Source organism: Scatophagus argus, chromosome 18 (genome assembly GCF_020382885.2).
Source record: "Scatophagus argus isolate fScaArg1 chromosome 18, fScaArg1.pri, whole genome shotgun sequence".
Lineage (NCBI taxonomy): Eukaryota > Metazoa > Chordata > Actinopteri > Scatophagidae > Scatophagus > Scatophagus argus.
In genome coordinates, this window is record NC_058510.1 from 21319954 (window position 1) to 21392042 (window position 72089).

General features: G+C 41.0%; 1 protein-coding gene across 1 annotated transcript; it reads left to right on the forward strand.

Annotated features, from left to right (window-relative positions):
* The first annotated feature begins 4845 nt into the window (after nucleotides 1-4845).
* Nucleotides 4846-52063, forward strand: c1ql3a (complement component 1, q subcomponent-like 3a). The gene is made up of 2 exons (XM_046371432.1): nucleotides 4846-6691; nucleotides 49373-52063. The coding sequence occupies exons 1-2, from the start codon at nucleotides 6101-6103 to the stop codon at nucleotides 49550-49552; spliced, it is 771 nt and encodes a 256-aa protein (XP_046227388.1). The 5' UTR covers nucleotides 4846-6100; the 3' UTR covers nucleotides 49553-52063.
* Nucleotides 52064-72089: the final 20026 nt, after the last annotated feature.

Sequence of the window (72089 nt, forward strand, 5' to 3'; positions counted from 1 at the left end):
TAACGCTTTATTGTTATTTAAATTATTTCCTACGATACTTTTGCAGTAATTATATTATGAAATTTAAATTGGTTAAAATGGTTACTGCACTAGTATTATAAATGTCACTTGAATTGAATTTTTGAAACAAAACATTTTAGTTTTTTGTGTTCTCGTGTTCTTTCTATTTTTCCTATTGATTATGATTATGAACTAACCAAGTTAACAGCTGACAAGGTTCCAACACAGTGTGTGAAAATGAGGAACTGAACTTCTGGGACTGGAATATGGGGGGAAGAGGAGAGAGTGTGGAAAAATATTTGTTTTTCCAGATTATTGGCCCTATTCTGTTTTCTACAGCAACTGCAAAGCGCCCAAATGGCATGGAAAATGTTTTTCCTTGACACTGCCCTGATCCCTTTGCCTGTTCATAAAACTACTCTGAACAAGCTGTACCTGATACCACTTTATGGTAACATGACGTTAAACCTCTTATCAGTTGAGCTGAGCAGGTAGGTGGAGGAGTTAGTGTTAGTGGTGGAGTTTCTAGACTTTTTTTTTTTTTTCATTTTTTAGGAGTATATACACAATGATATACACAATGATGACAAAAGTGGAGCAGCCTGCATCTGTAAAGACTCCAGAAAGACATGCAGACCTGGTGGAGCAGGATCTACTACATGACATACTCTCAAATCAAGATGAGGGGTTCCTATAATGAAAATGAGCTCCCCAAAGATCTCACCACTCACCACTGGACTGGTATTTAACTTTAACATGATCAATTTACCTTGTTGTGTAAGTGTAAGTAGCCAAAATGAGTAGCACAAGGATAGAAAATAAAGACACAGATAAATAGAATAAAAAATTAAAGTAAAAAAGTAAAATTAAAAAATGAGCTATACAAAAAACACACAAGATATTTACAGTATTGCACAATTATTTACTAACAGTAAAAATTTATTGTATTGCACTTCAGAGATAGGGGATTATTGAACATTGACTTATTGAAGTTCAGTTTGTGGTGGAGTACATGGAGTCTGGAGGGAACAGTGCTGGTTGTACAGTCACAAAGCAGCAGGAAGGAAAGACCTGTGGTAATGCTACTTCACACACTTGGGATGAAGCAGCCTGCTACTGAAGGAGCTGGTGAGTGCTGTCAGAGCCTTTTGCATGGGGTGGGAGTTATTCTCCAGCAAAAAGAATAGCTTAATTACCATCCCTCTCTGTCCCACCACCTGCACTGGTTCGAGAAGGCTTTCATAGAATGGAGCTGGCCTGCCTAATGATTTTATCCAGCCTCTCCCTGTCTGTAGTAGAGATGCTGCAGATCAATGCATAGACTAGGGCCGATACCACCACAGAGTCGAAAAAGGTCCTGGGGTGTGCCCCCTGCACTCCAAAGGACCTGAGTCTCCTCAGCCAGTACAGTCTACTCTGACTCTTTGTGTAGAATGCAGTGGAGTTGTCAGTCCAGTTTATTGTTGATGTGAACACCCAGGTACTTATAAGAGTCCACTATCTCAATGTCCATTCCTTTGATGTTCACTAGTGCAGAGGGCAAGTGTCCATGCCTGCGGAAATCCACCACAGACTCTTTTGTTTTCCCCACATTGATCTAGAGGCAGTTTCACTGGCACCACTCAATAAAGTCCTGGACCAGTTCTCTGATATCTGTGTTGTTGTCCTCAGTTATGAGACCAGCAATTGCTGAGTCATCAGAGCACTTGTGCAGGTGACCATTGATTGAGTTGTGTTTGAAGTCTGCAGCGTAGAGGGTGAAAAGGAATGGAGCCAAGAGTGTTCCCTGTGGGGCCCCCTTGCTGCAGACCACCATGTCAGACACACAGTTCCGTATCTTCATGTACTGTGGGCGGTTGGTGAGATAGCCCAGCAGCCATGTTGCAAGGTGCTGGTTCACCTCCGAGTGCTCCGACTTGTCCCTCAGAAGCACAGGCTGTATGGTGTTGAAAGTGTAAGGGGTAGGGGGGTTGCAGCAGAGGTGACTGGATGGGGGGAGGGACAGGTGACTGATCAAACCGGTTGAAAAATAGGTTTAGCTCATTCACCCACATCAGGTCCCCAACAGTCTAGGTTTCCTTGTGGCTTTAGATGTTCCTTCATTTTCCTCTTCAGCTCCCTCTGAACAGCCTTCAGCTCATTCTTGTTTCCTGATTTAAAGCCCTCTTTTTCTCCTTGAGGAGGACTTTTATATCAGGAGTGATCCATGTTTTTTTGTTCGACAAACCCCACACAGTCCTGGTGGGTTCAGTGTTCCCCACACAGAAGTTTATCAAGATTCAAGATTCAAGATTCAAGAGTCTTTATTGTCATTATGCAAGCATAACGAAATTTTGTGCAGATTCTCAGCTTCAAAACACACTTATAAATAGGAAAAATAAAAAATTGCACACCTTAGAAAAAAAATATAAAAATATAAAATACAAAGTACAAAATGCAGAATACAGAGTGAGGTAGATAAAACAAAGTGCACTAGTGCCAGACTATGTGTATGAGTGTTTCACTGTAGGGGGGTTATTGCTTTAACAGCTCTGGGGAAGAAGCTGTCCCTGAGTCTGTTGGTGCTGGTTTTAATGTTCCTGTACCGCTTTCCTGATGGAAGCGGTACAAACAGTTTGTTGCCCGGGTGGGTGGGGTCTGTGGCAATGCGTCTTGCCTTCTTCTGGACTCGGGCAGTGTAAACTGAGTCCAGATCTGGTAGACTGCAGCCCACAATCCCCTGTGCTGTCCTCACCACCCGGGCTAAATCTTTCCTGTCCTGTGCTGTGCAACTGCCATACCACACAGTCACACTGAGACACAGGATGCTTTCGATCGTGGCTCTGTAAAAGTTCACGAGCAGCTGAGTAGACAGTCCAGTCCGTTTCAACTTCCTGAGAAAGAAAAGCCGCTGTTGGGCCTTTTTCACCAGGTGTGAGGTGTTCACTGACCAGGAGAGGTCAGAGGAGATGTGGATGCCCAGGAACTTGATGCTGTCCACCCGCTCAACCGCCTCCCCAAGTATACAGACTTGAGCGTGATCAGTCTTCCTGGATCTCCTGTAGTCTACTATGACCTCCTTGGTTTTGCTGATGTTCAGGATGAGGTTGTTCCTGGAACACCACTGTGTCAAGTTCTGGACCTCATCTCTGTAGTGGGTCTCATCATTGTTAGATATGAGACCCACCACAGTGGTGTCGTCCGCGAACTTGACAACCATGTTTGTGGGGTGGATAGCAGAGCAGTCGTTTAGCAGTTTATGTAGTCCACTATACTTTTTTTCCAGATGCTGAACAAACCATACTGAGAATGTGCTGCACATCAAAAGCATATCACTATCTATTGATCATTATTGCTTGTCACATAGGACTGGTGACTTTGTTGTATAAATTATGCAGTTTTTTGCACATTTTAAAACAGCCATTATTGATGAAAAGAGGAAAAACATCAATAAGAGGTGATTCTAAACCTTTGAACAGTATCTGACCAAATTTATGACATGTCCATTACTTTGCACAGCGATACATCCCTGCCTGTTTGGGAATGTGATTGACCAGATGCCATGTGACCATATACCCTGGTATAGACTACAAGTCAAAATAAATTCACCTCACAATAAACTACAGGTGTTGCTGGAGTTTTAATCTCTTCAGACCTTTTCCCTTCATGAAGCTGTACAAAAATGACTACTGGAATAAGAGATTTCCCCAGGATTAGTATAGATAGATAGATAGATAGATAGATGACTTTGTTCATCGCTGAGGGGAAATTAGGTTGTCATAGCAGACTGGTATATTTCAATACAGTAAAACACACAATGACATGAAATACTGGGTATAAAAATAGAATAAAATACACTAAAGGGCACTTGTATGAAAATAAATAGTAATAGTAAAACAGTATCAGAATATATCATTTTTTCAGAGTGCAAAGGGTGAGAGGTAGATTTAGTCCAGGTGTGTGTATATGTATAGGTGTATGTGTATGTATATGTAGCTCCTGGGTCTAGAGTCAATACATGCTTCATTTATTTATCATTCTACAATACAGGGTTGTATAACAAAATACAAGCTTTTATCCCTTTATGCTATTCACAAAAATAAATTATATATATGTATGAATAAACATGAGTAACAAGGCTGCCTTAGTCCGGTGGTACACAACAAGTTCATATGCAGACTTAGCGACAGACGTTTGAGTTTTTCAAGGTGAGTTGTGTGATTGGTTCCTTCCAGGCTGTGAAGAGAACTAAATGGACCTGCTAATACACGTGTGACAGTTCGGATTGTATGAGTAAACTCACAACTTGTTTGCCAGGCCAGTAAAATGGACTATTAATAATATATAATACAACCCACTTGGTTTAACCCGTTGTCATACTGAAGATTTAGCCCTTTTGGTCAAGTTCTAAAGATGTATTCACTTCATATTGGTAAATGTAAAAGGGCAATGAGGCATAACACAACATGTTGATAGCATAGTATACAATGCAATGACGTTGAAAATAGTAAATGGTAATGGTAAATGGTAATGGTAACTTTGAGATAATTTTATTGATATTCATGTCAACTTTTAAAAATTCTATTATTTACTAATGTTCTAATGTTATATGTGTGTATATGTGTGTGTGTGTGCGCATGCACACACATACATGTATTTCATTGTAAGTTCTCCACAATAATTCATCATTCACTATGCTGTTATTGAGTGAAGTGTCAATCCAATGATCTCCTGTTACCTTCACAGCTCATTTTCAGGGACTCTGGATAAGTGGAGGTTTGGAGGTCTAATGAAGTCAGAAAAGATGAGGTTAGTTTACTGGCATCAGTGTACCGTCACTGCCTCAGGTCTCTCTCTCTCTCTCTCTCTCTCTCTCTCTCTCTCACAAGACACAAGACAAATAACTTTCTTCAAAGGCACACATTTGTGTATGGATGATATATGAATGTATTACCAATGGCAAAGCATTGGTGATTTCTCACTATTACTCTTTTAGACTTTCAAAAGAATGTCATTTAAAATCTACCCAGTGTGAGGTCTATACACAGATGCCATATGTGTGTGTTTCTACTCTGACAAGAATGATCAAGGGAACCATATTTAAGAATATTTAAGAACCTTACCTTTTTTATTGAACTACTGACATCCACACACCTCTCCATTTAATCAGGAATGATTTTTGTATGGACCATTACTGTACATTGTGAGCATTCTGCAATTCTGTATCTTAAACATCCTAAATATTCAGGGTGTTTAATGCTGTAGCATTGTTCTGTAGCATCTCATTAAAGGTAGAAAACTCTTTGTAGTCCAAACAACAGAGGTTAAGGTCAGCTCATTTTAGATTTTTAGCAGACAGTTGGGTGGAACAGACCAGCATAGATTATTGTCATTTCTGCTAACATTAATATCTAAATTAAGGTTAACTTTATGTCACAGATTTGTATGAATATAATTATTATTACATATTATTCATATTTATCAATAGCAACAATGGAAATATCTGTCTAGAAGCAGGGGAAATGTTGCATATCCTGTTTTAGGTAAGATGTTTAAACAAATAGGTACTGAGCAAATGAAGAAAGATTCATCATAATGACTGTGATATGATAACATGCCCTGTTTCTATTGGACGACATCAAGATCACCGTTATTCTCTCTCTCTTCCTCTCTCTCTCCCTATGTCTATCTGTCTGCCTCTCTCTCCCAGTTGCTCCTGCTATGTATGAGCGCTGTTTATCTGGCAGATGGTCTCAGTGATCCACTTTGAGAGTTCAGCTGCTCTACAGATACTTTGCTTCGAGACCTGTGGATCAGACAGAGGCCAGCTCCCACGTCGGGTTTTTTTTTGTCAAAGATGCTGAATGTTTTTGGGAATCACAGAGCAGTAAAGGTGTGAGCGTTGTTAGACTTGAAGTTCAGGTAGTGCATGTGGAAAGCGTGTGGCGCATTTAAAAACTTTGTAAACATTACACTCAAAGTGTAGCTCCGCTACATTTCTTTCTTTAAACGGTCATCCTCCAGCAGCAAAATTTCACCCAAAAGCAGACAGGATCGTCCTGCGCTGACTCGGCTGGTCGGCAGGAAGCGGTTGGTGGCGGTGGGGGTCCTTGGGGTCGTCATGATTCTGGTTTTGGTAATCCTCATTCCCGTTCTGGTCAACTCAGCGGGCACGTCAGCGCACTATGAGATGCTCGGTACCTGTAGGATGGTGTGCGACTCGTATGGTACCAAATCTCCGATCAGCACCTCGACAGCCGACACGGTCCGAGACAACAGCCTTGTGCAGTCTCTGCCGACTTTTATTCAAGGTCCGAAAGGGGAACCAGGTCGTCCAGGTAAGGCGGGTCCGAGGGGACCTCCCGGTGAGCCGGGACCGCCCGGTCCAGCGGGACCGCCTGGCGAGAAAGGTGAACCGGGCAGACCTGGCTTACCGGGACCTGCAGGACCGAGCGCAGGTGCCGGCGCAATAAGTGCGGCCACCTACAGCACAGTGCCAAAGATAGCCTTTTACGCAGGGCTGAAAAAGCAGCACGAGGGCTACGAGGTGCTCAAGTTCGACGACGTGGTGACCAACCTGGGAAACCACTACGACCCTACCACCGGGAAGTTCACGTGTTCCATCCCCGGGATTTATTTCTTCACCTACCACGTCCTGATGCGCGGAGGGGACGGCACCAGCATGTGGGCTGATCTGTGCAAAAACAACCAGGTAACACACAGTTGGCTGTAGGGCACTACAGAGTTTGTTGAAAAACATTTTGTTAGAGTTAACAATCTGTGTAATTCACCTATAATCGATATGTAGGACTGCCATTACAGTTTAAGCATGTAGCAGTAGCTCTAATTATTAACTTATTAAATTATTAATATAAGCGACATATAATACCACAAGCAGGTCGGCTGAGGTATATCATATTATATTATCTTTTATCTAATTCCAATACTTTTGGGGTTTATATATATATATATATATATATATATATTTGTATAACATAAGATTAGATAGGCCTTTATTACTCTCACAGAGGGGAAAATGAATTCCACAGGATCCTTATTTGCTTCTTTAACTCTGAAAATATCTTCAGATAATTTCGTTTCTTTTTAGAGCTCTTCACATTTGATTCAGACAAAACGGTGTTTTGAGTGGAAATATGGTGGTGGAGGGAGTCATAATTGATGAACTGCATTTGTGTAACAAAACAGATAAATCACAAACACCAATAAATAAGTATGTATGTATACATATATGTAGATATATTTGCACACACACACACACACACACACATACAAATGACAGATAACATTTAAAGATTTTTCCAGCTCTATTCCAGTGGAGTTGGAATACTTAGGTTTTTGTATGTATCTGAAAATAATATGTTTATTTTTTATCTTTATTTTTTATTTTATTGTACTTTATTAATTCGAAGCTGCAAAATTCTTTCTCTGCATTTAACCCATCACTGATTTAAACACACACATGCAACATGCAGTGACACACACATTAGCAGTGGGCCATTTCAGGCACCTGGGGAGCAAACTGGGGGGGGGGGTTAAGTGTCTTGCTCAAGGGCACATCAGCTGGCTAATGTTTTAAGATTTTAAAATACTTATATAAAATATTTAATACTTACACAAAATGTTTCATGTCTGTCAGTCAAACAGCCTGCAAAGTAGAATATTTTATTTTCTAATATCGTGCCAAAAGATATTAAAAAACTCTTAAAAGTAAAGTAATTAAGGCTCCTCTTATTGATGATAATAATAATTAAAATAATAATAGAGATTAGGAACCTGCGGAGACCTTTTGCTGCCTTCTCTGTTGTGTGTCTGGGCATTTCTGCAGTGATCAGGTTGTCAGCACTCAATGTAATCCATGGGGCAAACCAGTGTTGCAGCATCACTCCAACGAACACATCTCGCCTGCCTGTCAGGCTGCTTACTGTAATGCTGCTGCAGACCACACAGAACACAGCAAACATCTCTGGGATTTAAGCCATGGAACTGCAGACCATGACCAATCAGATGCTGGAAGACATGTTTCAATTAGGTCCACTGCGACTGGGATTTTCAAACATGTTCGCTCTGTGTAAGTGATGGATACACCTGTGTCCATTGCACTGATTTCTTATCTGTTTTAAAATCACATAAAATGTGATGACATCTCCATCTTACCAAATTACATCTGTTATTGTATTCAGACAGTCAAAAGAAATTGATCTTGTTTAAATAATTTTGGAAAATCATTTTACTCATTTTTAGACAGCAAGCAATCTTGTTCTCCACTGTTATCTATACTAACTTTGAAACCAAAAAATACTTTGATACATGTATAAAAATGGAAATGCAATCACTGCCATATTTTTAGAAGGCATCTGTGTGAGGGCACATTATAAAAATGTGAATTCTTGTTTCATAGGTTTTAACAACAAAGTGACAGAGCTGTTGTTTAATTTCAGGCTATTTTATGAAGGTGTATTAGTTTACATGAGTAATAATAATAATAATGATAATAATAATAATAATAAACAAGTAATAATAATATTAAAATATTATTGTTATCATATTGTGTTCATAAATGCCATATTGTGACTGTTCATAACAATGCAGTGCATAACAGTGAATAGTCTCAGTCAGTTCTATGACAGTGGCAGCGATGGCTTTCTTTTTATCTTTTATCTTTATCTTTTTAACATTTTGCAGGTGAACCACATATTATTAGTACTGAAAAACATCAGTATTTTCAAATGATCAATTAGAATGTCAGTCTAAACTGTGTCCAGAACTTCCTAGAACACACTAATATCATAACCTATATGATATGATGTAAAATATTATGTAACACTGTACAAAATATCATAGGAAGAAGGAAGTTACAACCTGCTTTTTTTACATTAAGAGAATTTCTAAAATAGGAGAATACTCTTCATGTTGTTATTCACCTGTAAAAATAAATCAAAAATATTAATTGAGTCAGTAATTTTAATTCAGGCCTAAACTGTACATTGTAGTTTGTATAAGAAGATTTTTGGTCTACACTGATGACAGGATGATCAGTAGTCTGGATAATGTTAGAATCATACAGAGATATGAATAAACAGGTTATGTTCCACATCATATCCTGAAGACATGGTAATTAAAACCAGATATGTAAGGAACTGGTGTTTACGTAAAGCCAGTGATAGACATATTGATGTCGATAACACCACGCAAAGCAGAAGATGAGTGTTGTTGATTAAAATAATAAATTTGTTATAAAATTCTAATATTATGATGAAAGCTCCCCCCCCCCCATGCACCAAAATTATCAGACATGATGTTGTAAATAACACAGTCCACATTCAGTGAAAGAAACAGAAGTTTGAAGAGATTAAAGCTTGTGTACTGTTAATTGTCTGGGTAGATGGAGATTGTGGTTAAGAATGGTTAATGGCTATTAATGTGAAGTTGGCAATACATCTATCAATTCACCGTATAACATCACAGATTTGCTCCTGGTAGGTAACCGTCTTATTCCCAGGAAAATTTAATTACAAGTGTTTTTCTGGTTAGTACAGTCACTGATAAGGGGTTTGTTTATAAAACAGTCTGTAGGAGCCATACTAAAATTGTACGTGCACAGAATCTGAAAATGGAATTTATATGAAGCACAGCTCCCCTGGAAATGTGCACATGTGCACATATATGCATATATGTTCATTTCTCTGCAAGGCTTTTTGTGGATGTTGATGTTGAACTATGGCTGTTCGCCTCTCTGAATCATGGCAACAACCAAGAGGAAGAGAACAAATTTTTTACACAGAAATCAAGATGCTTGTGGATGAGGTGGAGATTAGAAAGCAAATATTTTTAATTCGTCCATTTACATAGTCCTTTAGCAGTAGCAATGGATCCATCATAAAGCGTGTGTCATGGCGGTATTTACATGTTTATAGCAGTGAGACCAACTGTTTCACACCTTGGCAAAATGATTGTGACAATTACTGGAATCACTCAAACTACATTATTAGAAGGTGGAAGTTTGATGGATACATACAGTTTATTGATTCAAGTTTTGTCAAGGTGAACTTGGTGGACATGGTGAACATTATGATCAGGACTCAAAAAGAGGACATGGTGTGCAATGAGTGAAGATGTTCAGGTGAGGTGACTGGAGAATGTGGTGTGTGTGACAGCCACCACACTGTCTCCTGACAGCACAGTTTTGTTCACTGCAGCTATTTACACATCAAAAACTGTATGAAACTCATACTTGGAGATATATTCACAGTATCAGGCAGTATTATTGAAAAGGACTCATGGGGAAAGGCAATCAGACTTTGCTGAATCCTGCCACCTGCCATATCCTGGATCATCCTGACATTTCAGCAGAAATTGACTGAGTTTTGGTAGCATTCAGTCCGGCCCTCTGGAAATGTAGAATGTGATGGTCAGGCAGCGCGATGAAAGTGGCTTTGATTTGAGATTTGAGTTGGCTTATCTGTCAAATTCAAAGTTGGTTATGGAATAGTTATGGCTCACTACAAGTGAAAATAATACTTCCAATAATACTTCTGGTTTGACTATTTATGATAATGTTGATTTTTAATTGATATCAAGTGAATATAAATGCTTATTGGGCATAATTATACAATCTGTCTTCAGTTCTTAACCAGTTTTTCCTTGTAATACCACTGTCACAAAGACAACTGTATTGCTTTCCACTTTCCTCAGAGTAGCGACGAACAACAAGTTACGAGTTTGTTCATTAATCTAGTCTATAATGGAAATATGAAAGCAGAAATGCTGCCAAACTGCCATGCTGATTAGATCACCAGTTGGTCTTCATTAAAATTTCTACCCACTAACAAAAAGAATTACATAATAAGAACTAATCTAAATGTCGATGGTGTCATTATTCCGTAGTAATTACATTGTGCAATCAACATTTACTTCATAACAATATATTGTATAGCAAAAGACTTATTGACAATTTAAGATGAAAGAACAATTGATAGCAATAAAATAGTAGAAATCACTGAGCATATTCTAGGGTTTTGCAGAATTGTTAATAATGTCCTAAGCCTCTACACCTTATCTCAATTGGCTCACATCAAGCCTTCAAGCCTTTCCTATAACAGTAGTTAAACAGTTCCTGGTACTTGGACCATTTTCATTCATTTGCCTCCTTCATACAGTCTTCCCAGGGAGCTGCTATCTCTAACTGTATCGCATGCCTGACAAAGCTGAGGTTCCCTGGCTGCAGAGATGCATGTTGATGGTTAGGGCTTGGGAGATCGGCTCAGCACTTGTCACCAGCAATAGCTGTCCTTCCTCAGTGCCGTTTGACAGCTGCTTAGGATGTGTTCAAGTGAACCATTCCTGGGGCACAGAGGAAAGGATGGAGCATCACTCTTTTCCCAGACGTGGAGATTTGCTGGACTTACAGGAGGTTGTACACAGCCTGGGCTAAGGACTCAATCCACTGCGGGTCTGACTGGAAGGCAGATGTGTCCATGCTCCTTGTTGGCAAGTGTTCACCATCCTGCTGGTCTGTTCCTCTTCGAAACCTGCCCAGAACTCTGCCAGGACCAGATGTTGTCTGTCCTTGCCCTGGACCTTGTCAAAGCAAGGTCGTGGGACAGTTCCTAAGCCTGCATGTCCTGTTTCCACCACCCCAATCAAAGCTCTGTGTCTCAGCTAGGACTCTGAAACTTCCAGGCCCTCCTGAGCTCCCCATTTCCTGCCTGTTGGTGCCTGCTGATGCCCCATTGGAATCCCTGGTGTCCTGATAGAGCAGAGCCTTTCAAGTGTGGGAAACCTTGAATGTCTCAGCAAGGCCACTGAGAGGGAGCTCTAATTTGTTACAGTGCTATGCCGCTCAGGCTTTCCTGCCTGCACAACATCCATTGCACCTCTATCCGTCCTGTGTGAGGAATCCCTCCTCTGTTGCTCACAGACGACGTTGCTATAATGTTATGTAAAGCCCTTTGAGACAAACAGCTTGTAAAAATGGGCTATACAAATAAAGTTGTCTTGTCTTGTCTTGTCAGACTGTGTGGCAGTCCCAGCCACCTGCGCAGGTGGATACTGATTTTCCTCATCAGTCTCTTGCCATCAGAACTTGCCAAGTAAGCCAGACTTATCAACAGAGGTAAGCCAAGACTTAAGATCCTTTATGGTGCCTTGAATTGATACTGTATCCTTGAGGCTGCAGTCAAAGACCTCGCCTAGATTCTTGACTGGCTTCTCTGTGATGGGCGGTATTGCAATGCCATACAAAATCACCACTGAAGCTTATTCTTGCCCAGGAGGAGAGCTTTTCAAGCCAGTGCTATTCTGATCTTGAATTCTCTGAAGTGACTCTGAGCTTGAAGTTCCCATAATAGTTCAGGATGAGGTTGATGATGTTGTTGGATACATGGTAACGATTCAGGGTGGTTTCAGCCAGCTTGAGGGGAGCTGAGCCATACGTGTTGGTGAGATCCAGCCAAAGCATGGCTAGATATCCGTTCTCCTCTTGCACTTCCCTTATCAACTGGGTTACAACTGCTGTGTGTTTGAGGCAGCAAAGAGCTGGATTGAGGTGTTGATATGGACGTTCTTTAAGATGAAGTCTCTTTGATAGGACACTGAAGATGAGCTTCATTTTCCCCAACTACACCGTGGTGGTGATGGATAATCAGTGGAGCTTCAGGGAAGTGCTGAAGCACCTCTGAGACAAGGACATCCAGCCCTCTCTTTGATTCCCAGTGCAGCTTCACGTTCATCATCAAGGGAAGGTAAAAGCATTTAGCAATCTTGCTAACGCTAAAAACTTTGTGGACAACAAACTGAGTCAAGAAGGAGGACATACTGATAATAACAATGCATAAACTCACCATTTTGTAATTGGTGGCGCATTATCCTATTTACGTGTCTGTGGAGTGCCAAACAGAAAGGCATTCTTTTTACTTCTTTTTCCTTTTTGGCCTGTGGCCCCAAGTAGGTTGAAGGTCAGCTCAGCTTTGTTTGGGAAAGCTATGGGTGGGGATACTATTCACAGTTAGGTTCTATATGAGCGTGTTTCTCTTTTGTTGTGTTATGTTATTTACTGCCGGACAAATATTATCTACTTTTTGTTTAGTTGCAACGGTACTTTGTTTGATACTGTCTCTCATTTACAAATGTCCGTAATGACTAGTCGTGTTGACACCTTGTCTTTGGTCTCGTGGTAAAGTGTTTGCACATCAATTCAATTAAATTCAGTTTATTTATATAGCGCCAATTCACAACAAAAGTTATCTCATGACACTTTCCAATTAGAGCAGGTCTAGGCAAAACTCTTTAATTAAACTGTAATATGGAGAACCCAACATTTCCCCTTGAGCAAGTACTTGGCGACGGTGGAAGGAAAAACTGCCTTTAAGAAGGCAGAAACCTCGGAGCAGACCCAGACTCAAGATGGGCAGCCATCTACCTTGACCGGTTGGGTTGAGAGAGAGAGAGAGAGAGCAGGAGAGAGTGAGAAAGAGAGAGAGAGAGAAAGAAAGAAAGAGAGAGACAGAGAAAGAAAGATAGACAGACAAAGAGAGAGAGGGAGAGGGGGTGGGACATGAGAGAAGGAGCATACAAGCAGAGATGCATAGCAGCAGTAATAATACCAGAAGTATTGGAAATGTAGATAATGATAATGACAATGAAGTATACAGAAGGTACTGTGGTGATTATGATAGCAATATTAGTAACAATAATAATGGTAGCAACTGCAGCAGAGTAGTAACAGAATTAAAACATAGTAGTAATCGCAGTAAGTTTCGAGCAGGACCGCAGCAGGAGGTCCGACCACGATCCATGGGAACCTGCGAGACGAGAAAGCACAAGGACTCCAGGGAAGAAGTTGGGTTAGTGATATGTGTTAATGGGACATAAATGTGTGCAGAAGCAGAGGGAGAGGAAGAAAGAGCTCAGTGCATCATGGGAGGACCCCCGGGAGTCTAAGCCTATAGCAGCATAACTAGGGTCCGGTCTAGACCAGCCGTAACTATAAGCATCATCAAACAGGAATGTTTTTAGTCTACTCTTAAATGTAGAGAGGTCCGCCTCCCGGAACAAAACCGGAAGATGGTTCCATAGTAGAGGAGCTTGATCACTAAAGGCACTGGTTCCCAATCTACTTTTGAGGAATCTAGGAACCACAAGTAGCCCTGCATTTTGGGAACGTAAAGCCCTGGTGGGATAATAGGGAACTATCAACTCTTTAAGCTAGATAGATAGATTATTGATCCCGAGGGAAATTCAAGCATCCAGTAGCCCATTACAACAGTGTAGCCCATTACAGCAGATATGATGGTGTCTGACCGTTCAGGGCTTTATATGTGAGGAGGAGAATTTTAAAATCTATCCTGGATTGTACAGGTAGCCAATGTAGAGAAGCCAGTACAAGAGAAATATGATCTCTCATGCTAGTTCTTGTGAGTAATCTTGTCTTTATAGATTTATTGAGGTACCCGGATTGAAGGGAGTTACAATAATCCAGCCTGGAGTGAATGAATACAAGGACTAATTTTTCTGCATCTTTCTGACTCAGAATGTGCCTAATTTTTGCAATATTGCGGAGGTGAAAGAATGCAGTCTTTGAAATATTCAATATGTGTGGTTTAAAGGACATGTCCTGGTCAAAGATAACTCCTAAATTCCTTACAGTGGAACTTGAGACTACGGCTAAGCCATCTAGCATTGCTATATCACTGGATAATTTGTTATAAGGTGTTCAGGGCCCAGAACAATAACTTCAGTTTTGTCTGAATTTAGAAGCAGGAAATTGCAATAGCTGATTTATTTCATCTGGTTTCATTGACAAGTACAATTGTGTGTCATCTGCATAACAATGAAAATGTATGGAGTGTTTCCTAATAATATCACAGATGGGGAGCATATAAAGGGTGAATAATATTGGCCCAAGGACAGAACCTTGGGAAACTCTGTGACTAATTTTTGTGAGTGTGGACGATGTATCATTAACATCAACAAATTGAGATCGATCAGATAAATAAGACTGAAACCAGCTTAATGCCTTAAAGTTCCTTTAATGCCAATTTGGTGTTCCAGTCTGTGCAATAAGATGGAATGGCCAGTGGTGTCAAATGCAGCACTAAGGTCTAACAGTACAAGGACAGAGATAAGTCCCTTGTCTGATGCGCAGCATTTACATGTACAGTATTTACATATAGTGCAGGTGGGAGTAGGATTGTCCAGATTAACGCTCACTGTTGAGCAGATGGATGGCCTGGGGGAAGAAGCTTTTTCTCATCCTCTCAGTGTTGGTTCTCAGGCAGCGGAACCGACGGCCTGATGGCAGCAGGGAGAGGAGTGAGTGTCTGGGGTGATGGGGCTGCCTGAGGATCTTCTCAGCTCTCGACCTGCATCGTTTGGTGTAAATGTCCTGCAGGTGGGGTAGAGCTCTTCTGATCGTCCACTCACCTGAGCGGACTACCCTCCTAAGGGCCGAGAGGTCCTGCTTTGTGCAGCTGCCCATTATGCTCCCACTCAAGATGCTCTTCGTGGTGCAGGTTCCTTAGCGTCCTTGAGGGGTAGCCTGAAGTCTCTGAGGCGTCTGAGGTGAAACAGACACTGCCTGGCCTTCATAACAGCCCTCTTAATGTGCAATGACCAGGACAGGTCCTGTGTGATGGTCACACTGAGGTATTTAAAACTGTGCACCCTCTCCAGACCCGCCGATGCAGAGTGGACGGATGTTCCCCTTCCTTCCTGTAGTCCACAATCAGCTCCTTAGTTTTGTTGACGTTCAGAAGGAGGTTATTCTCCCAGATGGGTGATCTCCTTCCTCTAGGCCTCTTTTTTGTTGTGGGAGAGTAACCCCACGATGGTTGTGTTGTCAGCAAACTTTATGATGATGTTGCGGTCTGATGTGGACACAGTCATGTGTGTACAAGGAGTACAGTAGGGGACTCAGCATGCAGCCTTGAGAGGATCCAGTGTTGAGGGTGAGAGGGGATGAGCTATGGGTGCCCACGTGTACCACCTGCTGTCTGCCGGTTAGTTAGGTGTGGACCCACCTGCACAGGGAGGAGTTCAGTCCAAGATCACACAGCTTAGTGACCAGCCTGGAGGGGACTATGGTATTGAATGCTGAGCTGCAGTCCACAAACTGCACTCTCACATAGTTCCCCATCCTAGTGTCCATGTGGAAAAGTGTCTTGTGTAGTAGAAAGGTTATGGCATCGTCGGTGGATCTGTCTGGGTGGTATGCAAACTGAAGGGAGTCCAGGATAGGGGCCAGAGAAGAGGTGATGAATGTTTTGACCAGCTTCTCAAAACATGTCATCACCACAGATGTGAGGGCAATGGGGCAATAGTCATTGGGGTTACTCGGCTGGGCTGTCTTTGGGACGGGGACTACAACAGACTTTTTTCAGCGCAGGCCTTGAGGACACGACCGCTAATGCCGTCAGGCAGTGCTGCTTTCCTGGTGTTCATACTTCTAAACATCCTCCTCACTTCCAGCTCCATCACAGTGAGCGTCACCTCTCCTCCGGCTGGAGCGCATCTTGCTGTCCGACTCGAAGTGTGCAAAGAAGTTGCTGAGCTCATCAGCCAGAGAAGCATCGGCTCCCATCGCAGGTGGGTGTGTTGCTTTGTAGCCCGTAATGGTGCATAGTCCCTGCCACAGCGCCCTGAAGTTGCTCCCCTCCATCTGCAACTCCAGTCCTACGGACAGCGTAGGTGGCTGCCCTGTACGACGTTGTGTCACCGGTGGCGAGTACCAAGTTGTAGGCAGCAGTGCGGGCCCTCAGCACGTTGCGGACAGTTTTGTCCACCCACGGCTTCTGGTTGGGAAAAGTTCTGATGGTGGCTGTAGGTGTTATGTCTTTCACCACTTTCCTAATAAATCCCACAACCGCTTCCGTGAACTTGTTGATGTCACCGCCCTAGCTGCACCGAAACATGTCCCAGTCCACTGAATCCAGTGCGTCCCACAGAGCGGCCTCTGGTCAGTCCACCGTCATATTTTTCTTACTGCCGGAGATTCCTGCTTCAGTTGTTGTTTATATTTCGGCATGAGAAGGACTGCACTGTGGTCTGAAAGGCCAGACAGAGACAGAGACTTGGCCTTGTAACCATCCTTGAAAGGAGAGTAACAGTGGTCCAGAGTCCTCTTTTCTCTGGGGGCAGTTGATGTGTTGTTTAAACTCCAGTATCACCTTCCTCAGGTTAGCACGATTAAAGTCCCCACGATGAGGGCTGCATCAGGCTGTTCAGCTTGATAGGTGGATATAGCCTCATGTAGCTTGGTTGTAAACAGTGCTAATGATGACCAAAGTAAACTCACGGGGAAGGTAGAAAAGGCAGGATGGTCAGGAGCTCCAGGTTAGGGGAGGACACAATGTTCCTGTCACACCAGTTGTTCACCATAAGACACACATCACCTCCTCTTGATTTACAAAACTCGCCCGTCCTGTCCCTGCGGTGAACTGAGAAGAACTCCGCTGGTTGAACGGCATGGTCCAGAGTCAGGGGGGTCAGCCATGTCTCAGTGAGGCAGATGACAGTACAGTCATGTATATCCCTCTGGAACTTTATTCTGGCCCTGAGTTCATCAAATTTGTTTTCCAGTGACTGTACATTGGTGAGTAGGATGCTGGGCAGAGGTGAATGGTAAATAAATTCATAGATTGCTTCACTTCCTCTGTCTCCTCAGGCTTTCTGAGGTAAGCCTGGGCTAAAGACCTACACTCTGATGTAGCAGCAGAGCTCTGGGAATAAGCCTTAGCAGTGGTTCACTCTTGTTCCATCAATACACGCTATCGACTGATACAATACAAGGTGATCCATGGATTGCATAATTCAAAGACTAAATTGAACAAAATTTTTCCATCAATATCCCCTCAATGTGAATTGTGAAGTGTTTGCCCCCAGCTGTTTGGCTTTTGGTATGCAATTTTCAACTGGTTTTCCAACTGGTTTGTACTGATATTTTGTTATTTTACCAAACCAAAAATCTGGCAATATTTGAGTGTTCAATAGAGACACTGTGCTACACGTCTGATATGCAAACGGCCTTGCATCTCAGAATGGTGGTTGCTAAAAAACTTGTGCTACTGGCCTGGAAATCCACCACTCCTCCAAGTTTTGACCACTGGCTTAAGGAAATGGTATCTGTAATACAGATGGCACGCCTTAATCTATATAAACTGGACAAATGAAATAGACGTGAGACTATATGGGGACTGTTCCTGGCCCAGTGCCACATCACCACATGATCTAGATTAGTGGAACATTGTATACACTGATCAACCATTTTATGTTATTTCAATATGCATGATCAGTTGCATGTTTGCTTCATTGTCTTCATTGTTTTTGTTTTGTTCTTGTGATTGTTTAGTTTATCAATTGAAAATTGAAAAATTAATAAATACAATATTAAATTTAATAATACTAAATATAAATTTAAAGTTAGGGCGGCACGGTGGTGCAGTGGTTAGCACTCTCGCCTCATAGCAAGAGGGTTCCAGGTTCGAATCCCGGTCTGGGCCCTTCTATGTGGAGTTTGCATGTTCTCCCTGTGCCTGCGTGGGTTTTCTCCGGGTACTCCGGCTTCCTCCCACAATACCAAAAACATGCACATTAGGTTAATTGGCTACTCTAAATTGCCCCTAGGTGTGAGTGTGAGAGTGTGTGGTTGTCTGTCTTTGTGTGTTGGCCCTGCGATTGACTGGCGACCAGTCCAGGGTGTACCCCGCCTCTCGCCCGTAGTCAGCTGGGATAGGCTCCAGCTCCCCCGCGACCCTGACGGATAAGCGGTATAGAAAATGGATGGATGGATAAATTTAAAGTTAATGTTGGCATACCTGATTTTGTAATGTCCTTTTTTTGCATGATGGATAAAAAAAAATGGAAAACTGCACACATTTTTAGCCAAACTGGAAGCATATTCTAATGTTTAATGGCCATAAATGGCAGTCAGCCACAGAGGAATGTTTAAATCTGAATTTTGTTTTGTGCATTTGCTCAGACTGGAGCTGTAAAAAAGCCCTTCAGAGGCATGTTTATATCTATTTTCATAGTGCATGGATAGTTTTATAGCTGCTAAAATAATTATTATCATTATTATTAAAAAATTATTTAAAAAATTTATTTAATAAATAATATTTAATTATTTAATAATAATTATTATCAAAAATACCTGTAATGAGGTTATGTGGTTTTGAGATGTGATCCACTTTATGTGTAAAAATTAAATCCAACATGTTTTTTTTATTTTGTAGACTTGCAGTCTAGGCTAGGGTGCAGCCAGGAGAAATTTCACTGGTGATAGCTGCAGCTCCACAGTGACAGGACGTTAACTCAGTCAGCAGCATGGGCACTGAGCAAAGACAAAAAGGTTCTGCTCCTGTCTTGTCCAGAGTTGAAAGGTTGAACCGAAGCCTGCCTGCTGTTCAGTATAGTAGAGTATATAACATATTGACTCCACAAGTCAAAGAAACCAGCTTGCTTTTCTGCACTATCAAGAGTGGTGTGCAGGGCACATGGGGGTTGAATACCAGCTGCTCCATATAGGTAAAAGAGCAATTACCAATAGATTTGTTATTAGAGCTCCTATATATGTCAGCACACAATCCTTCCTCTATCAAAATGACCACAGATTTATTCCAGCTTTACATAAACCAGAGTCTGGCTGTTTACAAGTACCTTTGTTATGAGATCATGGGGTAAGCGCACCTGCCAGACTGTGACCCATACCTGCCATCCTGATGTCTCTAGCCATTACGACTGCCAGCCATTACACTTGGACCTTCAGCAGAGCTGAACAATTCAATTCACTTCAATTTATTTATATAGCACCAAATCACAACAAAAGTTCTGTCATGACACTTTCCAGTTAGAGCAGGTCTAGACCAACTTCTTAAATTCAAGTACTTGGTGACAGGGATGAGTAAAAACGTACTTTTAGAAGGCAGAAACCTCAGAGCAGACCCTGACTCAGTGTGGGGAGCCATCTGGCACATGACCAGTTGGATCAAGGCAGGCGGCCTTGACCAGCGCTATTTTTGACACATCAAGAATTCTCATTCTCAAAGTACTTTCAAAGCTTGCTGTGAGGATCTTCTAATAATTAGGAGGCAGAATGTCTGACAAGAGTAAATTCCAATTAATTCAGCTGCAAAGCCCAGCTCTAGGTTACAGCGTTACTTACAGTGAAGATCACCTTAATTCTACGCAAGGAGCTTAGAGAGATATGCAATCTGCAGTCTGTCCTCATTTGCTATAGAAAGAGCTGTAAACTGTAAAATCTCCATAAAGGCAACTGAGACTGAGCTGCATGAGTGCTTGTCAAAATCAGACATGTGAGTGGTGGCCTAAAAGCTGAGTGGTCACAAATGCTGTAGCTACAGTCAGAGACACAGGCAGATGCTGGGATGTTGCTCCACTTATTGTGACTAAAAAATATACAGCATACACTTTCTTCCCTCTGTTATATCTACCTGCATGTTTTTTCTCACTTTTATTCTACATAGCAAGGGTGTCCAAACAGGGTCAGAATTTATACTATGAAAATGCCCAAGAGCCAACAGTCCCGCTGGACATTTTTTCAAGATTAAAGATTCAAGAGTCTTTATTGTCACTATGCAAGCATAACGAAAATTTGTAAAGATTCTCGGCTCAAACGCACATGTACATACATATAAATAGAAAAAAATTAAAATGAACATTTAAACACTTCAAAAAATATATATAAAAAAATAAAACAGTAAAGTAAATAAAGTGCACTTAGTGCCAGTTTATGGTATGCTGTTTGATTGATTGTGTGTGTGTGTGTGTGTGTGTGTGTGTGTGTGTGAGAAGGTCTGTGTATGTGGCTGGGGAGGAAGGGTGCATATGTGAAGTCCTGTAGGGTCATGAGATGTGAGTGTATCACTGCAGGGGGGCTATTGCTTTTACACCTCTGGGGAAGAAGCTGTCCCTTAGTCCACTTTTCTGATGGAAGCAGTACAAACAGTTCGTTACCCGGGTGGGTGGGAACCGTAGCAATGCGTCTGGCCTTTTTCTGGACTCGGGCAGCTTAAACTGAGTCCAGATCTGGTAGATGACAGCCCACAATCCTCATCACACGGGCTAAGTCCTTCCTGTCCTGTGCTGTGCAATTGCCATACCACACAGTCACACTGAGACACAGTTTGCTTTCAATTGTGGCCCTGTAAAAGTTTGTGAGCAGCTGAGAAGAAAGCCCAGTCCGCTTCAGCTTGCTGAGAAAGAAAAGTCATTGTTGGGCCTTTTTCACCAGGTGTGAAGTGTTCACTGACCAGGAGAGGTCAGAGGAAATGTGGATGCCCAGGAACTTAATGCTGTCCACCCGCTTCAATGCCTCCCCAAGTATACAGACGGGAGCGTGATCAGTCTTCCTGGATCTCCTGTAGTCTACTATGACCTCCTTGGTCTTGCTGATGTACAGTTTGAGGTTGTTCCTGGAACACCACTGTGTCAGGTTCTGGACTTCATCTCTGTAGTGGGTCTCATCATTGATATAAGACCCACCACAGTGGTGTCGTCCGCAAACTTAACAACCATGTTTGTGGGGAGGATAGCAGAGCAGTCATGTGTGAAGAGGGTGTATAAGACAGAGCTGAGCACACAACCTTGTTCCAAAGGCCTTGATGTGTGCTATAGCTGGCTCACCACTGCATCTTGTCTTTGAAGGCTAATGTTCACCACATTCAGCCATATAGTATCTGACAGTTCTTGTATGGGTTGTCCCTTTTTAGCAAAAATATTGTCCAATTTCCCCCTGAAGGACAAAAATGACCCTGACCCTGTTCTACCTGGATGTCAAGCAAGAATGGTTGCAGCTGGCAGTGGTATAGAGTTTTATTGAGAAAGAAATTAATTATCCCTACCAATAATTTCATACCATGATTAAATTTTAGATGTTTTACGCAGAAAACTTGCTGGTTAATTATACAGTGGGGTTTATTAGCACTGCCTCCTTTGGTGACGTTATGACATGGCAGGTATTGGACAGAATCCCACAAACTTTACTCAGTGATAATTTCATATTATGTGATAGTTTCATAATATTAGCAGCTGAGCAAACAGCTGTTCCTCTTGTTTAGTCTTTAAGACTAAGGTATAGCAGCTCTTCTGTTATGCTAATATCATGGTCTGTTTCTCTCAAAAAACAGGCTAACATTAGCAAATTCTTGCTCCTTCTTTAGGCAAATGTTTTTCACCATCAGTTTTGATAATCTCACCCCCTGTAAAAAGTTCGTGTGAGCCCATGTGAGGAACCACTGCTGTGAAGCCACAATAGCTTCCAGTTGCTTCAATTTTTCAGTACGGTCATGCTAATAGTGTCTCTTTACATTGAATCCTTTAAACACAGCAACAATCTATTGACAAATTAGGCATTTTTTTCTATTTTCAATGAAAAATGTTTGGTCTATAGTGATAGAGTAACAGCAACCACACAAAAATAACAACAAAAGCAATTTTTCTCAAACTTTGAAATGCCGATCACTCACAGCTAACACCTGGTGATGAAAACCATCTAGCAAGTAAACTTGCTAACATGCGTGTGGATTAATTATGTGTGGCTTGCCTGGGCTATGCTGTCTTTTATCCATCATCCATCGACAGCACTGCTACAGTTCGCTGCCATTGAGCTTCTTAAGTTCCACTTACATCCACAAAAGCCACCACCACCAGCTCTGCTCCTGCACCCGGACATTTTATTCGTGCCTGGGACCATATCCTGTTATCCTTCAGTGTAAATCTCCCACTCTCTAAATCCAACCCTCCACACACTATAACTTTCTGTAAAATTAAGGACATCAACTTGGACAATCCATCGTCTAGTATCAATACTCTCTCCAGTGCCTGGCCGACTATCAGCAGGATAGTTCTCACTTGTGAGGCGCGTCCTGCTCAAGTTTATTCCTGTTAAAAGGGAGTTTTTCCTTGCCACTGTTTGCTACCTAGAGACAATTTTGATTGTTAAAGGTGCTATATAAATAAAATTGAATTAACTTGACAGTTTTTCTACCCCAGATGAATTTGTCAGGAAGCGAGGGCAGAGGGCTGAACTCTGATGCAGAGTCACAAACAGACAGGGGAGGCAGGCAGGCGGAGGTGCAAAATAATATTCTTTTAATTATACAGTGGCTTGCGAAACTATTTGGCCCCCTTGAACTTTGTGACCTTTTTCCACATTTCAGGCTTCAAACATAAAGATATAAAACTGTAATTTCTTGTGAAGAATCAACAACAAGTGGGACACAATCATGAAGTGGAACACACTTTATTGGATATTTTAAACTTTTTTAACAAATAAAAAAACGAAAAATTGGGCGTGCAAAATTATTCAGCCCCTTTACTTTCAGTGCAGCAAACTCTGTCCAGAAGTTCAGTGAGGATCTCTGAATGATTCAATGTTGACCTAAATGACTAACGATGATAAATGGAATCCACCTGTGTGTAATCAAGTCTCTGTATAAATGCACCTGCACTGTGATAGTCTCAGAGGTCTGTTTAAAGCGCAGAGAGCATCATGAAGAACAAGGAACACACCAGGCAGGTCCGAGATACTGTTGTGGAGAAGTTTAAAGCTGGATTTTGATACAAAAATATTTCCCAAGCTTTAAACATCCCAAGGAGCACTGTGCAAGCAATAATATTGAAATGGAAGGAGTATCAGACCACTGCAAATCTACCAAGATCTGGCCGTCCCCCTAAGCTTTCAGCTCATACAAGGAGAAGACTGATCAGAGATGCAGCCAAGAGGCCCATGATCACTCTGGATGAACTGCAGAGGTCTACAGCTGAGGTGGGAGAATCTGTCCATAGGACAACAATCAGTCGTATACTGCACAAATCTGGCCTTTATGGAAGAGTGGCAAGAAGGAAGCCATTTCTTAAAGATATCCATAAAAAGTGTCGTTTAAAGTTTGCCACAAGCCACCTGGGAGACACACCAAACATGTGGAAGAAGGTGCTCTGGTCAGATGAGACCAAAATCGAACTTTTTGGCAACAATGCAAGACGTTATGTTTGGCGTAAAAGCAGCACAGCTCATCACCCTCAACACACCATCCCCACTGTCAAACATGGTGGTGGCAGCATCATGGTTTGGGCCTGCTTTTCTTCAGCAGGGACAGGGAAGATGGTTAAAATTGATGGGAAGATGGATGGAGCCAAATACAGGACCATTCTGGAAGAAAACCTGATGGAGTCCGCAAAAGACCTGAGACTGGGACGGAGATTTGTCTTCCAACAAGACAATGATCCAAAACATAAAGCAAAAGCTACAATGGAATGGTTCACCAAAAAACATATCAAGGTGTTAGAATGGCCAAGTCAAAGTCCAGACCTCAATCCAATTGAGAATCTGTGGAAAGAACTGAAAACTGCTGTTCACAAACGCTCTTCATCCAACCTCACTGAGCTCGAGCTGTTTTGCAAGGAGGAATGGGCAAAAATATCAGTTTCTCGATGTGCAAAACTGATAGAGACATACCCCAAGCGACTTGCAGCTGTAATCGCAGCAAAAGGTGGCGCTACAAAGTATTAACTCAATGGGGCTGAATGATTTTGCACACCCAATTTTTCATTTTTTATTTGTTAAAAAAGTTAAAAATATCCAATAAATTTTGTTCCACTTCATGATTGTGTCCCACTTGTTGTTGTTTCTTCACAAAAAATTACAGTTTTATATCTTTATGTTTGAAGCCTGAAATGTGTCAAAAGGTCACAAAGTTCAAGGGGGCCAAATAGTTTCGCAAGCCACTGTATAAAAAAAACTCAAAATCACACACTTACTGTGGCAACGGAAATCAAGGAAAAACTGTGGTGACAAAAACATGGCATGAGGGACAACTGTGGTGACAAAAAGCAAGTCAAGACGAGAGAAAACAATCCCTGGCATGAAGCGAACAAGCACGAGTACAAAAGCAAATGAAATGAACTGAGAAACGTGACAGGGAAGACAAGGACTAAATAGACATGACAACAAGAGACAAGTGAAACACATTAGGGGAGGAGAAAGCAATCATGATAAACCATAGTAAATTTGCATGAAACAGACACACAGGGGAAGTCACGCTTTCAAAATAACAGGACATGACAAAAACATGGACGACATGAAACATGGTACATGGACTTCAAAACCAAAAGACAATCCACAAGGCATGACAGAATTGCTCTCACACTACAACAACATCCCCCATAACTTTCTGAATAATTTTGCTCCATTCAAAACCAGATCTTTCTCATTTACTCTCTCTGCACCATGGTTCACTCCCACGCTTGATAGTATAAATCAGAATCAGAATTCCTTTATTTATTCCTTTATTTATCCTCAAGGGGAAAGCAAAAGGATGTCAACTTGAAAGCCTCTACAGGCAAACCGGTCTCAATGTGCACAAGGAAACCATATTCTCCACTACAACGACGAATTTCTAAAGCCAAATCCATCTACTGTTATGGTTTAATTAGTTCAAATGAAGGAAACTCCAAGACCCTTTTCTCCCTCCTTACAAACGTTACAAAACCCCCGGATTCACTTCCACCTCACCTGTACTTCTCTGATTTCTGTAATACTATGGTATCATTTTTCTCTTCAAAAATCAACCATATGAGCGTTGAGCATGTAAGACGCATCTGCAGGAACTCCGCAGGAATGTAACTGCTTTAAGTTGTTCTTGCACATTTTATTACATTATTTTGTGACATTGAGAATTATTAGCAACTTCTGAACTCCCTTGCCCAACTCGTTTTGGTGACATCTCGAAACCATGGCAAACCCAGGAAAATCCGATGCCGCTAAAGCAGGCCGAAGCCAAGGGACCCCGTCCAACCGACTTTGTGGCTACTTTACAGCAAGATTTGCTCGACCTGGACATCAAACCCGTGCTGGATCACTCCTCCTGGTGGACAGGTCCACAGATTTGAAGATCCCTCAACCACCATGGATTTTCTTTATTTGCTGTTATAGCCACACCTGTAGTACTACATCATGAGGTCCCTGTATGAATAAGCCAGTTTGCAAGCTATGGCTGTTGTTATTGTGTATGATGGGCAACAGTCAAATTTCTTGTTATTCAATTTCATTTATACTTACAAGGTGTCATTTTTCTTTTCTGGCTAAGGTAATGTTAAGGTGCAATTAGATTTATGTTTATCACATTTCTTATGGAGGAGTAAGGCTGTCTTTTACTTGTTGGTTGGTTTTACTTCTCCAAGAGCCTATCTAAGGCCAGGCTATGGACTTTATGAGGTGGGGTGAGTTTCGTGCATCCTATTTGGGGGGTGCTTCTGCGAGATGCTCAGGGTGTTCTTTGTGTTATTTGTGTTTGTTTACCGCCGTTCTGTCTTTTTGTTTATTTAATGTTATCAATCTTCCTGTTCTGTTTTGTCACCTATGTGTCCAGACAACTCGTTACAGTTTTTATTGCCAGTTATAACTTGTCATGTCAATATCTTTGATAGGAGAGGATCTGTTTACCAGTTTTAACTGCAAGGGGCTTAACAACCCTGTCAAACGCAGCATGGTTCTACATCATACAACTGACAACTTAACCTGGTCCCACAACACCACCCTCCTGACAAAAAAGGCACAGCAGCACATGCATTTCCTGCGCCAGATGAGGAGGGCTTCCCTCCCCCCTCCCATTCTGATCACCTTCTACAGGGGCACCATAGAGAGCAAGCCGGCTCTACGCAGGGTTCTACGCCCCCTTAAATAAATGTCTTGCCCCCTCAAATCAAAATTTTAGAAGTTGAAAAAACAACATTTTAATATCTTCATAAAATTAATATATTACAAGTTGACAAAATGTCTACAATAGCCGAAAAATGGACACGATACAGTATTAGATTCCTCTCATCTCTCTGTCCCTCCGCTGTGTATTTTCAGGTTTCAGCACGGCCACGGACTTGCTGCGTTCCTTTACACTCGGAATATGACGTTTCTCTTTTCCTCTAGCCTTAAGTAGCTGATGTACTTAAGTAGCTGATGTACTTAGAAGTATTTTAAATGCTCGAAAGACATCCAACCAAACATCCATTTACTGTGGCCAGTCATGTTTTCCAAGGTTGCGCAGTGAAACACATTTACCTCGGAAGTCGGAATTTCCAACCCAGATCTTTCCAAGTTCCGAACTGAATGCAACAGAAGCAGCAGCGTTTTTCTCAGGCAAACCAGGCTGTAGTTCTTCACTGTTTTGTTTCAAATAATCAGCAGTTTTTACAAAGCCAGCTTGCTTATTTTCCTCTCCAGCTTTCAGCAGCTCACAAAGAGAAAATTAATGCTGTGTAATGCATCTGTTTTTCAGAGCTTTTAAAAAGTGCAGTGCTGCTCCTGCCTGTATTGATAGTAGTAGTAATGATGCTGCTGCTAGTACATCAGAGACAGCAGCTAGCATAACTACCACTTTAGCATCAGCAAGCACTGCTTCTCCTGTACCTTCCCCAACAAGTGCTGCCCCACAGCAGCCTGCTCAGCTACCTAATAACTTAAATGGTAATGCACCATCTTAACCAACACTGGTTACCTAGTTACCCAAAGCGTGCATTTGTCTTAGTCTTCAGTTGGGACACCCAAGTTGGACAGGTCTGGAGGTAGATGCCTGACAAAGTGCAGTCCACTTCTCCAGATTGGGGTTGAACACATAGCTAATAACCCAATTCAATGAAGAAAACACTGTTACTATAAGCACATGGGAAAAAAGTGCTGGAGCATGATGTGTAGGCATGCTGCCCCCTTCACATTTCTGAGTGCCCCCTCATATATGCCTGCCTAGAACCGGCCCTGATAGAGAGTCTGCTGACCAGCTGCAGCTTCATCTGGGTTGGGGCCTGTAAGGCCTCAGACTGGAAGTCCCTGCAGAGAGTGATGAGGACAGCAGAGAAGATCATCGGTACCCCACTCCCCTCTATCTGAGACATTGGGCACAATCGCTGCCTGACCAGAGCCCAGCGCATTTCCTCTGACCCCACCCACCCTCACCATGGACTGTTTTCAATGCTACCCTCTAGTAGGAGGTTCTGCAGCATCCGCAGCAGGACATCCAGATTCAGGAACAGTTTCTTCCCCCTGGCCATTGGGCTGCTGAACACCCACACACAATAATACACAATGGGTTTGCTGAATGACAAAAAAGCAAGTCTAAGTCATCATATCCATCAGCTGGGAGCCTGAGTCATCTTTTTACCGGAGACTCATCTTAAGAACTTAGACAACCAAAAACTGAAAAGGGGCTGGGTAAGCCAGATATACCATTCATCTTTCTCTGGTAGGGCAGAGGAACAGTCTTTTGCACAAATCTGTTCATTTTGGTTGTAACCAGATTATTCCAGATCCCAATGGTAGATATATTCTTGTTACTGGTGTAAACAAAAGTGTCTGTGTTATACTAGCTAACGTCTATGCACCTAACTGTGATGACAAAACTTTCTTTAAGCGTTTATTCTCTCTCCTCCCAGATATGTCATTGCATTATTTGATACTAGGTGTTGATTTTTATTGCTGGCTTGACTCTGAGCTAGAGCACTTGTCCTCGAAACCAGCTCCACTTTCACAGTAAGCAAAACTCATTCAAGTGTCCAGGACCTGACGGCTACCCCTCTGAGTTTTACACAAAATTCTGGGGCAAACTCTTGGAGCCCTTCCCCAAACCCTTAATCAGGGTATAATCTCTCTTCTCCTGAAGAAGGATAAAGATCCTGTTTCTTGCTCCTCTGTTTCTAATATCAGGCGGCTTTTTAACATCATCTATAATAACTCATCTAACAGTAACCAGGAAGCAGTGATTTCATTAGATGCAGAAAAAGCTTTTGACCATGTAGAATGGTCATATTTGTTCTACAAGGTCAAAAAAAATTGGCCTTAGGGACACTTTTTTATTCTGGATCAAGTTAGTTTATTCTAATCCACAAGCTTCATTTAGGACCAATAATAATAATAATAATACTCTAATTACTTTTCTCTTTATCGCTCAACAGACAGACTTGAAGCAAGTATTGCCATTACTCTGATGGCCACTTGGAACAGCGAAGGAAGAGTCAAAAAGGCCGTTCTGTCCTTCGGCTATGTCAAGGTAGTGACTTAGCTGTAGCGTTGGAGTGGTCCCAATATCCTTCTTCTGCCTCTTATGGTGTGCAGCAAACAGCCCTTTTCCTTCTCTAAGGTCCTCTTGCGCGTCTTCATCAACAAGAGGCACAGGTTGCTCAGTCTCTGCAGCATCTTGCAAGATCAATTCTGGAAAACATGTAAAAACAATAGCAGAAACAAAAGAGTCCTTATCACAATTTGTGGTGGTGATGCAGTGTGTTAGACTGAAATAATAATTAATTATTGTTGCAGTCAATTAGATCAGATTATGAGGGGAAAAGTTACAATGGACTATGTACCATTTACCTTTTACTCATGGTGCTACCTCTGCTTTGACCTCACAACAGAGAAAAGGCCACTACCTTGAGAAGATGATCCAACACAGCTGCTTTGAAGTAGACTGGATATGAAAAGGAGGCAGTGATCCCATCTTGTGTCCTGGCCATTTCCACATTGATGAAAATTCCAAGAAATCTTTTATTCAGGGATGCCTGGAGACTTCTGAGCAGGCCGCTCAGGAAACAGACTTGAGGCTTCATCTTCTCAAGGTGGTGGTTTAGGGACAAGATGGATGGAACAACAGCACTGATTGTGATCTCCCCCTGTGTCAAATCAGTCGCCTCTCCACTCCCGTGCTGTGAATGACAACTCCCTGTGTCCAGCCTTTTCTAGATCAGCACCAAGCTTTAGATGATCCATGATGAGTTCCATCTTGTGTTGACTGCAGCAGGGATGCCTTTTTGTTCATCAAAAACATCTTTGAATGTTGTGCTTGTGTGCAGTAGTGAGCTGAATTTTGATACCTTTGAAAGAGAAGGAGATACCACTTTTGTTTCTTTCAAACCATCTCCCACCACCAGCTGAAGAGTGTGCACAAAACACTGCGACATCTACTGTTTGCTGATCTTCCAGGATTAAGTCACACCAGAGCTCAGGGTCATCAAGATGATCTCTGTCATCGTCATCCTCTTTTTCACTGGGGAAGCACACAGTGAATGCTTTTCACATGGCAGCATTGTCACTAATAATGTAGTCCAGTTTATCTTTAATGTTGTATTCATCACATATTGCGTCAAATTGGTCACAAATTCTTTCGGCTAGTCTTTGAAGTGCTCACAGGCCAAGAGATTGGACTTTAGCTGTATCCTCTCTGCCTCTTTCTCTATCCAGTGCACAGTGACACCGAGGAATCCCTCATCTTTCGGTCAGACCAAATGTCCACAGTGTAAGAAACATGGTCAGTGTTGCTCAATAAAGTTGTTAATTTTGAATGTCTCTCTTCAGTGAGGTTCTCTGTTTTTGATGTCAGTGTTCTGCGACACACTGGGCTGTACTTGCTGTCAGGTACTGTCAGAACTTGCTGAAAACTCTTCCACAACAGACAGGACCAAGTTGCAATCAGTAATCAAGTCGGACAGTACTGCATTGGTGATAGCTTTCTGCTGTGGATGGCTCATGCTATAATGCCCTAATTGATTGTCCAGGAATTGTGAGACTGAAGGCTGCTTTGGTTCATTTGTGATGCTTTTGCTCATCTTGTATTCTTCAAATCTGTAAAAGGTAAATATATTAAATGGATGTCAGAAAATCCCTTACAGCTACAAATGAATTGTATTGAAACTACTCTTCATTAATATTATTAATATCAATCTTAACATTGTGTTAACTGTATTTGTCAATGGACTGCTGGAGAGTAAGAACAATGAGAAGTAAAACTTCTTTTTCCTGTCGGAAAAGTCCGTCTGACAGCAAGCTAAAATGGTACACATATTAATTAATATAGCATACATTTAAACTGACCTTGATTTTATTAGGTTTGCCTCTTTGTAGGTGGTTACAATATGCATTACTGCTGACCGCCATCTACTGTGTGTGATACCTTGACTAACATTATGTATAAGTACCTCATACAACCCTGCTTAAAAAAAATCACTTAACAAAAGTGTGAATAAGGGAGTGAACTTGCAGTGGATGCAACAGATTACCGTGTTTGCAGTGTAACGTTACCAGTGAGTTTACAGCCTCACTGATTTAACTACACAGCAAAGAAATGTTACTTAGCCAAAAAATAAGCTTTCATTCAAAACTTACCGTCTGTGCAAGTCGAACTAAGTTGAATGTTGTTGCCTCTCCATCTGTAATCTTCGACCCACATGTTTTGCATACTGCAGCTCATTTTTTGTTGACCACCTTGTGGTTTTTATACCCGAACGAAACTATCTTTGGTATCATATTTTCCAACTGGCGTATTGTTTGACAGTTCCTCTTCATTGGTTGTCCTTCAATTTGACTGGATAGATGCTGTCGGATCAAAACAACGTGAATCTAATTTGATTGGATGTTGTGCTGGCAGCACATACACACAAATGCACACATATACACAATGAAAGATACAGAACGTTGCTTAATAACATCCTTTTTAATCTTTGGGTTTTGGGGAAAGTAGTAAGACTTGTCAAGTCAAAAGACTCAAGTCCAAGTAAAATCACAAGTCATTGATGTTAAAGTTCAAGTCAAGTTGCAAGTCTGTTTACATTTTGTCAAGTCTCGTCCAAAGTCATTAAATTCATGATTCGAGTCTGTCCACACCTCTGGCTATTGAGCCTCTTGCGATCGCTCGTTCTGATCCATCTATTGCGGGAAAACAGCAACATGGTCTGGTCGTGCAAGTCTCACTTTACCCCAACGACTTACTTCTATATGTTTCGAATCTTCATGCTTCTGTTCCCGCTGCTCTGCGGCTCTGCGTTTACTTTCAGATTTTAGCCTGCTCTCAGGGTATAAGTTGAATTTAGGTAAAAGTGAGTTATTTCCTATTAATCTGGCTGCTAAGGCTTTCCCCTTGCGTACGTTTCCTTTTAAAATAGCTGACACCAGCTTTACATATTTGGGAATTCAGGTTATGCATAAATTAGAAGATTTATTTAAAGCCTGTTTTTCTCCACTTTTGTCAAAAGTTAAGGAAGATTGTGAGTGTTGGTCTTTACTTACACTATCTTTGGTGGCACGCATTAATTGTGCAAAAATGAATGTTCTTTTCTTTATCTTTTCAACATGTCACAATTTTTCTAACTAGTTCCTCCTTCGACCAGGTAGATTCTCTCTTTTCAGACTTTCTTTGGGATAGGAAGGCTCCTCGGTCGTCCAGACGGGGGGCTTTACCTAACTTGAGATACTACTATTGGGCCTCCAATATTATAGTTTTTCTATATTGGCTTCAATGCGGTGCTTCCTCCTTACCTGACTTTCTGGTCATGGAGGCAAACTCTGCACTGCCTGCCTCTTTCAGTGATCTTTTGTATTTGCATCCTCAACTGCTGTTTACACAAAAATATAATATTGAAAACCTGTCTTAAGATATGGATCCGACTCAGGCACGATTTTGGTTTGCAACTTTTCTCTCCTCGTGTTCTTCTAGCAGCAAACCACGTCTTTCTTCCTTCTCTTACGGACAAGGCTTTTACAGCCTGGTCAAACCTTGGTATCAGGACTTTTAAGAACTTGTTTATTGATGATATCTGTGCCACTTATCAACAACTTACAATTAAATTTGCTCTTCCTTCTCAACATTTTTTCAGATATTTACATGTCCGCAGCTTTGTTTGCAGTAACTTTTCCCAGTCTACCTGAGGACTCTGACCTAGATGCTTTGCTTTTGTCCTTTCCTAGAAGGAAAGGTTCCATCTCGGTTCTCTAGAATGGAATAGCTTCAATGCATACAAAGTCCTTAAGTTCAATAAGGACCCTCTGGGATGAAGGCATAGGGGAGCCTATATCTGATGAGCTCTAGTCACAAATCTTAACACTGGTGCATAAGTCCTCCATATGGGCAAGGCATTCTCTTATTCAGTGTAAATTTGTTCACCGTGTCTATTACACCAAGGTTCGTTTATCTGAAATGTATAGCTCTGTTTTCCCAGCTTGTGATAGGTGCCATCACTCTCCCGTAGACCTTATGCATATGTTTTGGTTGTGTCCTTGGCTGCACAGCTATTGGAGTGAGGTGTTTGCTGTTGTTTCAGGTGTGATTAGTAGGAAGATTGACTCAAACCCCCTGTGCACTCTTTTAGGAGTTTTCTCGGGGCCATCATCTATGTCCCCTTCCCAGGAAGACTCTTTGGTCTTTATGATTATTTGGCCAGGAGGGTCATTTTACTTAAATGGAAGTCACCACAGCCTCCCTCACACTGGCTCAGGGATACTATTTACTATCTCAAACTTGAGAAAATTAGAATGTCATTACAGGGGTCCTCTGATAATTTTTTACAAATATGGAGGCCGTTGCTACAATTAGCTGGACAAGCTAACTTTTCTTCTGTCCCAGACTAGTTATATTTCTTTTTTTTCTTTTCCTTTCTTTTATTTCTTTATTTCTTTTTTCTTTTTTTTTCTTTTCATGCATTGTACTCTGGACATTACAAGAACCTTATTCTGTTTTATACCATGTATGAATCTAGTTGTCACAAATTCACATTAGGTTGTAGTAGGAGTGGCTGGAGGTTGTTTGTGTGGGATGTTTGTTGTTTGAAGGGTTGTACAGTATATTGTATGTTTGACATTGTGGATGACTTGTAAGACTGCAATTTCTGTACAAAACTAAATAAAAAAAGTTAAAAAAAAAATAAAATCAAACATATCCACTAGCAACTTATATCCACCTCTGCTCCTAATTCACCTGCCCCAGTTCCAACTGGCCATCACTGGAATTGTTCCCTCTTTTCTCAAAACAGCTGCTGTAACTCCAGTACTCAAGAAATCTGGTTCAGCAACTTCAATAATTTTTGTCCTATTTCAGATCTTCCATTCATCTCCAAAATTCTTGAAAAACAGTTGCCACTCAACTCCATACCCATCTATTCTGCAATGATTTATATGAACAATTCCAGTGCATTCAAAAAGAATACACAATCCCATCACAATACCATCCTTCTGGACAGACTATTGGCATCACAAACACACCTCTCAACTGGTTTCATTCATACCTTTGAGGCTGCACTCAGTTCATTCAGTTAAAATCACTCACCTCCCATCCAGTCCCCATCACCCCAGGTGTGACCCAGGGCCCCCCCGCACTGGCTCACACCCTCACCAACCCAAAGAGAACATTGGGTATATGTATAAACTTTATTAAGATAGAAATACAATAAAACAAACTAAACATTAAACAACCAATTTAAAGTGCACAACCATAAATATATGCAAGATATATATTGTTTTAAAAGTGCTTTATTAAAAAAAAGCTGAATTGAATTGAATTGAAAGAAAATACACATTTCATATCACAAGCATAGAAAAGCACGACAAAGAAATAAGGATAATTGAATATAAATAACAACAATAAAAATACAAGTCAAAATACACAAATCCTTCACACACACAGAACTAAAACCTGACCCTTCTGGTGACAACATCTCCCATTAGGAAAAAGAAATCTGATGCCACCTAACTTGGCCCTCTGCGTACCAACTTGGTCCTTATGCTGTCTGTCAGAGGTGATGGCCAGTCTGCAGGGTCTGTTGAAAAATTTGATTTGGCACATTATTCAAAGCACACAGCAGTGGAACAAAACATGGTTTTAAGAAATAGCAAAACTGGATTAATCACAACAGGAAAAAATGTGTACAGGCAGGTAAAATTCAGATAAAACACACTGCTACTTCTATCTTCACACACACACACACACACACACACACACAAATGACAGCAAAATACTGCCCACCTATAGGCTCCTGCTGAGGAGAAGCAGCAGCAAACTCTTCATGGCCTTCCTGAGACATGGCAGGAGATGCCATAGCAGCCATAGAGGTGGATGGGACCTCCTGATCCTCTGCTACAGATGTTGCTGGAGACTCATCCTGGGCAGGAGGCACTCCAAAATATTCTAGCAGTGTTGCTGGAAAAGTGCATCACTGTAAACATGCATGAACGGCACACTTACATTAGCTATCTCTTAATGTTATTACGCCTATTACATGCTATTAACCTCCAGATTAACCAACGGGGAGAAATGCTACATTGCCCAAATTCTATTAACGTTATAATGAGACAGAAAATAATGGGCGAAATGTAAGCAACGTCCATCTTTTTAAGGCTAAAAAGGGAATCAACAGGTTATACTAATGCCGGTGCCCTCTGACATGACGGACAGCAGGGGTCAAGACTAAACCAACACAGTGGTGGTGTACAGATAGTCTCATTTTTGAATAGTAAGGCTGTATTATTGGCCTTCGCACGACCCACAGACGATAAACAAGAGTGTATGGAATTTGAAACAGGCCTACAGTAGGCAACTACCTAGTGTTATGAATGAAATTTACTTAAATTTACTTATTTACTTTAAGTGCTTTTTGATTCCATAACTGTGGAACAATTAGGAGGATCCCCGTTCCCCCTCCTCCTTATTTCAGTGGTTTGACCTCGGTGAGTGACCCCACCTCTTGCAGAGTTGCAGTAACTGCAGCGGCGCTCTCTCGGGGGGGGGATAATTACAACTCCGGGGGTGCCAATTATGAATTAATTACAAGTATTTTTAATCTTTTTTTGTTGTTGTTTTTTTGGTGGGCGGGGCGGAGGTCCTCACATGCCGCCCTGGGCGGCAGCCCAATTCGTCCATATGAGAAACCGCTACTGCTCCAAGGCTCCAGTTGTTCATCACTTACCCTCTCCCTCTTGGTCACATTTTCCGCAAACATCATATTCACTTTCACTGCTACGTGGATGACACCCAGTTCTACCTTTCAACCAAACTCAACTCTACACTTCCACCTTCCTTCCTCACCAATTGCCTCTAATTCTGGTTCACCTCAAACTTCCTCAAATTAAACCGCAATAAAACAGAACTTCTTCTGACAGACACAAAATTCCACACTAAACAAAGACCATAACTTCTCTGTTCCCATCAATGACTCCTCCATCTTCCCCTCCCCTCAGGTAATGAGTCTGGGTGTCATCCTTGACAACACTCTCTCCTTCAGCTCCTACATCAGTAGTGTCACCAGGTCCTCCTACTTCCTTCTCTGTAATCAACCATCAACCGTCTCCATCCTTCCCTCAGTCCTCACTCCACAGTGTAGTCACCTCTCGTTTAGACTACTGTAACTCCCCTCTGTTTGGCCTCACATAAGCAACTCGTATCATCATATCCATGCATCACATCACACGCTTTTCACAACAGCTCCCCTGGCTCCCCATCACACACTGCATCAACTATAAAATACTTCTCCTCACCTTTAAAGCCATCCACAACCTCACCCCTCCACATCTCTCTGACCTCCTCCGTATTGCCACACCTGCCCGCACCTTCAGATCTTCTTCCATCAATCTCAATGCCCCCCCCACCACCTTGTTATTAATATTGTGTCTGTTTTATGATTAATGATGTAAGGTGACCTTGAGTGTCTGGAAAGGTGCCTAGAAATAAAATGCATTATTATTATTATTATTGGTATTATACAATTTCTTATGAAATGCCCAGACTTGAATACTCCTGACTTTGTGCCCACATACTTGTTACAAAACCATAAGTTCCTACACTTGGCAGGATTACTTTTTTCTTTTAACAATTCTGGACATACCTGGCTGTGGGCTGTTGTTGTTATAGTTTTCTCAAGACACACATATTTGTCACAAAATATTCTATATCTCTTTGCATTTTGGGCCAAAATAAATGGTATCTAATAAAAATTCAATGTCCTTTTTATCCAAGTGTCCCAATTTCTTGTGCAGCTCATTTAAAGTGAATGATTGGTCCATATGTGTTAGTACAAGCTGACTATTGTTAGAATCTTTTGGTGCATGGTTCATTCTGCCCTTTTCTTGAGTCTGCCCCACTTTTTTACTTAAGCCAACAGTTGTCTTATTTCTTATTTTGCAGTCATATATTTAGCCTATCACAGGGTCTTATTGTTGAGCAGTTTTTTAATTCATCCCTAGGCTTTGTATTTCTCCCTGGCCAACTCTCTTAGTACAGTCTTCTGGCCACTAGTTAAGTGATCTAATGTTACAAGTTAGTCCCAAACGTCCCAAACAGTCTTTGTCTTCTTGTGTGGTTTTGTCTGTGCTTGCTTGTGTTTGTACCTGTTTCACAGGTTGTACAGCTGCTAGATACACAGCTTCAAAACTGTATGTGTCCCAAGGTTGCATATGGGTCTAAAATGATAGTGTCCTCTGGTGTTGAGCACAGAAATCCAAACAATGTCCGAGTTACCCTTGTTCATAGTGAACAGTACTTCTTGAGCTTGTGTTCATGCTGGGGCAGAACATCTCACTCTGGCGACTACACCTGGATGTGGGACAACTTTGCAATAGCCTGTTTTTACAATGGTTCCCTTACTAGTTGCTTGGTGAGTTTGCATTAGCTGAATACAGGTTCTTGCAGGACAGGGGTCAAGGTCAAAAGCACCATGTAAAACTTCTGTAGCATAGTCACTCAATGTACAGCCCTGCTGTTCTTTAAGTTGTTCATTGATCACCTCCTCCTTACATTATTATTATTATTCAAGTTTGTTGTCAGTATATTTTTACAAACATCAAAATTTTTATCTGCATTTAACCCATCACTGGTTGAATACACATGCAACACAACACACTACATGCAGTGAACACACACAGGAGCAGTGCGCTCCATGTCAGGCACCCAGGGAACAGTTACGTGGTTAGGTGCATTGCTCAAGGGTACGTCAGCCATTAGTTATTGATTGTTCACTCCACCCCTAGTGCAAGTGAATAATCAATGCTCTCCCTCTCCATTAGTAATGGCTGACATGCCCTTGAGCAAGGTACCTCACCCTCCATTATATGGCCATTGATAGATCTCCTTCCGGAATGGGATTAACAGAAACCAGTACTGGTTCTAGCAGGCTGGTCCTGGAGGTTTCTGACCCACTAAGTTTGAACTCTAGTGGTATTCTCCAAATAAAACACCGACTAACTCACCAACAGGCCACAGTATGTGAGACTGCGTAACTGTGTCTGAGGTGGTAGTCTGCAGGAGGGGGGCCCCCCAGCAAACAGTGCTCTCACCTTTCCTCTTCACCCTTTACACTAAGGACTGCACCTACAATGCCAGCAGATGTCTCCTCCAGAAGTTCTAACGACTCAGCCAGTGTTGGCTGTGTGTCTGAGGGGAATGAGAGGGAGTACAGGTCAGTTATCGTGGACTTTGTGGACTGGTGTGCGCAAAGCCACCTGTGCTTAAACACCAGTAAAACGAAGAAGCTGGTCACGGACTTCCGGAGAAGGACATTACCACTTACACCAGTGAACATCCAGGGCTTGGACATTGAGATGGTGGACAGTTTTAAGTATCTGGGTGTCTACCTCAACCATTAACTGGACTGGTCACATAACACCAAGGGCAAAAGTCGCCTGCACCTTCTGAGGAGACCGAGATCCTCTGGTGTGTGCAGGCCCCTCCTCACGACTTTTTATGACTCTGTGGTAGCCTCTGCTATTCACTACACTGTGGTCTGTTGGGGACCGGGCAGCACGGACCAAGACGGAAAAAGACTAAACAAGCTGGTTAGGAGGGCCAGCTCTGTCCTGGGCAGAATGCAGAAAATGAAACCTAGACAGCTGGGTTAAAGATTTTGTGAAAAGATGTTATGCAGGCTATTTGCTTTGTAAGTAGACCATGTCACAATTTGTTTTACACGCTTCTAGTGTGCTATCGATGCTTAAGTCTTTTAGACTTAGGGTGGAATAAAATTATCAGACATGTTTTAATGCTAATATCTTTGATTTTAAAAATGAAATAAAGTACGTGATATATTTTTTGCATAACTGATATACAGGATATACAGTATATGTTTTATGAAACATATACATATATATATAGGCTGTTATGTGGGCACGACTCACGACGAATTTAAGATGTCTCTTAGGTAAGGGTAGATTTGGCTAACCAGTTTTTCACAGAAATGCAGCCAACAAAGTTTCAAACTAGAGATGTGAATTAAACATTTTGAAGAGTTTATGAAAAGGTGTCAATAAAAAAGTTTGGGCGCGGGCTCTGCAAGTTTATTCCAAAGCTCACCGCGCTCATTGAGATTAGGAATTGCATAACCCATCCGTCTCAGGTGCATTTTATTTTCACCCAAAGTATAAACCAGATTCCCAGGAACAACAAAGCAAAGAGGAGGCCATAGCTCAATGGATAGGTCAGACTGCCCTGCTTCTACGAACAGTGGAAGATGAAGATTTCTTCAAGATGATGGAGAAAATCGACAAAATACTGACAGTGCCAAAAAAGAACAAAGTTGCAAATCTGGTTGGCCAAATGCACCTGGCTAAAAAGGTGAGATTAAAAAACAGGTGCTCGAAAGTGACACCAGTTGTATCTCCCTGGTCGTGCCTGCACTACTGGACCTGAAAAGTCACCTGTCAGACTTCGTTCTTGGTCATGCCAGGAGCTACAGGGATGTTGCTACACTTGCACAGAAGATGTGTGCTAACATGGATGCACGCTTCAGCTGTTTCCTTGACATGATGGCAGATAATCTGCAGCAAGAGCTCCAGAAATTTAAAGAAGCCCTGCTTTATGCACAATCGGAAGAGTCAGGCATGGATTTCTGGTCCTCTGAAAGCTCTACCACATTTCCCCTTCTAAAATCCCTGGCAGTAGACCTTCTGGCAATGCAGGCTTCCCAAGCCTTTGTGGAGCGAGTGTTTAGTGTTACTGGAGACCTCTTAAGTGGCCGCCAGAACAGAGCCAGAGTTGTCTTAGAAAGGAGTGCTTTTCTTAAACTAAACAAAGTCTAGCTAAGGTGATGACAAATACAAAATTGTTTTGCTTACAGTTTTTTTCCCTGTTCACTTTTATATAACTCCATTTACAAAGGCATTTTTACAAGCATTTTGTAATGGAATGTTTGGTTGTGCAGGCAGGCTCAAGTAGGATATGAGCTTCCTTTTTCTTTTCCGTGGAGAGCTGGCATTTGGTGTTTCTTGGTACAACCCCTGGCAAAAAATATGGAATCACCAGTCTTTGATGAGCACTCAGTCAAACATTTTATTCTGTAGATCAAACTCACATCAAAAATATGAAACAATAATGAGATCATTCAAAAGTGCAGCTCCTTGCCATTCAGAAACACTAAAAGAAATGAACAAAAATCACTGTGGTAGTCAGTAAATGTTACTTTTATAGAGCAAGTGCTTGGAAAGAAATATGGAATCACTCAATTCTGAGGAAATAAATTTGGAATCACTTAATGTTGAGGTAGAGAGTAAGGGCTCAATCAGTCAATTACAGTCTTTTAATTGGGCACCTGCCTCAGATTAGTTCTGCTCGATAGTCTAGAGTTAAAAACACTGCAATTATCACAATTTGGAGGGCTGCAGGAGCAAGTGGAGTGGCAAGGATCATGGCTCCAACAAAAGAGATGTCTCTTGAAACCAGAGAGAGGATCATCAAGCTTCTTGAAGAAGGGGTTTCTTCTCGCATGGTAGCCAAAGATGTGGGCTGTTCACAGTCAGCTGTTTCGAAGATATGGACCAAGTACAAACAGCATGGGAAGGTTCTTAAAGCCAAGCGCTCTGGTAGACCAAGGAAGACATCCAAGCGTCAAGACAAAAACCTAAAGGCCTTATGTCTTGAAGACCGAAAACGCACCTCAAGACAAATGAAGAAGAAGTGGGAGGAAGCTGGAGTCAATGTATGTGAGCGAACCGTGCGAAATCGTCTTAAGGAAATGGGATTTTCATACAGAAAAGCTAAAAGAAAACCATCATTGACGCCTAAACAGAAAAGAACAAGACTGCAATGGGCTAAGGAGAGGCAAGCATGGACTGTAGATGACTGGATGAAGGTTATCTTCAGTGATGAATCAAGAATCTGCATTGGACAAGGTGATGATGCTGGAACTTTTGTTTGGTGCCGTTCCAGTGAGATTTACAAAGAGGACTGCCTAAAGAAGACCTCCAAGTTTCCACAGTCCTTGATGATCTGGGGCTGCATGTCAGGTAAAGGTGCTGGAGAGATGGCTGTAGTTAAATCTTCAATAAATGCACAGGTATACATTGACATTTTGGACAGCTTTCTTATCCCTTCGATTGAAAAGATGTATGGGGATGGTGAAATCATATTCCAAGATGACAATGCATCGTGCCATAGAGCGAAAACTGTGAAGGCATTCCTTGCAGAAAGACACATCCAGACAATAACATGGCCCTCTAATAGCCCTGATCTCAACCCAATTGAAAATCTGTGGTGGAAATTGAAAAAAATTGTCAACAACAAGGCTCCAACCTGCAAAGCTGAACTGGCAACAGCAATCAAGGAGAGTTGGAACCAGATTGATGAAGAGTACTGTTTGTCACTCATCAAATCCATGCCTCAGAGACTTAAAGCTGTAATACAAGCCAGAGGTGGTGCAACGAAATACTAGTTAGGTGTTAAGCTTTTTCTTTTTGTATTTTTATTGAGTGATTCCAAATTTATTTCCTCAGAATTGAGTGATTCCATATTTCTTTCCAAGCACTTGCTCTATAAAAGTAACATTTACTGACTACCACAGTGATTTTTGTTCATTTCTTTTAGTGTTTCTGAATGGCAAGGAGCTGCACTTTTGAATGATCTCATTATTGTTTCATATTTTTGATGTGAGTTTGATCTACAGAATAAAATGTTTGACTGAGTGCTCATCAAAGACTGGTGATTCCATATTTTTTGCCAGGGGTTGTAGCTGTAAGTTCCAAGTGTTGCTGGTCATCTGCAATGTACTCACCTTGGGTGTCATGGTGGTGTTTTTTGTTTTTTGGGGTTTTTTTACAAAGCTTCACTCGTCACATCCAAGTTATCAAGGGAAGGCTTACTTTGAAATTTGATGTTGTCATTGAGCTGTTCCAATGGACTTCACTTGAATGCTCTTCGATACTCAGTTTTTCAAAAGTGGGCCAATACACAATCATTCTTATTTCTTCTTTGAATGCTTTTCAGGACTGGTGCAGCTCAATATACTTTTCGTCCATCTCTGTTATGTGAAGAAACTCCCACTCCCCTCCCTCACCACATCTGCCAATCCTACCATAAAAAATAATAGTTCTTAACCTCAGTGATTTCCTCAACCTCTGTGTTTTGTTTGACATCACTTAACTTCTACTCTGCAGCTTTAGTAAGTTTAGTTTAGTTCGTCTGCCTTTTTTAGTGAAACTCGAATCATCTTTTTCAAAGGCATTCAGATATTTACGGGCCTCCAGTATTAAGTCCCACTTGAGCTGGCTGAACCATAAAAAATATAACAATGCATTAATTGCTATGAGCAGATATTGTGGGGAAAAATACGTACATTGTCACTAAACATTTTGCTGATATGTTCAGTAGCATCTTGGCAGGAAAAATAAATACAATAAATAAATGCTGATAGAAAGCATTGTGAGGATGGCTTTACATTTCTTTAAAATGTATTAGTGTTAGTTTGATAGACAGGGTAGAAGACTATACATCAGTAACCTGTAGCGTAGCTGCTACCACTGCTGTTATTAGCATTAAAGGAACATGATGATGCCTGCATTTATGCAACATTAGTAAGAAGAGTTGTAAAGATAAATAAACAGTACAGTTTTTATGATACTTTATGGTATTCAGAGGAAAATCAAAATCAGATTGAATCAGAATTGTTATAAGTTTAATTATTATTAAACTATAATTATTTTTCATTTAACACCTTTTTCAAACCCTATATAGTATCCCTCTATATCTAAAGTGATGTGATGTTATGTGATACATTTATGTCATTAATTTTTTAATCAGTGTAGTCTTTGCATGTAGCAAAGTACTGCCATCATTCAGAGCCCCAGCAAACACATAATGAACACTGCTGAGATGCCCTGGGAGTTGAACAAATTCCGGAATCATAAACAAGAATTTTCACTGATACTAAGGCCTTGTATGTAGATTAGAAGTTCCAATAACCCAAAAAAAATGAATGGAAACTGGAGCATAGAAAAGCAAAGTCAAGAAGATAAGGATCAGTGAAACAATGATGTGTGTGTGATGACCTGCAAAATTTCCTGCTCTGCAGTAACCTGATGACCAGGCAGGAAGTGCGAAGAATGACTGGGTTTGTGAAACCTATTTGAGACCACGCTACAGCTCCTGCAGGAGAATAAAATACAAATTGAGAGGATACACAGATCACTAAAGCTAAAGCCAGCTGACTCTGTACTGCCACGTTCAATCATTGTATGATTCCTAAACTCAGTGTACAGGAAAATGTGTTAGGACAAGCCTGGACACACACACACAAAAAAACAAATTTTCCAAGGAAATGTTATATATCTCAAACATGATTTTCTCTGGTGGTGCAGAAAAATATTTTGGGGGTTTGTGGGGTAATAAAGAAGTTGAAGGAGATCCAAGCCCTAAGTAACCTCTTAGCAAAACTAGAGACTGGGTTGAAAGTATTCCCAACTCTAAGCTCTGCTCAAAGGTCTGCCAACTCTTGGAGACACTGGGCATCTCATTGAAGGTCAGTGAAATGGAAAAATTGGAGTTTACCAGGAAGACAAGGAAAAAGAAGTGACACTTCTCTGTCAAATGATTTACAAGCCTTCATGCAGGACTGAGGAGACAGTTAATGTGCTAATGTGCTCAGGTAACAGCATTTTGAACTAAATGTGTTACTGTCATCAAACTTATATTGTAGTACTTTTTCTTTTATGAGACATTACACACTTTGAAAGACCAACTTACACTGAATAATGGTTATACAATATATGAGAAATGAGAAGGGATTTGGGGAGTTAACATATATCAGATTTTTTTTAAAGAAAGGGCCTCAATCTCACAGAGGTAATGACATTTTCTTTCAATTTGTGCTTTGTTTGGCACTCAATGGATACCATCCAGGGAACCTTGTTGATCGTCTCATTACAACTCTGTTACCAGCGAGGTTTTCAAATGTGTTGATTCTGTTCATCTAAAGAATAGCCAATTATATCAGTAAACTGTAATGAAAATAATGCTGTATGGTGTGGTTAGCTACAATGTTTGAAGAACTTAAACAGTCCATAAAGTTCAAGATTTAAAAGTGGGTGGGGGGTTAAAAAGGGTTAAGCATGTTCTTGTGTTGAAGTGACTGAGAAAATAAATAAATAAAAAAAGAGTGTACAGATCCGAGTCAGAACTTTCACTTTCGGTTTCTCATGGGAATTAGTGTACCCCACTGCTAGAGGAGGATGTAAACAACTCTCACTTCATCCAAGTGGATGCATCTGTGTGATCTCTCTGCATATGATCTGATGACAGAACACATGAAGATATGCAGAGGGTCAAGTTGTTCAACTCGTGGACAAACCGAAGTCACTACTGGTAGGAACTCATTCCTATTCACCATTCATTAGCGCGATGGTAATGTGGCAACTGATGCTCACCCCGTGAGCTAATTTATGATGACTGTAAGTAGAAGCGCACTGAGCAGTGTGGCTTGCTTGATGTCATGGACTGTGATAAATTTATTTTGGGGATGGCATTTATTCTTTGTGATGAGTAATGAAGATAATTTTAGCTAAGGTGCCATGTTTTTTTTCTTTTTTTTTCCATTTGTTTTTCTTTAAAGGTTATCATCCTAATCGCCTGATCAGCTGATCACCTAATCATACAAATGGACCGAACATAAAAGAAGATTGAGTTGTCTCATGCGTCCTTTGGGGAGTCCAGGCCATTTTCAAACTGCAAGTTTGTGCAGGAGTTGAGCATGACTCATATAACTTGACTTAGACAAGACAAGACAACTTTATTTGTATAGCCCATTTTTACAAGAAGTTTGTCTCAAAGGGCTTTACATAACATCATACCACCATCCTCTGCCCTTCGACCCTCACATCGACTAAGGAAAAACTCCCTGAATAACCTTTACCTGCATTCTGGGAGTGAAGTGTTCTACTGGGACAATAAGGAACAATGAGGTCCTTGAGATAGGACAGGGCTTTTTGTTATTGAGAGCGTTATAAGTCAATAGAAGGATTTTGAAGTCTATCCTATATCACTCAAAGAGTTAAAGCAAGGCGTCTGGACTTGTGAAGATTGACTTGAAGACGTTTCACTGCTAATCCAAGCAGCTTCATCAGTTCTGCTGATGAAGCTGTCTATATCCTACAGGAAACCAATGGAGTGAAGCTAACACAGGTGAGATATGCACTGTCTTATTATCTCCTGTCAATACCCTTGCTGCAGCATTCTGGACCAACTGGAGACTCTTCAGAGACTCTCTTTTTAGAACATCCTGACAAAAGAGAATTACAGTAGTCCAGCCTAGAAGTGATGAATGCGTGGACCAACTTTTCAGCATCACTCTGAGAAAGGATGTTCCTTATTTTAACTATGCTACGAAGCTGAAAGAAGGCAGTCGTAGCGATATGTTTTATATGGGAGTTGAAGGACAGGTCCTGGTCGAGAATAACTCCAAGGTTCCTCACCGCTGTAACAGAGTTAAAGGTGATGCTATCCAGGGTGGCGGCCCAGCTAGAAAAAGAGTCCCTGAGATGTTTAGGTTCAATTAGAATAACTTCTGTTTTTTCTGAATTAAGTAATAAGAAGTTGGAGGACATCCAGGACTTAATGTCTTTCAGACAGTTTTTCAAATTGGTGGCTTCTGTCATCTGGTTTTATAGATAAGTATAGCTGAGTATCATCAGCATAACAATGAAAATTGATGGAGTGTTTCCGGATAATATTCCCAAATGGAAGCATGTAAAGTGTGAAAAGTAACAGCCCTAATACTGGACCCTGAGGTACACCATAAGTAGCTTTACTGTACTTGGAGGAATTAAAGAAGAAACGCAAGAAACTTTTATCAGTGCTGTTTCAGTACTATGGTGTTCTCTAAATACAGACTGGAAAGCTTCTAGGACAACCTTCTCAAGGATCTTGGAGATGTATGGAAGGTTGGATATAGGTCTGTAATTAACTAATACATCTGGGTCAAGGGAAGGTTTCTTTAATAGTGGTTTGATGACAGCTACCTTAAAGGCCTGTGGTACATAACCTGTGACTAAAGAGAGATTGATCTGGATCAGTATAGAAATGTTAACTAAGGGAAAGACATCCTTAAGCAGTCTAGTCGGGACAAGTAGACAAGTGGATGACTTGGATGAGGTAATGACTGAAATTAACTCTGAGAGGTGAATGGGGGAGAAGCTGTCCAAACGTACTATAGGTGTGGAGGTCGCTATAAGAGAAACTGTATTTGGTATTACTGCCAATACTCGCTCTGATGTTCACAATCTTATCAGTGAAGAAAGTTAAAAAATCATTACTGCTGAGAGTCAGGGGGATGTATGGCTCAACAGCACTACGGTTTTTAGTTAACCTGTCTACAGTATTGAAGAGGAATCTGGGATTGTTCTTCTTCTTTTCTATTAATGAGAAGTAATATGCCCTTCTGGTGCTACGAAGTTCTTTTTTATACATTGATAAACAATTTTCCAGGTTTCTACACATTGGCTGGAATGTGACTTTCTTTCCAGCTATCTAATTTTCTGTTTCAATATGTGTAGATTGTTAATGACCTTCTTTTTCAGAGGGGCTACAGAATTAAGGGTCCTAAGAAGTGATGTTGCAGTGCTATGTACAAGAAGGTCTACCTGTGAGGGAGTGAAATTGGAATAATTGCCCTCCATTGTATTAATGTAGGGTGTAATGGCAAGCTCTGCTGAAATGAGTTCTTTAAATTTAGATACAGCAGTGTCAGAAAGGCATCTGCTGTAGTGGATTTTTTTTCAGGCAAAGTATAGTTTGCTAAAGTAAATTCAAATGTTATTAAGGAAAGGTCAGACCAGACAGGATTTTGGGGTTAAACTGTAAGGTGGTCAGCCTCAATGCCATAGGTTAGCACCAAGTCTAGGATATGATTAAAGGAGTGAGTGGGTTTATTTACCCTCTGGGAGAAGTCAATTGAGTCTACCACTGATTTGAATACAGAAGCTAGACAGTTATTTTCAACATCCACATGAATGTTGAAGTCTCCCACGATGATAACTTTGTCTGAGTTTATTGCTAAGTATGATAGAAAGTCAGGGAATTCATTTAAGAACTCAGGGTAAGGCACTGGGGGACGATACACCACAGCAAATAAGAGTGGTTTATCTGCTCTCCAGACTGGGTGTGAGAAGCTAAGAGTAAGAGTTTCAAATGAGTTGTATTTAGCAGAAGGTTTAGGGTTAATATGCAGATGTGACTGCTAAACTGCTGCCTCTCCTCCTCCCCTACCAGTATTTCTGGAAATTTGGTAGTTAATGTAGCACGGAGGGGTTGATTCATTTAAACTGATAAATTCATCTTGCTGCAGCCAGGTTTCTGTGAGTGACATTACATCACTATGGTGATCGAGTATCAGATCATTTATTAGTGGAGATTTGAATATGAGGGACCGAATATTTAATAAACCACATTTAATAGTTAACTTGGATTGGTAGTTGTTTTGATTTTAACTAGGTTTTTATGAACAACTCCTCCAGATTTGAGTATGGGCTCATACAGCCTCAAGGCAGACACAGTTTCTATGTTTCTATGGGGTGTGAAGAGGATTGAGGGGATGACAGTAGAAAGGAGCTTGCAGAGGGGTGTGTAAGATAGCAGCTCTGCCTCCTGGTCTGGACTCTGGGTGGTTGTCATGGTTTTGGGTGGTGCATAGAATTTGCTATGTTCATAGACAAAAGAGCTGCCCCATCCAAAGTAGGACGGATGCCATCTCTCCTGACCAGACCAGGAAAGTTTTCCAGTTATCTTTATAGGCCACGTTGTTTGCTGAACACCACCTAGACATCCAGCGATGAAGCGACCACATGCGACTAAACATGTCGTCACTTTGGGCAGGGGGCCAGAGAAAACTACGGTGTCCGACATTGTCTTAGCATAATTACACACCGACTCAACATTAACTTTAGAAATCTCTGACTGGCGTAGTCGGGTATTGTTTGCGCTGACATGAATTACAATTTTACTTAGTTTAGGTTTATGTTTTGCCAGCAGCTTCAAGTTGGCTTCAATTTCGCCCACTCTGGCCCCAGGGAGGCACCTAACTATGCTCGATGGAATCTCTAATTTCACATTCTGAAGAACAGAGTCACCAATGACCAGAGTCTGATCCCCAGTGTCGCTGAGTGGGGAATACCGGTTGAAGATGTGAAGGAGCTGGTGGTGAACCACAGGCTGTTGTTTTGAGCCACGGGCCATTGTTTTGAGCTTAGGTGTTCTTAGGTGTTCTATACATCTTGTACAGGCAGAAAAAGAGGACTGATAATTTTGATTAGTTGGCCCCTCGGTTTTGTGGTACAGAAGGAAGAAATTCATAAACAGGTTATACATACTGTATAATGCTGAGGGGAGACTTTGAATATGAATCTATAGACAGACTGCCCTCTGAACTAGGACTGCTTAGTGAGAAATTAAAATGACAAAATTATATGTTTGAGAAGCTTGGACTTTTTGATTGCTGGAGAGGTACGAAAAAACAAAATATGTTTTTATTTATTTAATTTTTATTTAGTGTTTGTGTCATGTAATCATCTTTCCAGAATTGATCTGATATGTGAGTCAGTGCAGGAACTTTTCAAAATTGAGTGCTGAAGAAATCTCCTTTTAACTGAGGAACGCACAACCTATGTACAAAAATGTCCTTTGTAGCAGAGCTTATTTGTCAACTTTACTCTGTAGTTTGATTTTGTGAGTTCTTCAAGTACACCTTCGATGAAAATGACCCACACAGAGCTGGTCAGGGGCTATAATATCAGCAATTCATATGGAGGGGAGGGAGCCATTAGAGTGTGGCTCATATCGGCCCATATTGGACTTTTCTGAAATAATGTAAAGATCTGTATCTCCATTCTGGCATATTTGATGCGGATACACTTAGGAAAATTGATCAATAGTAGAAACAATGGGAGGAGCAGTACCTGCACAAAATACCATTGTTTGCAGATGACATTGTTTTATTCACATGGGAGGTATAGACATTTTCACATTATTGTCTATACTTCTCATGAAATGACTAAATGAGTACTTTTTCTGGTGATAAAGTTTTGAAGCCAAATCTTAAGCAGCTGATTTCAGGAAGATGGCCCAAGGAGTTGGACATTGAAATGGAATTCAAATGGTTAAAGGGAGGCTACAAATATCTAGTGGTCACTTTGACAAAAAACTAATAATTTTTATTAATGTGTGCAGAGCTCATCTCATTATCTATCTGACAGAGTCAGGTGTTTATTGTGGGATGCCATGAGTATTTCAGCTTCTAATGACAACTGAAATACCCTTCAGACTTTTTGTACTTAATGTGTATGATTTGTGCATGCTTTTGTGCATTCCTGCAGGTGCGTGCCAGTGCCATAGCCCAGGATGCAGACCAGAATTATGACTATGCCAGTAACAGTGCTGTGCTGCACCTGGAGCCAGGAGACGAGGTCTACATTAAACTAGATGGAGGCAAAGCTCATGGAGGCAACAACAACAAGTATAGCACCTTCACTGGATTCATCATCTATGCTGATTAGGCGACGACACATTTACAAACCTTGGGTCTTTCTCTTTTCAAGTAATATAAATCAGCCTTCATTATTATTTTATTTTCTATATTCTGCCAGTATTGATGTCCTCAGTAAATTTTACAATAACATCAAGATGAGATGGTGGAATTGTGTGTATCTCTATTTATGATAACATCACATTTAAACTTAAAGCCAATGTGTTCATGTTAATGTAGTCCTATCAGGGACTGATTGTAGCAAAGAGAAGGATGAGTATTGCGTATATGTGTGCATGTGTGTGTGTGTGTGTGTGTTGGACAGATGGAGACCCTTCATTCTTAAATCTGATTCAGCCTGTAACAAACAGCATCGAGGTAATAAAACAACATACATAGTGATACTTAATAGGAAAGCAATCAGCCAGTGTGTTCTTTTTTGTTTTCCTTTTTTTGAGGTAAATATAGTGTCCTGGGTCCGCCCCAGGGTGTCCTTCTAGATGGACAAGCCTGAAACACCTCCCCAGGGAGACATCCGGAAGGCATCCTGATGCCCAGACCACCTCAACTGGTTCTAAGGCTGGGCCCAGCCACCCGGCAAAGGAAACTCATTTCATTAGCTTATATTCGCAGTCTTGTGTTTTTCGGTCACCATAAGTGAGGGTTTAATTGACATAGATTGACCAGTGAATTGAGAGCTTTGCCTTTCAGCTCAGCTCTCTCTTTACCACAATGGCCTAGCATAGTATCAGCATCATACCAAATGCTGCCCTGATCCATCTGTCAATATACCACTCCATTTTTCCCTCACTCATGGAGAAGACCCTGAGATACTTTAAATCCTCCACTTGGGGCAGCAACTCTTCTCCTATCCAGAGTTGGAAATCCACCCTTTTCCAGCTGAGAATTGTGGCCTCAGACTTGAAGTGCTGATCTTCATCCCAGCCACCTCACCCTCAGCTGCAAACTATTCCAGTGAAAGCTGGAGGTCACTGTTCAAACACAATGCAATGTTGCAGAGGCGTGTCAGCCATGACAGCCAGACAATATCCAGAGCCTTGAGAATCTCAGGATGGATCCCATCCACCCCCAGAGCACGGCCACTTTTGTGTTGTTTAATTGCCTCAATGACTTGTGCCCCAGTGATGGTGAGAGCCCATCCTTGAGCTCCCTTGGCTCTGTTTCCTTTACAGAATATGTACTGATGGTAGTAAGGAGATCCTTGAAGTATTCCTTCCACCATCCGACTATGTCCTAAGTTAAGGCCAGCAGCTCCACATGTGCACTTCAATGGTCTCACCAAACTCTGTTCACATCTGGGTTGTCACATCTGTAACTGCCCAGGTCAAACATAATTTGGCCTATCGGTAGCCCTCAGCTGTCTAAGGAGTCCCACAATCCAACCATGCCCTGTAGAACTCCTTTTTCAGTTTGATGCCATCCTTCATCCCTGGGGTCCCCCAGTGGGTTTGAGGATTGTTGCTGCGACTAGCACCAGCGACCTTCTGACCGCAGCTTCGAACAGCTGCCTCAGCAATGGCGACAAGGAACATGGCCCACTTGGATTTCATGCCCCCCACTGCCTCTCGAATACAGTTGAGAATTGAAGACCATCCTGGCAGGGTCCTCAGCCTGATGTTTCCAGCAAGGCCTCGCTGTTCGTTTAGATCTGGCGGGTCTATCTGATCCTCTCTTCACCTGAGTGTCCAGAACATATGGCTGTAGACCAGCTGATATGACTATAGAATCGATCATCGACCTGTGACCTAGGGTGTCCTGACACCAAGTGTACTTGTGGACACACTTATTTTCACACATGGTGTTAGCTATAGACAAACTGTGACTAGCTTAGAAGTCCTTTAACTGAACACCTCTTGGGCTTAGGTCAGGCAGGTCGGCCAGGGGCTTTAAGTAAGCCCACACCTGCCCTCTGCCTCTCCCTACAGAAAAGAGGAGAGTCCAAACCCTCCCAAGGAGATTGTTTCCAGATCCCAAGCTGTGCATAAAGGTAAGTCCAACAATATCTAACCAGTATCTTTCGACCTCACACACAAGTTCACGCTCCTTCTCCGCACGAGGGGTGACAGTCCATGTCCCAACAGCTAGCTTCAGGAAATGGGGATCAGAACGTCAAGATCCTTGCCTTTGTCTGCTGCCCGATCCACATTGCACCTGACCTCTTTGACTCCTCCTGCGGGTGGTGGTCCCACTGGAGGACAGACCCATGTCCTTGCTTTGGGCCCCATGGGTGAAGGCCCAGCCACCAGGCACTGGCCGACAGGCCCCTTGCCCTGGCCTAGTTAGAGGGTGGGTCCAAGGTAACCCTCCTGGCAGGGTACATTTGTCCTTGGTTTTCCTCCTCACCAAAGACTTCACAAGCCACACTTTATCTGGCCCTTCCCCCAGGACCAATTTGACTTGGGAGACCCTATCAAACTGCCCCCAACAATATAGGTTCATTATGACGCTCACACTCCAACATAAAGTGGCAGTTTCTTTTTCTTATATTCTAAATTTTAGTATGAGTCATTATCAAATAATGTGGTTCAATTAAAGTGTTATCCATATACTTCCATAAATGGATAAACAAATGAATTTGAAAGGCCTTAAGGCTGTTTAGAATAGATCAGAAACATGTTATACACAAGCTGTCAATAGTTGATTTATGTCAAGCCTTTCAGAGGAAGGATATTTGGTAGACATATATTTGTAATGGACAAGTTTTATCTGATGTGTGTGGGAGTCATTCAGGGAAACAGTGAGTGAACGTCAGTCCAGCTGTTGGTAGTGGTGCACCTTTAGGCTGCTAGATTTAACCTGAATAAGATTATTCAAACATGTACAAACACACACATACACACACAAATATAATTAAAAATGGTAGAACCTCCACACATGGTTTCTCTTGATTGGAGTCATAGGTTTGAGGAAAATGTTCCTTATGAATTTATATCAATATCAATTTGGCATCTCAGCTTCTAGTACATATGGCTACTGCATTTATTATAAGACATATGTGGTGTTATTACAAAGATATTTCTTGCTTTTTTAGTGAAGCCAGACTGATTCCAGTGCTCAAAGTCTTTGTTCTATACAAAACAATTTATGTAGTTGATGTTCAAAAGTTTCAGACTGTTTATCACGCAGAAACCTAGTATTGGTGGATTGTTACACTGAATGTGTATTAGCTACTTTACCTCAGTGGTTCCTGAGATTCAGTGGTGAGTATTAAACACCAAATATTTGTGCTGTCAGGGGCATACAGCTAACATACCGTTGACTATGAATTCTATATATTTCTATTGAACCTATTACAATCAACCAAACATAGCTGTAGTAGGAAAGCATAATAATCACAGAGGTGGCCAGAGCAGTAAACCTGTGTACACATTATTTTTTCACCCAAGAATTGTGTTATTACTGGACAAATGTCAGTTAGTAAAATATCACACATGAGCTTGGTAAGAATTAAAGAGACTGTTGCTAAAAAATCTATATATGATCAAATACAAAACTGTTTATTGCAGAAAGAAAAATAAATCTCTTTTGTTAAATTGCACATCTGACAAAACACAACCAGCAAAAATAACATTAGTGTTATTTTTCTGCGAATCTCTGAATCTTATAACAAACTGTCTTGAAATGTGAAACTACAGAAGAGGTTTCTGCATTTGGGAGTTTCTTTACATGGTATCATTAAGTTGTTTGCTTTACTGATTGTGTCTCAAGCTTGGTGCTTGCGTGTCCTGCCAGTCTGACCAAATTTGGATTTTTTTGAGTCTCGTAACAATCTAGATGTTACTTCAGAAACATATTACAATGCAACAACAATGTTTTTCTATAATATGTAAGTAAATAACATATGTTACATATCCGTGGATATGTAATTCCTGATATTAGTGTGGTCTTGTCATTAACAATGTACTAACCAAATCAAATTAAAGAGTTTGGTCTAGACCTGCTCTAATTGGAAAGTGTCATGAGACAACTATTGTTGTAATTTGACACTATATAAATAAATTGAATTGAACTGAATTAACTAGTCACTTCAGATTCATTCACTGATGCATCTGTTGGTTGATTTCATTCTTTGTCCATGATCTAAATTTATCATTTGCAGTGAACCTTTGACAACTGTGGTAAATAGTAATTTTTAATGAATTGCTTTCCTGCCAAAACTAAGTATGAATATACTGTACATAAAACAGCTATGGCATGAACATTTCTTTTCCTGACAATACACACTGGGCTCAGAAGACATCTGTGTTTTCATTGAAACTATGTTACATCCTGTTATTTCATATGTATGGAGTCATAATAATAGTGTGAAGTATTGCAATGTGAACTGAAGGCACTATGCAGAAGTAGCAAATAACAATTAATCAATATATGGTGTCATGTATCTTGAAGGTAGATAATGTGGATCACTTTTAGTGAAATCATGTTTACATTCTAAAGTGATACAAACTGTTCTTTTTCTGCCTGCTTCATATACAGAATGCCAGATGAACACAGAGGAAATGATATTAAATAGAAAATTAATCGACTCATCAATTCAACAATCATTGATTGTCTTGAAGTTTTAGCCTCATCCGTGTATTGGCGTGAAAGGCATATGTATGGTAGTCAGGTATGTGCAATACTATTAAAACTTTGCACTCTTCTTTGTCTTACAACAGTCGCCTGTGTACTGTTACCTAAATAATATCTCCATTAAATGGACTGAAGTAACCTTACATCTGTGTACTGCGTTTATTTTTTTCCTATTTAAGCATACTCTGAAGGACTGTTTGTGATGGTGAGTTTACATTTTATATTTATGAGAGTCTGTGAAGGACATTATTCAGAATTATCACCCATCTACACAGGCTGTACTTTTCTTCTCACATATACACATGAAACCATATGTACTATACTGGTTTCCCTTTTCCGGGTCTAAAAAGTTAAAGCAACATTCAAGTGACATAACCCTGCATTCTTTCTCATGGCCAGAATGCGACAACATCACATATTTCAAAATGAAGACTTTATTTTATTATTTATTTTTGAGAAAATTACAATAAGATAAGATAAGATAAACCTTTTTTTGGTCTTATAGTGGGAAAATTCTCTGTCACATAAGGATAGCAAATGAAGGTACAAATAGGATATTTACACTAATTTAAAAAACAACAACAACAACAACAACAACAAAACAAACTGCAAAACCACACACATTATGCACATTATTAGCCTCTATTATTATTACTCTACTTATTTCAATTATTAACTCAGTAAACCATTTCCTAATGAATTTTTGGTTTTAGTTGCTAGTTTCACTGCAGCACGGTATTTATTTTGTTAATCATTTAGACTAACAGAGATGATAAAGCAGAGTATGCTTTGGGATGACTACTTTGTCATTTACAAGTCACTACCATGGCGTGTCCTTGGGTTCTGAATCAGATCCGATCCCAGCTTTACTGTCTCATCAAAACATGGTCAATTCTTTCTCCAAAAATGGTAGTCCACAAAACACTGGGTAATGACAGACTGAGTTTATATTTGTCTCATATACACAGTTCTCAAATATCATTGTGAAAATCTTTTACATAAATTATCAGAAAATTTTCATACACAACCAAACAATTTTCCTCTCACATGAAACAAATTCATACTATATTGAAATCCTCACACACATACAAGTAAAATACTTGAGTATAATATGTTAAAGAGCTTGGGTTCATGTGTATGTAAGAAGAAGTATGTAAGAAAAACAGCATACGTGGAGCATGGTAATTTTGAATAATGTTCCAACAATCACTCATATGAATTTGCCTTCTTTTAAAACAAGATTTTAAAATGCTTATGCTTTACAGCAGTCAGGAAAGGTGGATTTCTGATTAAGAGTGACTGGTATTGTTGTCCAGTAAATATTGCTATATTAATTTCCTGGATCTTATTAAGTTTTGCAACCGAAATACCCACATCCAAAATTTATGTTTAGAGATCGACTTACTTGTATTTAAATAGTGCTTCTAGTCGTACTAACCACTTAAAACACTTCAAGTGCTGTCATTCTTTTCCCAGCCTGCTGTCAGCTGGGATAGGCTCCAGTCCCACCATGACCCTGCATGCCTAAGCGGTATAGAAAATGGTTGGTTGGATGGATGGATTAATTAATTCAAATTTTACAAAATGTTATGCTTTATCATTTTTAAATACTTCTATGATAAAAGTTTTAATTTTAACACTAACATTGTAGCGAAAAGTTCAGTTTCAATTCAGTTTATTTACATAGTGCCATTTCGCAACAAAAGTTATCTCATGACACTTTCCAATTAGAGCAGGCCTGGACCATACTATTTAATTGAATTTAGCTTTATAATATATTAAAATGTACAAGATACACTTTAAAGACAAAAGTGTTGTGATACCTGACCATTACATCAAGGGGGACTTTGATGACATTGCATCCGAAATATGTAGACGGCTTTGCAGTTATAACAGCTTCCATTCTTATAGGAAGACTTTCCACAAGATTTTGAAATTTTTCTGTGGGAATTTCTGTGTGTTCTTTCAGTAGGGCTGTAGTAAAGTAGTCAAGAAAAGACCTAGCTTGCAATCTCGGTTACATTTCAGTGAGATTGAGGTCAGGGCTCTGTGTGGGCCAATCAAGTTCTTCCACAACAAACTCATAGAACCATATCTTTATGGGCCTTACTTTGTACACTGGGGCACGGTCATGCTGGAATATAAGAGAACCTTCCCTAAACTGTTATCACAAATTTGGAAGCATAGTGTTGTCCACAGCACATTTAACAATATTTGCTCATTTTGTTTAAAATAAAAAATACATATATTTTGGGAATTATTTTGTCTATTTAATTAAGCTGTTATGGTCTTATTTGCCTGAACTGTTGATCATACATACATACATTAACACAATAGGAACTAGGAATAGGAAGTATCCCAAAAATATGACATACAATACATACAAAGTTGCCTGTTTATTGGTAATAAAATTATTTTAACATAGAATAACATCTAATTTAGAAATGTATATGCAATAAATCGACTCATCTGTATGTAAGTGTATGTATGTGTAGTATGTATATACACGCTTTGTCATGTTTGGAAATTGTTATTCACTAGGCACTGGTTATACTTCTAGATATTCCTAAAGTGAACTCCTGTAACATACAATAAAATAGACAGCAAGTATTTACAGCTCATACCTTCAACTTCTGTATAAATCTTTTTTTTTTTTAAAGTTAGACACAGAGATGTTAATATTATCTAGTATTCATTCAAATATTCAAATCCTTCCCTTCTTTTCCACCCCAAATTTTCTTAGGACAGAAAACATGTATTTTATGATTTTATTGTGAATTCACTTTATTTTTAATCAGTGTCAGGTCTAATTATGGGGTTTTACATACAGATATATATATATATCTATATATATATAGATATGTATATATAAAATCCTTGTTCATTGATTTAAAAAATATCAGTGATAGTCTGGTTGAAGCTCTGATCAGAAAAGGTTACTTGCCACCATCAGGACAATTTTGCATAACTGGCACAGAGGAATCAAATGAAGCCATTAATGCAGAGGAGGAGGAGGATGGTGATGTGGTTTTTCTTCCGGACGGGTGGGATTTGTGTGGGTCCACGCTGACATAGGTGCAGATGATTCTGAAGCAGAGGGAAGAGCTTCAGTAGAGGGTAAGAGTTTTTTTAATCATTCATTCATTCATTCATAATCATTTGTGCATCTAGAGTTACAAAGGGAGAATCTTCAAAACAACATCTCTCTGATCACCAGTCAAAAGGGTGCATCAGTGTCAGCATTTATGGAACTTATTGAAAGAATGCAGCAATCCAATCAGGTTATTATGACAGAGTTAATCGTGCACACAATGAATAGTCACAGGATTGTCATCCCACACCGCTGGATGATTTCATGATATTGTCAAATTTGAACAGGTATCAAACTGCAAAATAGTTGTGTTCTTCAGAGCAGAAGATTAGCGATCCTTTTCAAAGTTTCAAACATCCCAGGGAGTACACCCCAAAACAGAACCACTACTACAGTATTATTGACCTGTAAGTATTCTGGGGACATCCTATTTGTGTGACTACTGTTATACAGGCTGCCTCTCTTTCGCAATGCACCAGTGTACTGGGCATTTCTCTGTGTGTTTCACACCTGGATGTTTGAAAAAGAGTGCAAAGTAATAAGAAATGCTGTTCCGTCTTTTGTTTTGAGATGTATAAAACATCAACAAAACTGTTATGCAGAGAACTTGGTCAGCATTTGTGAGTAAAAATCATCTAAAGTTAAACTGAGCTACTATAACCCTATAACCCTAAAAATGCATGTGGAAAAAGTGAGTAAAAGTATATGCAGTGAGTATATTTCTGTGGATGAGAAAAACATTCAGCCCTTGAAACCTGAGACAGATCACTTGCTGAAATATGTGTTTTATGATACTGAAACTTTTGTCAGTAGCTCTAAATAGCATGTTCCCATCTACATCAGCACAGAAACTTTAGAAGGTGAGAAATGGGGTTTCTGGGGCTTAGAGTGAATGAAAAACTTCTTTACATGAGTCAGAAAGAGGAAATACAGCAAATACACCTTCTAGCTAACAGGTAAAGGTTTTGATGGTTACCTACTGCTCAACTATCTCATGTGCCAGGGCACAACCTCTGTTATAGTAATGCAGGGAACTTTGAGGATCAGACGTTCAGACAGGTTTACATAGATAGATAGATAGATAGATACTTTATTGATCCCGAGGGAAATTCATTGACACTCTGTCTTTTTTCTCTACATGTCAAGTTTGCTTTCCCTGAATCATGGGTTTGGACTGAGAGCTTCAAAATGTGAAGGAAGGTTTTCACAAAGGTTGCTTTTCTTACCTTTTCAAGCTCAGAGGTTCACTTAAATTACCCGTTGAAGCTTGCATGGTGGATATAAAGTCAGAAAGTGAAAGGCGGGAATTTGAGACATGGTATGCAACCAAGGGCAGTGAAACATTTGATTTTAAAAGAAGTGATGCCTTATTCTGACAATAGCACCAAAATTCTGGCCATGGTGTACTCAGAATTCAGGAAAGAAGTTACTGAGGAAATGTTGTCTGAAACTTTCAGCTGCATCATTAGTGCTTCAGCTTGCATGAGAGGGAAGCTGGAGAGAGCAGGTGTGGATGGACATCTGTCTGCTTGGATCATCAACCACCTCACCAACAGGCCACAGCATGTGACACTGCGTAACTGTGTGTCTGAGGTGGTGGTCTGCAGCACGGGTGCCCTCCAGGGAACAGTGCGCTCACCTTTCTTCTCTCACTCTTTACACTTGGGACTTCACCTACAACACCAGCAGATGTCACCTCCAGAAGTTCTCTGACGACTTTGGCATTTTTGAACTTTGTGGACTGAGCACAACCACCTGTGCTCACATCAGTACAGTAGAAACATCAGTAAGACGAAAGAGATGGTGATTGACTTTCGGAGAAAGACACTACCACATACAGGTGAACATCCAGGGCTCGGACATTGAGATGGTGGACAATTTTAAGTATGTGTAAGGAGTGTGCAGGCCCCTGCTACGGACATTTTATGGTTCTTTGGAAGCCTCTGCTATTCAATATGCTGTGGTCTACTGGGGAACAGGCAGCGCTGACTGGGACAGGAAGAGACCGAACAAGCTGGTGTAGGAAGTCCAGCTCTGTCCTGGGCTGCCCACTGGACTCCGTGGAGGAGGTGGATGTGAGGAGGATGTTAGCCAAGCTGACATCCATCATGGACAACACCTCTCACCCTCTGCATCAGACAGTGGGGGCTCTGAGCAGCTCCTTCAACAGCAGACTGCTACACCCTCAGTGTAGGAAGGAGCTACCGCAGGTCCTTCATTCCCACTGCTGTTAGACTGTACAACTCAACAGTCTAGTCCTCATTTCCTCCCTATCCTTACAGAACTGTGCAATACTTACCCACAATCATCACTGTCCACTACTATGCTGATATGTATATAGCCCGTATAGCAGTATATTGTACAGTGTTTATTTTAAAGCTGTTAATTTCTAATTCTTTTTACTTTTGAAACTGTTTTGCACATTTTTGCTTTTTGCACTCTATTCTGTTCTTGTGAGCTGCCCCGACAAGTGAATTTCCCCGCTGTGGGATCAGTGAAGTTCATCTTATCTTATAAAACAAGTAAACTGTGAAGTAGGCTAGCCATAGTGTAAATTCCACTGGCTAATTACATTACTAAAGCTTGGTAAATGATGGTTACTTAACATGAGTTAAAGTGCACGTGGAACATTTACAACAGTCTTTCGTAAGAAAACTATTTCTGTGCATAGACAGTTTGTATTCATGATGAGTTTTGCTCGTCCCGGTAATTGGCTTAATGGACTTATATGTGGTTATAGGATGATATGTCATAAAGTTTACTATTAAAGAGACTATTGTGGATACTAAAAACAGACTGGAAACAGTGTATTTGACTGAATATGTTTATTGAGTGAGTGAGCTTATTTTGCTTTTGAAAAATTAACTTAAATGAATACTGTAAATAAATACAGAGAAGAGTCTGCCTAATGGAAACATGCATCTTTTCATCTCTTCTTCTCATTCTGTTATTAACAGAACACCTCATCTGTTACTAGTACCAGCACCATCACAGTGTGAGGCCTGTAACAAGTGCTCTGGATATGAAGGGGGGACGAGGTCTGAACCAATATGAAAAAAATGTAAAAAATATAACTTCTTGCTGCAATACTATCCTAATACATTTTCTCCCCTGCACTACTGGAATGTTTACATGTGTTGTGCCCTTCAATAGGGAAATGGTAGTGTAAGAGTGAGGAAAAACACGCAGCTCTTTCGTTCACTAGCTGTATTGAGTTATGACTTACATACAACCCATTTACCATGAACACATTCATCAAACTCAACATTATAACAAAGATACTGCTAGACATATGCACCTTTTTCTTGGTCCAGAATATTTAAATCATTTTAACCAATTTATTACATGACCGACAAAGTTGGTAATACAATATGGCTGCACCGCCATGTGCTCTCCGGTGTACACACTGTCTCGGTCTACAGAAAACTCTTTCAACGATAAAACAGCACAAACTAGTATCCCTTCCTGCTAACGTCGTGGTGGTACGAAGCAAATTATTACTAGCATATTTTATGAAGTTTAGAGTGCTTAGTGTACAGTTCTTACCTTCAATAGGGAAATGGTAGTGTAAGAGTGAGGAAAAGCACGCAGCTCTTTCGTTCACTCGCTGTATTGAGCGCGTCCCCCTCCTACCCGAGCCCTAAGGCATCACCAATAGATCACTGAGCACTCAGTCCACTCCTTCGAGGCTCCATATCAGCCATCCCCGTTCGTTATTAATAACGAACAATGCTTGTAGTTAATAATGAAATTGAACAAGATAAACAAACAATACCAGCAACACGAAAAAAAGGATGAAATGAACCCCGTTCCCCTCAGAACCCACAACTTCACCCAGGAATGAACAACGATCCGAGATGAATTACCTTTGTCCGTCTGTCTGTCTGATCACACAACAACCCGTCACACATGCACTACGCGGCTTGACTGTTATACTGTAGCTTGATACTTTACTGTAGCTTATCTTGCACTATCCTATGATCCATTTAGAGCTTACTATACATACCATTAGTATATTATTGTAATTTTGATCCAGAGTCACTTATATACTCCACAACTGTAAATATCATTGTACATACTATACACCACTGTATATCAACTGTATATATCCATCTTTAAATTTGACCATATTTATTGACCTGATCATGCACATATCAATTGTATATACTGTGCACTTCTGGTTAGATGCTAACTGCATTTTGTTGCCTTGTACATGTTAAATGTGTAATGACAATAAAGCTGAAACTAATCTAATCTTAATCTCATCAGACAAGGGGAGAATGAAGTGCATCACCTAACCACTGTAACGTGTGGTGAAGTACAACACTCACATTCTGAGGAGATAAAACAGCACGGTGTTGAGGAGAAGGAGGGTCTGCAGGAGCTGTTGAAAAGATGAGGGGAGGGGGGGGGGTCTACATGATTCACAGATAATGACAATCCATAACTATCTTTAAAGAGCATGATAGTTGGTTACAGGAAGAAGAGCATGAAGCATCTTAGCATCTGTATTTTTGAACAAACTCTGATACCATAATATCTTTTTTTTATCACATCATGTCTGTAGCTAGACAGCACATCTTTATGAGACAGACCATAAGCTCTTTGATATCAGTAATATATGCAGTGTTGTCCTCCGGGCAGTGGGTGTTGAAGCTGATGGTTATGGTAAAGAATAGTCTTTATCCAATGCAGATTTCCTAGGAAATGTAAGATGCTTATGGTGTAATATTCAAACACAGGACTGAATCCAAAGGAATCCAAGAAGGTGGTCTTTCCACTTTTATCCAGAGTGAGATCCAGCCAGTGTTCTCCTGGCAGGTGTTGAGGGTGTGTGTTGATGACACAGTGGGCAGGCAGAGACTGTGGGTCTAGATCATTTAATTCATCTGAGCCCATGACCCTGGAGAATATACTCCCAAGTAGACAGTTCAGGGGTGTTTCATATTCTTGGGTGTTTATTTTCTAACCCGTAATCTACCAGTACTTGTCCTTTTAAATGTAAAATTTTGTCTCATCTCGGACGGGGATGAGTCTGCCTACAGGAGGGAGGTGGACCGTCTGGTGTCCTGGTGCGGCAACAACCACCTGGAGCTGAACGCCCAGAAGACAGTGGAGATGATCATTGACTTTCGGAAAGTGCCAGCTCTATCGCTCTCCCTCACCCTGACAGACACCCCCATCTTCATGGTGGACTCCTTCCGCTTCCTGGTGTTGGGATCTCTGGCCATGCGCTCTGGAGAGCAATAAAGCGGCCTACATGTACACCATAAAGCCTGAACTAGAGTGACTAACAGTTAGAGACCCCCACCCATGACGTGCAGCTAGTCGTAAATTCCTGAGTTTGAACTCAGAACCGGCACGGACATTGCCAGCCATCTCCACAGGGGTCTGAGGCAACGTCACGCAGGTAATAAAAGTTCACTGCGACCCTCAGTCGCCGCTTTTTCCCGTGCGTGCTGTGACAGTGAGAGCTGCTCCAGGCTCTCCAGGTGTCCAAATCGCCGAAAGGGAGCAACAATCAGACGTTTGATTATCATCATCTTAGATCCCGGGTCCCAGTTCTGCAACTCGCAGGCCGAGAAACAGACTGCTGTATTTTTTCTGTAACTTTCCCTTTTCTTGTCTTTTTCCGATGTGGATCGCTGGGCAATCAGCTGATCGCACGTTAACGAGCCGCGCGCCGACTTTGTTAAGGACGAACAAAGTTTGTTAATTTCTCCACCGGTGATTTTCTCCGCTGCCGCCGAGGAATCAATACTCCGCATCATCAAAGGAGTGAAACAGATCGCCAGCATCCCGCCGAGGACAGGGCTGCGAACGTTCAAGCGGATCATTAACTTTCCAACTCCGAAGAATCGGAGTAACGCAAAGTAAGAGGCTTATGTCTGGGCAGAGACAGTGTAAAGTAGGGTTGTTTACACATGATTTCCTGTAACTTATGAGTGCTGCATTTGTTGATTTTGTTCAATTCATTTTTGCATTATCATCTGTCAGATGCTTGATAATGACAGAAAAAGTGTCAAACACACACATTTCAGACATCATGAATGATTGCACAATGTCTTCCTAGTGACCCATTGAAGAGTTGTCATGATTTCCATGGACCTTTCTAATTGGTCTAATTCACTGTACTTTAACACTTTGTTCACTATCAATGGCCTAATCTAAAAGAATGGAAAGTTCACAGATGATATACCTCTCCTTCTTAGAATATTGTTTCTGAAACAATTACCCATGATTCAAATGAAAAGAAAAACATGGCAGATTAAATATTTACAATCAGAGTTATTCCCTTTTGTCCCTCCAGTAGTCACCAGTCATACATTGTTGAGCTGCTTTAAGGAAATTGTCTCCAGTCAAAGAGTCATAAGCTTCTCTGTTTTTGTCCACCACACTGTCCACTGATTTCAGAATCATCTCTGCTTTCTGTCACGCTGATGTGGTTTAATCTCATATGGTAGATGAGGGATGGAATAAACCTTTTTTTCTGGAATTTTTTCAGAAGCTTGTCAAAGTGGACTTGATAAAAATACTATGGAATACCAGGCAGGTACTCAGGCTGATTCTGGCTAGGTCAATTTCACAGCTGTTGCCGATTTCTTTCTGTTACTTGTGTAGAACAGTACTCTGCAGATGGAAGATGGTGGCCTTGACTCCATCCAAGAATTCTGGCATCAGAAGATATCAGGGGAGATCTCCATCTGGTACTAGTGTGTCCTTAATCTCCTTCCTGACACTGTAGAGAGTTTGTGCTAGCATGGGAAAGCAGGAATTGTCGGTCTGCATGGCTTTATGTGAGCTGGGAGACTCCTCTGGAGATGGAAGAGCCAGAGGAGAAGCTCCCTCTGGGGATGGCTGAGGAGAAGGCATGTTCAAGGTGGAAGACATGAAAATCACATCATTGTGAGCATTGTGGGTCAAGTATTTTATACCGTAGGAGAAGGGACAATGAGTAGGTTGAGAGAATCTGTTTTGTTTTGGTTTGGAATTTTTTTTTTTTTTTTTTTTGTCTGATGACAAAAGATGTAGTGGCTCTTTTTGACATTTTTTACCCTCAATTGGTCTTGTTCAGTTAATACTGAAAAAAACACCTAAGTAGGACTTTCAAATTGACAGGAACTTGTCTGAAAAAGACTTTCCCAACAGATTCATTAGCCATAGATGGACAACAATCATTAACAAATTCCCACTATCATCCTCCAGTTTGCACACTTTTTCATCAACATGTATGAGTTCAACTAGAGTTTATTAAAGGTCTTTTTGACGATTGTGTTACGGTATCATATTTTATCAACTGAGACAATATCGAATCAATATTATTTTTATCTGCAATGGTAGTGGGTGGTTTTCATCAGTTTAACCTTGACCATGGAAACAGCAGACACAAAACAAAACTACTCCCAGGTCCATCAACTTGCTTTTGATCCCTGGTTGTCACTATGTCACAGTAAATATTAATAGTTAAAGATCTATCAATAATTATTAATGCTAATAAGGACTTAGGCAATGACATGACATAGACATGAAACATGTTATTTTTGTGTACTTTGTCAAACAGAATATAATGGGGAGCAAGTATCTCTGCTTTCAGTTTCATGGTAGAGGTGAGAAAACTTGACATAAAAACTATATAGCATTTGTAAATGTCATGTCTGGTGTTTTTTGTTGTGCTTTGTCTTTTCATTTCAGTCCATGTGCCATGTTTCATGTTTGTCTTGTCATGTGTTTCCATGTTTTATGTTCAAGGGTTATGTCATGTCCTGTTTTATTCTGAAAGCGTCTCTTCCCCTGTGTGCCCTGTTTTCATGTAGCTTTGCTTTTGGTTTTCTTGATTGCTTTCTCCCTCCTAATGTGTGTCACCTGTGTCTCGTTGTCTTGTCTATTTAGTCCTCGTGTTCCCAGTCACCTGTGTCAGAGCATTACTTTTGTGTGACTGTGTGTTCATGCCAGGAAACTTTTTTTTTTTGCCTTGCCTTGCCTTGCCTTGTCTTGTCTTGTCTTGTCTTGTCTTGTCTTGTCTTGTCTTGTCTTGTCTTGCCATGCCAGGGTTTTTTTGCCACAGTTTGCTCTTAGATCTCAAGTCCCAGTAAGTGCGAGCCTGCTTTTGTTTAGTTTTTCTTTTAATAAAAATAAAGACTGCCTGCCTGCCCTTTTTGACTCTGCATCAGGGTTCAGCCTTTTCTGCGTCAGCCACAACGCTCCATTCCTGATAGTAAATAGAAAGGCAAACCTCACAATGTAGTGAAGGGCAGTGAAGGAGACTGCTGAGACAAATTTCACACCTCCAGTAATGCTCCAGATGGTGGCTGTGGCCCAGCAGACAGTTGGAAGACACAGTATATGGGGACTAAATATTCCCCCAGTTTCATTAAATCCATTTAACTATATGCAGCACACAGTAATTCAAACATGATTTCTAATGAAACACAATGCACTTTGCTTTGGTCACATAAAGTAAAAAAGTGATGATGTGGTTTGCAAAATGGAGGAAGAGAGAGAAAATATGAGGGACGCAGAGAAGAGGGAGTCCAAATAAAACAACAGATACGTTCAGATTTTAGGATCATTTTAAGTTTTTTAAAAAAAAAACAAAAAAAAAAACAAAACACTTAAGCGGCTTATGACCGGAGGGTTGCTGATTCGAAGTTTTAAAAACATCTCTGTCAGTTATAAAACTGAAAGCGTCCCACCATGGCCAATGTCAAAATGGTCGATTTGAGATGGACCAGATGGATACTGTAATATTCTGCGGTACCAGGACATGATACTGAAGTCAGTGACAACAGAACCGCTTCCTCAGATTTAGCCACGGCACAATCGGACAGGTATCTAGTGTGGGAGTTTTATCTTGGTGGTATGTAGTCAAGTAATACAAATTCACAGAAGTCGATTGAATCTAATAGACTAGACTTGATAGACTAGTATGGGGCAGGAGCACCATACACTGCAACAATAAAAATTGGTTGTACTGTTTTTCAGGTTGGGTTGAAAGACTAAGAATAAAGCTTTCAAGTAAATGACAATTGACTCAAGGCTTTGGATTGAATGATCTACTGTCAAAAATGGTTGCAAAAAAATGGTTCAAAAAAAATTGATGCCAACGGGGCATCAACGTATTTACATTACCATATTTTCAGTTTTTAATTCAGTTATAATTTTACATTTTTTTTTCACAAGACAAGTTTTTTCTTTGAAGGAAGTATTGTTTTGTCTGTTGTTTTACTTTATTTTATTTATTTATTGATTTGATTGGTAGGATCATAGAGCAGCACAATAATGCATTTTCAGTTTGTAATGCATGCAATTTCATTTATGCATTTATCTTGATATTCTGTTTTTGAAGGACATTTACTTTTTTGCCGTTTGCCTGTTTAAAATGTTTTCCCTTGAAAAGTGCGATACAAGTGTGTACAGTTCTCTGAAGGAAGTTTTTGTCTGTGTGCCTGTTGAAAAATGCAATCATTTTAATATGTTTTAATAAACACTGAAGTAGTCCGGCTAAAGAACTGAAAAAGGGCATCCAGCTGGCAAAACACAGGTACAAGCAGCGCATTGAGGAGCACTTCAATGACAACGATCCACGTAACATGTGGAAAAGCATCAGGACCATCACAGACTATAAGCGGAATGACCAGCAGGTCAGCCATGACCCGACCCTACCTGACACCGTAAACAGCTTCTTCGCACGCTTTGGGTGACGGTTCCTGCTACCTGGTGACAAGCGTTGGGTAACGTATTGCGTATTACGTCACTTCCTGTTCTTGCACTACTCATTCACTTGCTAGCGTCTGGTGTTCGGTGGTATTGGTGTACTTCAGTCGACATATTTTGTGTTAGCTTTTACTGTGGTTGGTTCTTAAGTACACAAACACTTTAGGAAAAGTTTATTAACCGCACGATCATCTAGATTCTTTCCTTTCCCGATCCCTGTTCTGTTTGTCATTCAGCTTAGCTTAGTGCTAACGTGCTTCTTCCACTCACTCTCCCTCTGCCTCTCCCTCTCCCGTCTTCTGTAAGGTGTGTGAAATGTTTAGCTATTCCTCTGCCTCCTTTAGTGAGAGTGAGATGTGTAGAAAGTGTAGCTTATTCATAGCCTTGGAGGCGAGGCTAACTGACTTAGAGGCCCGGCTTCGTACTGTAGATCATAGTCCATTAGTCCCGACAGTTAGCAGCAGTTAGCCTGTGCGGACCGGCCTACTTTAGCTGATGTCAGCCACCCCCCGGCAGCCCCCGAGCAGCCGGGAAGGCAGGGAGGTTGGGTGGCGGTTCGAAAGAAGCATAGTCCAAAACAAAGGCCCGTGGTTCACCACCAACCGCTTCATTTGTCTAACCGCTTTTCCCCGCTGAGACACCGACCCTGGTTATTGCCGATTCTGTTTTGCGATATGTGAAGCCGACACCAGCGACCATAGTCAAATGCATCCCGGGGGCCAGAGCAGGCGACATAGATTCATCCCACCTGGGGTGGTGCAGCTCTTATTTCTACCAATATGGCCAAGTTTATTAGACAACCAACCCCCTGACAACCCAGGGTTGAGGCCAGGAAGCAGAGTTGCTGTCTTACACACTTCTCTGCTGCTTCTGTAGGACTGCCGCTCTCCGTTAAAGTTAAAATTAGAATAAATAAAAATATAAATGCACACAGTAATACTAAGTTTAACAATCCCATAGAAATAGTGTCAGTGCCTCGTCCTCCCATAGTCCATCCAGCACAAAATTTAAGAAGTGTTAATCATAATAACCTCATAAAAATACAAACTAGCAAATATTTAGAGCCAAAAAATAGGACAGTCAGATGTGGATTATTAAATATACGATCCCTCCACTCTAAATCCCTCCTAGTCAGTGATCTAATTATTGATCATCAGTCTGATATATTCTGCCTCACTGAGACTTGGTTACGGGATGAAGAATATGTTAGTTTAAATGAATCAACTCCATCTGGTTATATTAACTATCATGTTCCTCGAGGCACAGGCCGAGGAGGAGGAGTGGCAGCAATCTACCACTCCAGCCTTCAGATTAACCCCAAACCTAAATCTATCTATAGCTCAGTTGAGAGTCTCACTCTGAGCCTGTTTCACCAAAACTGGAAGTCTGGAAAGCCAGTTTTATTAGTTGTTGTGTATCGCCCACCTGCTGCTGCTTACTCAGAGTTCCTGTCTGAGTTTTCTGACTTCTTATCCAGTTTAGTGCTCAGTACAGATAAAGTCATTATAGTAGGTGACTTTAACATTCATATGGATGTTGACTCTGACAGTCTTAAGACAGCCTTTAGTTCACTCTTAAATTCAATAGGTTTCCTTCAGACAGTAAATGAACCAACACACTGCCACAATCACACACTCGATCTGGTTCTCACCTACGGTCTAGAAACTAAGAACCTGTTAGTTGCCCCTCAAAACCCTCTCCTTTCAGACCATTCACTTGTAGTTTTTGAACTAACTCTAGAAGACTTTACAGCACACAACAAAAAGGTCTACTATACGAGATGCCTCTCTGAAGATAGTGTAGACAGATTTAGAGATGCAATCCCATCACAGCTCCCCTCAGCACCATGTACCAGTACAACAGACCGTACTGATTTAAATGTTATTCCTACAGCAATTGATTCTTTTGTTAATAACACTGCAGCTACGTTGCACACAGTTTTAGATATGGTTGCTCCACTGAAAAAAAAAAAGGTTACAAATCATAGGAGGCTAGCTCCTTGGTATAATTCAAATATACGAACACTTAAACAAACATCAAGATGGATGGAGAGGAAGTGGTACTCCTCCAAATCAGCTGAATCCCAGAGAGCCTGGAAAGTCTATTGGCATACAAAAAGGCCCTTTGTGAAGCCAGAACTGCCTATTATTCAACATTAATAGAGAAAAACAAGAACAACCCACGTTTTCTCTTTAACACTGTAGCCAGGCTGACCAAGAGTCACAGCTCTGTTGAGCCTTGTATTCCTGCAGCTCTTAGTAGTGAAGACTTCATGAGTTTCTTCACCAATAAAATCAATAACATTAGAGAAAAAATCAATAAAGATCTCCCCAGAATAGCCAATATAGTGCCATCTCTAGAAATCTCTTTTAATCCTACTCCATCTCTGGACAGGTTCCTGCCCATAGACCTCCCCGAGCTGACCTCCAGCATTAACAAATCTAACCCAACTACATGTCTCTTAGACCCCATCCCAACTAAGCTTCTCAAGGACGTCTTTCCCTTGATTGGCGTTTCCTTCTTAGATCAGATCAACTTATCCTTAACAACAGGTTATGTACCACAGGCGTTTAAAACCGCTGTCATTAGACCTTTACTTAAAAAACCTTCACTTGACCCAGACATCTTAGCAAACTATAGGCGGATATCCAACCTCCCGTTTTTATCTAAAATACTTGAAAGAGTGGTTGCAAATCAGTTAATTGATCACCTACACAGGAACAGTCTGTTTGAAATGTTTCAGTCTGGTTTCAGAGCCCATCACAGCACAGAAACAGCACTGGTTAAAGTCACAAATGACCTCCTCATGGCATCAGACTGCGGGCTTGTCTCCATACTTGTTTTACTAGATCTCAGTGCTGCTTAGATCACAGCATTTTATTACACAGATTAGAACATGAGACTAGGATCACAGGGACTGCGCTACGCTGGTTCAAATCATATTTAACAGATAGATTTCACTTTGCTCAAGTTAATAATGTTTCCTCTTCATATATAAGGGTTAGCCTCGGTGTTCCACAAGGTTCAGTGCTTGGGCCGATCCTGTTCACTTTATACATGCTCCCTATTCACTATACTCACTATTATCAGGATGTCCAAATTACTCTGTTAATAGCCTGCAGCTGATCCAGAATGCAGCAGCTAGAGTTTTAACAGGAATCAGTAAAAGGGATCACATCTCCCCCATATTAGCTTCTCTCCACTGGCTTCCGGTAAAATTCAGAATAGACTTTAAAATTCTCCTATTTACATATAAGGCCCTAAATGGACTAGCCCCATCATACCTGCAGGATCTAATAGTCCCATATATTCCCAATAGATCACTCAGATCACAGAGTGCAGGTTTACTTGCAGTTCCCAGAATTCATAAAAGTAGAACGGGAGGACGAGCCTTTAGCTATCAGGCACCCCTGCTGTGGAACCAGTTGCCAATCTGGGTTCGACAGGCAGACACCACCTCCACTTTTAAGACTAAACTTAAAACCTTTCTGTTTAGTGAAGCATATAGTTAGCACCAAATAAAGTGTGTAGGGATAGTTACAGTCACCTCATGATATACATCCACAGGTAGAATAGGTCTGACTAACTGTTGTAAATCTTTAAATCTCTATCATAGCTAAACTGTTATAGGCCTATGCTGCCGGGGGACACAAACATGATCCACCAAGCAATTTCCCCTCCTCCTTTTCCTCTTCTATCCTCTCCCCTTGTCAGATTAACATACAGTTCTCCTCGTAGTCTTGTGTCTCTCTCTCTCTCTCTCTCTCTCTCTCTCTCTCTCTCTCTATATATATATATATATATATATATATATATATATATATATATATATCTCTTTCTGCAGGTATCTCTCCATCCAGATCTTCAAGTTGAACTGTGGCCGGCTCTATGACCAACCCAATGTCTACCTGCCTGTCATTCCTCTGTGTACCGACTATCGGCGGGGTGGTTCTCCCTACGGGCCGAAATTGAACTGATAGGATAGTGATTTTCAATGGCACATAAAAAATACATGAATGTTACAGCAGTTCATTATAATTTCATTATTATAATTTCAGTCTTGTGAAATGTTAAAATCATATTGAGGTGGTAGCAAAAGTGAAACTAAACAGTTGAGATTTTGTTTTACTTGTCTTTTTAGTAATGTCATTCTCATGTTGTTAACTGCTTTCCTGCCTGTACAACATCCATTGCACGTCTTCCCATCCTGGGTGAGGGATCCCTCCTTTGTTGCTCACCCTGAGGTTTCTTCCATTTTTTCCTGTTAAAGGTTTTTCTGGGAGTTTTTCCCTTAGTGGATGTGAGGGTCGAAGGGCAGAGGATGTTGCTGATGTTATGCTAAGCCCTTTGAGACAAACTGCTTGTAAAAATGGGCTATACAAATAAAGCTGACTTGACTTGACTTCGACTCTCCGAGCAGCAGAAGAACTCGTCAGCCTCTCGTCCTGCAGCTGCACCAAGTGACCTCCGCTTTGAGGAGGATCAATGTCAACAAGGCTGCAGGTCCAGATAAGGTGTCACGACGCACACTGAAGTCATGCGCTGACCAACTGGCAGAAGTCTTTCTGGACATCTTCAACCTGTTCATGCAGCTGTCCACGGTCCCTGTGTGCCTGAAGTCCTCCATCATTGTGCCTGTGCCCAAGAAATCAACTATCACCTGCCTCAACGACTACCGACCTGTCGCTCTGACCCCAGTTATTATGAAGTGCTTCGAGAGGGTCCTCCTGAGGTACATCAATGACGCCATCCCCGTTGGCCTGGACAGTCTGCAGTTTGCCTACAGGGAGAACCGTTCTACGGAGGATGCCGTCTCGCTAGCACTTCACACGGCCCTGACTCACCTGCAGCATCCTAACACCTATGTTAGGTTGCTATTTGTGGACTTCAGCTCGGCTTTCGACACTGTCCCCCCGGATATCCTGGCCCTGAAGCTCCACAACCTGGGTTTGTCAGATTCACTCTGCTCGTGGATCAGGGACTTCCTCACCAACAGGCCCCAGGTGGTGAGGATAGGGGAGTCTACATCTGCCCCACTGATCCTCAACACTGGCACGCCGCAGGGTTGTGTACTCAGCCCTGCCTTATTCACCCTCTACTATCCACCCCACAAACAGGGTCGTTAAGTTCGCGGATGACACCACTGTGTCTAACAATGATGAGACCCACT

What these genes read in the sequence shown, in the direction of transcription:
- c1ql3a (XM_046371432.1), top strand. Translation starts at nt 6,101, where the DNA reads ATGATTCTGGTTTTGGTAATCCTCATTCCCGTTCTGGTCAACTCAGCG. An exon ending in ATCTGTGCAAAAACAACCAG is followed by an intron (nt 6,692 to 49,372) that starts GTAACACACAGT and finishes GCATTCCTGCAG; the next exon opens with GTGCGTGCCAGTGCCATAGC.